This window comes from Megalops cyprinoides, chromosome 6, assembly GCF_013368585.1.
Source record: "Megalops cyprinoides isolate fMegCyp1 chromosome 6, fMegCyp1.pri, whole genome shotgun sequence".
Classification (NCBI taxonomy): domain Eukaryota; kingdom Metazoa; phylum Chordata; class Actinopteri; order Elopiformes; family Megalopidae; genus Megalops; species Megalops cyprinoides.
In genome coordinates, this window is record NC_050588.1 from 16,135,762 (window position 1) to 16,196,709 (window position 60,948).

General features: G+C 41.5%; 4 protein-coding genes across 4 annotated transcripts; 2 read left to right on the forward strand and 2 right to left on the reverse strand.

Annotated features, from left to right (window-relative positions):
* The first annotated feature begins 9,102 nt into the window (after window positions 1-9,102).
* Window positions 9,103-10,815, forward strand: LOC118779119 (potassium voltage-gated channel subfamily A member 10-like). Its single transcript, XM_036531024.1, has one exon. The coding sequence runs from the start codon at window positions 9,103-9,105 to the stop codon at window positions 10,813-10,815; it is 1,713 nt and encodes a 570-aa protein (XP_036386917.1).
* Window positions 10,816-31,069: 20,254 nt separating this feature from the next.
* Window positions 31,070-36,093, forward strand: LOC118779938. Its single transcript, XM_036532274.1, has 6 exons — window positions 31,070-31,159; window positions 32,015-32,734; window positions 33,031-33,180; window positions 33,778-33,842; window positions 34,655-34,924; window positions 36,027-36,093. The coding sequence occupies exons 2-6, from the start codon at window positions 32,026-32,028 to the stop codon at window positions 36,069-36,071; spliced, it is 1,239 nt and encodes a 412-aa protein (XP_036388167.1). The 5' UTR covers window positions 31,070-31,159; window positions 32,015-32,025; the 3' UTR covers window positions 36,072-36,093.
* A 2,365-nt stretch (window positions 36,094-38,458) lies between these two features.
* rplp2 (ribosomal protein, large P2) lies at window positions 38,459-40,906 on the reverse strand. Its single transcript, XM_036531568.1, has 5 exons — window positions 40,828-40,906; window positions 39,399-39,522; window positions 39,057-39,105; window positions 38,783-38,878; window positions 38,459-38,579 (listed from the first exon to the last, which is right to left on the reverse strand). Exons 2-5 carry the CDS (start codon window positions 39,519-39,521, stop codon window positions 38,503-38,505), a joined length of 345 nt encoding a protein of 114 aa, XP_036387461.1. The 5' UTR covers window position 39,522; window positions 40,828-40,906; the 3' UTR covers window positions 38,459-38,502.
* A 6,002-nt stretch (window positions 40,907-46,908) lies between these two features.
* LOC118779768 (adenosine receptor A1) lies at window positions 46,909-49,353 on the reverse strand. Its single transcript, XM_036532003.1, has 2 exons — window positions 48,998-49,353; window positions 46,909-47,542 (listed from the first exon to the last, which is right to left on the reverse strand). The coding sequence occupies exons 1-2, from the start codon at window positions 49,351-49,353 to the stop codon at window positions 46,909-46,911; spliced, it is 990 nt and encodes a 329-aa protein (XP_036387896.1).
* Between the last annotated feature and the right edge of the window lie 11,595 nt (window positions 49,354-60,948).

Here is a 60,948-nt window from a genome sequence, read left to right on the forward strand (position 1 = left end):
ACGCTCAAAACCCCTCTAACATCCAGGTCCACTTGGGCATTTCGCTCATAGGTGAGAGTAGGCGCCAGGATAAACATGAACAAAAACCCTTCATAGGCCATTTTGGAAAGAAAAACAGATGCAACCAAATCCATTCTCACCACTGTGAATATTTGTCCCTCCTGTTTAGAGAACAGTATTTCAGTTAGGATCCTTTGCACTGTCAGTCTGTGTGAGCACTGCAGGATTGCTGAGGGCACCAATGTGGTCTTGCCTCATTGCTCTACCAGACTAGACTCAGCCATTCAAATGAAGACCACAGTCATGTGTTGGTAGAGGGCGTGCCATGGAGGCACCTTTAGGCCTGCGTTGCTTTGCCCCCGCAGGTCCATTAATCTGGTTAACAGGGTCAACTTCAGGGGCTGCACCCCTGTGATCCATTAACCTCGTTATGGGGTAAGGCGATCCTTCTCCACCTTGACACTGAAAAGAGAGAAATGTCTGGAGAGGACAGTGTCACACACTGGGCACATCTTTGTGCCCGCGTCCCCTCTTTCACTGGGAGGGGCTTCTCCGAACATATAAGGTTACTGGATGAGAATTACCAGAGCGTGCTCTCTGACATGCGTTTCAATTTCGTTTCCATAATGGCCGCCTTAACGGACGCGTACATGGGAAGGGGAAGCGTAAATATATGATTTCCAGGCCAGACATGCCTTGTGAAAGCTACAGTTAAATTATAGATATAAAAAGACTATTTCTGTTCCATGTGGCTGTACATTTGACAGTTTACTTTCTCATCCAATAATTTAACATCTGCGGGTCTGTTCATTCTTCTGCTGTCAGATCTGCATTAGTTTCCCATCTGCATTAATCATCTGTGTCTTGACCCCTCTGATTAAACTTACATAAGAGCTGCCATGGCCCTCTCTGCTCACTTCAGAGATGGGGAGCTCTTCCCAGAGAGTACAGGAGCATCCCACCGATGAGGGAAAGTGCTGGAAGATGTAGGCTCAGATTCAATACAAATGCAGTTGAGTTACCCTTAGCTTTCGGGAACCAAACTGGTGCATTTTTGTTTATTTATGTATTTTTCCTCTGACACTGCATTTTTGTGAAGTTCAACAAACACAGATCAAATAACATTTTAGGTGTCAAACTACACCGACATGGCAGATGCAGTCTTCGTACTTGATTTTAAAAATAAATCTAGTTCACATGGAAATCTGTTGAAATCTGTGAATAGATTTTTGGTTTGGCTTTGATTGTAAATCAATAACATTAGCCAGATAGCAAGTAGATAACAGTTAAGGAACAGTGCAAGCTGCAAAACTGATTAAATTAATGTAGAATATAAACACAAAAAGCTAAACTAGAATGTTCAAAATTATAAACAATAAGTTCACATATAACATTAATGGGGGACTGCTGCAGCCAACAGTACACATTGACTATGATGTGCTGTGATGTCTGTATATTCTGTGGTGTCCATATTTAGGCAGTTTATACAGAATACAGAATTATACAGAATGTCCACATGTTTATGCTGTACCCTATAACCATGCATTGTGGGACAGGTCGCAGTTTGTGTGTTGCTGTCAGTATGAATCACCGGTTACCTACTGCATCTCTGTGTTTACAGTGACTTTGACAGTGTCACGGCGGGTGACGGAGCGACGCTGTCATACTGTCACAGTGATGGGGAAGGAGGAGCTGGTGATGGCGAGGTGACAGCGTGCCAAGGCAGAGAGGTGGTGGAGCAGAGTGGGTGGGTTTCACAGATCAGGGCTCATCTTACACTCTCTCCCCCTCTAACTCTCCCCTCTCCCTTTCCCCCTCTGCACTGTCTCTCTCTCTCTCTCTCTCCGATTCCTTCACCTTCTCCCGTTGCAGTCTCTCCTTTCATTCTTTCTCTCCCTTTTCTCTCTCCCTTCTCTCTCTCTCTCTCTCTCTCCCTTTTTTCTCTCTCCCTTTTCTCTCTCTCTCTCTCTCTCTCTCTCTCCTATCCATCCATGTCATCCTTTCCCTTATTCCCACTCTTTCCCTCTGCTCGGATCAGTTAAGTTATGCGGTGCCGGTATGACTGTTTATTACAGAGTATTGACAAAGCCAAATAAGTAGTTAAAACTCATTCCCTTCACCTCCTTCCTCCTCTGTCATTTTTACAACTTCCTGACATGAGAACGCCGCACAAACGGCTGCTCAGAAACCATTCAGACGAAGGCAAATTGCCCATGCTGTCACTCTCTTAATGAGAGCAGCGGTACTGATGGCGGCTGCAGCGGGAGGCGAGGCACGGTAATGGCTGTAATGAAGTGTTGATTGGCGCGAGGAGCAGCAGAGAGATGCCGCGGAGCATGCGCGCGGCCCGCCCGTCTGGGGTGTCGAGCCGCCGGTCACGTAAAGCAAATTCCAGCTGAGGAAGACTGATGCCTCAGCGCAGGTGGGAGGACGCAACGCAAGATGGATGAGGACCGCAGGAACGCGGAAGCATTTCTGCGACCTTCAGCCACGTCCTGCTCCCCCCCGCGCACTTCTGCTAACTCGGCGCTGCAAGGATACGGGGGTGGGGGGTCGGGGGGTGGTGGGGGGGATCTCTAGCTCCGTTAGCAAAGACAAATCGATGAGGGAATGCATTCTGTCCACGAACACCGTTTGGCTCTTTATCATGTAACACAATAGCCGCGGCCAATTTGGCTGTCCTTTTCAAAATGTGCAAGATGAACTTTGATTGGTGAATTTCTGTTGAAGGGCCAGCTAGGCGGAAAGGAGATGGAGAGGTGGGCCAGCAGCTCTATAGATCTAATGTCATCAGCCCCAGACCTCCTCACACTTTACTGACTGCACAGCCATTCTGTTAATTTGACAAACTCTTGCTTGCTGGCACAGGCCTTGCTTGAATCAGCAAGGACATCTTTCCTCCCTCTCTATAAATAAAAGCTGTCGGTTACTGATACGTTTGAAAACTTGAATGGACAGATCAAGTTGTGGCGTCTTTCCTCATGGAAATATACTAAGCAGCCAATATAATAAATGAGATAAATTTTTGAAGTGGACTGCATGCTGTATGTAATTATGGTGTCATTATGATGTTATGAGCACCATGCAATGTCGGCATAGGAACACTTTTTTAATCATTAATGCGGTGAAACACTGTGAAATTGAACATTGTTTAATAAACTCTTTCATATTTTCTCCTATCACAAACTCAAAACCCATCCTTAACTCTTTGTGATATCACAAAGACATTTTTTGTAGTTTTAGTCTTTAATTGCTGTATGATAGACAGGGCAGGTAATTGGGAATTAGTCTGAAGGATATGCAAATCTAATCTAGTAAATCACAGGAAAAGCAGCTAATATAATAAATTACACAAAATATAGACACCTAATTCAATAAGTTACAGAAGACATGAATGCTAATGGCAGTTCTCAGTAACATTCATCAAAATGTTCATTTGTCTGTAATCTTGTGTAGCAAATAATAACAGTTAATTCTAGACATCATTTTGTTTGGTGCAATAACTTTCAGTGATAGCTTTTTCCTGTTCAGTAAAATCCAATACCCTGACAAAGTACCTGTTCTCTTTTACAGTACCTGTCCTTGGAGCATCTCACACTGAACGTGAGCTCTTGCTCAGAAGCAAATCCACAGCATCAGAGAGGAAATTTAAGGAACAAACAGAGCTTTGTATGTAGAGATGTAGCGGTGCCTTCCTCTTCTCCATTGTACCAGACTGGGAAACCTTTAGTCACTGTCTATATGTTTCTGTCTGTGTTCATGGAAGCTTTATATTATTCTCACATTTTTTGACAAAAGCGCATCGGCAGAAGATCAGTAAATTAACAATTCGATATCAAAGTAATCAATGATTTCAGTGTCTTTGCGCGAACACTGTGCCTTACCTCACCTTGCACTTGCTGCAGTGACTGCTTGATCATCATTTTGTTACCATAACGTAACCTCTCCGGGGAATCATGGGGTGTAGGTTGTCATGGGGGGGGGGCGGCTTTGTGATTGGAGCTACTGATAGCCACAGTCAACAAACAGAAATCTACCCAACCTTCAGAACAGTAAACCCCGCTTTACTGAAAAATATCACTAATGTGTGTACTCCAGATAAGACTCTTTGAGCTATATGCCTTACTTGGATGTCTGCGTGCAAATGAAGAAAAAGCAAAATTTAAAAAAAGCAAGTTTATTATTGTTATTATTAGAGCTTCCTTTGTTCACTGAGGAATCACATGCTGTCTGGCCTTTGTTGGCCTTAGACAAAAGTGTGCTGACTTGTCCTTTCTTAGGTTTCTTAGTGGCAAGGCCTTTCCTAGTTTAACTCTTCCACTTTAATATCTTGTGATCAAGAAGTTGCACTTCAAAGTCTGGAGTAACCTGCACCCTCTCATTGCAGGCATGAGAGACAAGCATAATTAAGCCTAAGGACTGAAACTAATCTATCCAAATTGCCATAGCGGATTAATTTAGCAATCAGTCAGCAATCACTGATTGTCAGAATTGCTTATTGTTTTTTCAGGAGTTGCCTTTAGTGTTTAGCTTGCAGCTTCTTCTCCAGTCGTTTCTCTGTTGGATACAAAGTTTCATGTGGGCTCTGCACACTCACTGAGGCTTTCTGTAAGAGCCTCAGTGTGTTCCAGAGCCACTGGGTCACTGGCTAACATAGGAGTCCCAGAGATACTGGAATAATAATGGTGACAATAAGGGGAACAGAAGAATGTCCAAGACTTTCAAAAGGCTTTTCCAACAACCTTAGCCCATTGGTTTAAATGGAACGGGAGGTCCATCCCATGTTTAAAAGAAAATAAATAAATAAATGTCAGGGTTTATGATTATCCAGATCCCTTCCTTTCATAGGTACATGCATTTTCCCTCTTGCCATGTTAGTGAAGAAGGGCCAGTGTTGTAACAGCATCCAAACACTCAAACAGGGGACAGAGAGAATTAGAGGAGGGGGGGTTTCTGGATATTTTATGTGAAATTACTGTTGTCAGAATATAACAATGAGAATGAAACTGTGCATCACAACCGATGGTGTCATCACCACTTCGTCACTGTGTAACCACAATAATCACCTATTGTTTTCACATTTCTCAGCCTTGTTCTGCTCTTCCCTGTGTCATCTTGTAGGCCATTTGAAGCTGAAGGTGACATTGGACTGAAGCGTTCCCCTCCGCGTGGGTTGTCAAGCACAGCTGGAACGGTCTGACTGGTATGGATGCAATGGGTGTGATGCAAAATTGAGAGTGAACCAGCCCTTGGGGAGGCCGCTAGTTTGTATTGTGACAGATGACCGTGTGCCTTTGAGCGGAATGCCTCTAGCAATGCCACGTCCCCTCTGGAGGAATGGGGCGGACAAATCCCTGCACATCCTGACCCACGGTTCCATTTGCTTACTCTGCAGGAGTTTAGGGGGGGGGTGGGGGTTCAGGTCCCACCACTCCGAAACTTCTGTAGGCTTCTGCAGAGAGGTGATCCACACAGTGCACTTCACCTCCACCTTCCCAGGAGAGAGAACAGGAGAGAGAGAGAGTTGAAGAGGGGACGGCCCTCACCCCAGCCCGGCTTTTAAAACCCTCCGCCAGGTAGGGGAGTGTGTGCGTACGTCCATGTGCTTGAGTGTGTGTGCGTAAGGGTGCGGGTGCATGTGCCTCCCTATAAGCGGCTCTTGTTACACCCTGGCGTAAGGTTACCAAATGGAAGCTTTAATAGAGCTAAAGGCATTCTGATCTCCTGATTGTGTTCCCACATGAGGAGGGAGAGGGAGGACAGATCGCGCCCGGGGACCTCTGTCCTGGTGCAGACCCGGGGATGCCGGTAAGAGTGGCGGGGGGTTGCTTCTGTGTGGGGGTGGGCGGGTGTGGAGGAGGTGGCGGGACAGGGCTGAGCAGCGAGGTGTCAGGGAATGTGATAGTGATGTGTTGATGCCTTAAGTTTTTTTCTGAGGTCTGAATCCTCGACTCTGCTTAAAGCCATGGTCTTGCTTATCATATGAAGGAGTGTTGCTTGACTCCTCAGAGAAGTGTTTCAGTGTCGAGTACCCAGTTTGACTTTACTGGGACTGTTTTCCTCCTGCACCATTGAGGTCTGACACACGAGAAGTGACTGTTATAGCGGCGACAGAGAGGCTGTCATAGAAGGGTTGTCATAGATTCCTGGGGAGCACCAGCGTCTTTGTGTTTGTATTCATGTGTTGATGAGAAATAGTTTTCGTTAGGGTTCAGAGGTCATTGTGTCTTTGGTGATCAACATAGAACTGAACGTGACCCAGAAGTAGTCACTTATGATAGCAAAAGAAAATCCTGTCATAGCATATTTCTTTGAACCTTAAAGAAAGTTTAAAGACTTGAATTGAGATTGAGATTCAGATTACTGAGGAAGAATCTGTACCCTCTGGAATTGGATCTCAGAACCACAGTTCAATAGAGACAATGCGGCAAGAAGACTCAGTTCCAACTTCCAAATGAATGCTTTCCCTAACATGACTATCATTGTTTCAGTCACACCTCAGGTTATTTGCAGTGCAAATAAGTAGACATTTAATTAATAGAAACAATTATTCCTACATGACATACTGTCTTTGTTAACTGTCAAGCTGTCACATGTGCTGACAGTTTAGCCAAGCTTTAAACAACTAATTAACCCAAGTGTCTGGTGTTGATAGATCGTGTCTGGACATTGGTGATGAATGGTGGCAAAAACAAGTCAATAAACCTGAGTAAATTTTTTTTTTCTGTATTGCCTAGTCATGAGATCTTTCGATGTTCATCATTTTGGAAATAAAACTTTCAACAGTTTGGGAGGCTGTGAAAGAATATACCGTAGCATAAAACAAATTAATTAGATTACTTTACTGACCAGTTAGGGACCATCTGAAAAATCAGTAGCGTTAGTGTACTTGATTCAGAGTAAACATTCAATAACCTGAAGGTATTTACATTTAAAAAACCTCTAAAATACATTGTTGTTGCATACTCTAGCAGTTAGTTTGACTAGTTTTAATTTGAAAATATGTTTCAAATTTGTATCACATTTATGTCGTGCAAAGTTTATTTGGATGGTTAATAACAGCTTCAGTGGTTAACAGAAGAACTAATAAAATTGCATGCAAGTTGTTCATTACATACTTCAAAGTAGTGTAACTTGTATATGTGTAGTGTATATGTTACCAGAAATGTTTCTCCTAGACTCTGGAGAGGGGTTTTAAACAGTTTTTAAGCTTGCACATCTTTTGCTTTTATTGATGTGGCCCAGGAGGCGTCTCCAACAGAGACAGCTCTGAGAGACATCAATCAGTCTGTGAAATCACCTGTCACATCAGCATGTACATTCCGCACGTTGCCCCACCCTCTGTCCTCTACTTCTTGTAAGCTCCCTCCCTCCTGCCTCAACTTACCATCCCTTTAAAATCGATCCTCCTCTCTTTGCACAGTTTGTTTTCAAATCTTCGGCTGTTTTGCTGTCTGTCAGAATGCTTGAGGGAACAAACTTTCACCTTTTCCTCTTGTCCTCTCGGCCGTCTGAATAGGCGGTGTTGAGACCTGCTGTGTAATGTGCTTTGTGCCTGAGGTAACCTCTTCACTTAGCATCTCAGACAGAACACGGCGAAAGAAAGCTAAGCCGCTCACCTGGTGGAAATCGAGCACTCCTTAACTTTAATAAATTCAGTGGAATATTGAGTGAACAGAAGGAGAGGTGTGGCGATACCTCTGGGTGCAGTGTTGTCACGGAGCCATCTTTTTCTACCAGAGTGCAGGAAGGGGGTTTTGGTGTCAATTGCCGACAGCTACTGCCATTTTAAAGGCCATGAAGATTGAATCAGGTGAGAAGCTACGGTTACCTCTAGCCATCATCTCAAACCAGACAGGTTGAACTCTGTTATATAGTTCAGTAGGTGAGTTATCAATACAGTGCTGCTGTAAGGCTAAAAAAGTTCTACAGAAATTAAGAAACTGCAGTATGATGTAGAGCAGTGTTTCTCAATCGCTATCATACTATGTATATGCTTAACATGATATCGGAGAAACATGAAGTCAGAGACATTATGGTGTTTAGTAGTATGTGGATAACCTTACATGAGGCAGTAACAGATAAACATTTAATGCAATATTTAGACATGCAGGTAAAGTCTGTGAGAGTGATGATGTAGAGACTGAGGGAGATGTGATGAGGGCGATGATGTAGAGACTGAGGGAGAAGTGCAGGGGATCATAACACATATGCATGGAGACAGCAGTCAGACACAGTGAGTCACACAGGGGCATGAGAGAGGCAAGAAGCGCATGCCTCTGTGAGTGCATTATTCATGGCCCTGATGGTACCGCATTAGTGACAGCATCACGCCTGCAGGGTTACGCAAGGAGAAACAAAACAAGCCGTAATAGCCGATCAGCTCATTACTCACTCTCCCCTTTCACCAAACAACCACCTGCTCTGAGCTCTCATCCCCACCACTCAAAGCAACCTGGCTCAGGTTCTCAGCTATCCCAGCAGAGACTCTGCCTAGAGCAGCTGGACACAGATCCCAGATCAGTGCTTCACTGTTGTAACATTTTATTCCCTGCCATGTGTTTGTTGTTAACAAAATCACACAGCCACACTGTCCTCCTCCCAGCATCTTTATTTCAGTTTCTTCACACCGCTATGAATAGCACATGACAGGCCTTCCAGGAAATCTCCAAGAAAAAGGTTTCAGTTGCATGGTGATACTGGTGGAGTATTTCCCTCTGAGTCACACAGATGCATGTGCGCAGTCACAAAATCACTCCCAGAGACGTGTCCCCTCTCCCCCAACGTGCTGCCTCACTGTTTCCAAAGGGACCATGGTAACCAGGAGACACGTTACCAGGTACACAAGTTCCTGGGACGTCACGCAGCCTCGCAGTGCCTCAGACTCTGCCCAAAAGCAGAGTGAGGATTAGCAGGTGTACACACGCTCTAACTTTTGCCTCTTTTTGTTTGCAGATTAGAGGAAAAGAGAAAGGATCCTCTCCCTGTGAAAGTCCACTGATGTAGATGCTACCGATACCCTGCATCTGAAAAGTTGTTTCCTGCATTATTTCAACTTGGGTGCGGCTCCCCACTGACCCCATTGCCTGAGGTGGTGGGGCGATGGAGGTGTCCCTTGTTAACTTTGAGAACCCAGATGATGTCGGCATCTATGTGGGTGACCCGGGTGACTCAGACTGCCAGACCGAGATGACCACGCTCACTGCGGGCACGCCTGGCCGAAGCAGGGGAAACAACCGCCTGAGCACACCGCCGCATTCACCTCAACGGGGAAGACAAGGGCAGCAGCCAGGAAAACAGGGGGCCTCACCCACAACACCTCCCGCGCCCATCAAAAGGGGGCGCCCAAGCAGCGGCAGCCTGGTCTCCAACTGGAAGCTCCTGCTGAACAGTGATGGGACGCAGAGCGAGACCATCTTCAACAAGCTGGCTAAGGAGTGCTGCGATGACCTTTTCTGTGAAAAGGGGGGGCTGGATGACGGGGAACAGAAGGTGATCATCAACATCGCTGGCCTGCGGTTCGAGACTCAGCTCAAAACCCTGGACCAGTTTCCAGACACACTCCTGGGGGACCCCATGAAAAGGATGGACTACTTTGACCCCATGAGGAACGAATACTTCTTTGACCGTAACCGTCCCAGCTTCGATGGGATTTTGTACTACTACCAGTCTGGAGGTAAGGTCCGGAGGCCGGCTAATGTCCCACTGGATGTCTTTGCAGATGAGATTGTTTTCTATGAACTGGGAAGCGAAGCCATGGAGCAGTTCCGTGAGGAAGAGGGTTTTATCAAGGAGCCGGAGGTGCTCTTGCCCACTAATGAAGTCCACCGGCAATTCTGGCTCCTGTTTGAATACCCTGAGAGCTCCAGCGCAGCTAAGTCGGTGGCCTTAGTGTCTGTCTTTGTCATTGTCATCTCCATAGTCATCTTCTGCTTGGAGACGCTGCCGGAGTTCCGTGAGGACATGGACACCTTCCCAGCCCTGTCCCAGCTCCTCAACCAAACCCAGGATGGCTACGCCTCTCTCTCTCCCCCCAGCCCCACCCCCAAGACACTTGCCGCTACCTTCACCGACCCTTTCTTTATAGTGGAGACTATCTGCATAATTTGGTTCTGCTTCGAGCTCACTGTGCGCTTTGTAGTCTGTCCAAGCAAGAGGGACTTCTTCAACAACATCATGAACATCATTGACATCGTCTCTATCACCCCTTACTTCGTCACCCTGGTGACGGAGCGGATGGCCACACCGGATGCCAACTCCAGCCAGAACATGTCGCTGGCCATCCTGCGTATCATCCGCCTGGTGCGTGTCTTCCGAATCTTCAAGCTCTCCCGGCACTCCAAGGGGCTTCAGATCCTTGGCCAGACCCTGAAGGCCAGCATGAGGGAGCTTGGACTGCTCATCTTCTTCCTCTTCATCGGGGTCATCCTCTTCTCCAGCGCCATCTACTTCGCCGAGGTGGACGAGCCCCAGACACAGTTCATCAGCATCCCGGAGGGCTTCTGGTGGGCGGTGGTGACGATGACCACCGTGGGGTACGGCGACATGTGCCCCATCACTATGGGTGGAAAGATGGTGGGCACGCTGTGCGCCATTGCCGGCGTGCTGACCATCGCCCTGCCCGTGCCCGTCATAGTCTCCAACTTCAACTACTTCTACCACCGCGAGACGGAGCAGGAAGAGAAGCACATGCTGGACGCAGCGGTGGAGGCGGGGCTGAAATCTGGGACCGGCACCAAGCGCGGCAGCACAGCCTCCCTCAACAAGGCCAATGGCAACTGGCAGAGTGACAAATCCAAAAATGGGAGGCCCTGACATAGTAACGCTTACAGGACAGCTATTTCCGATGCAGCTGATTCCTGATCACTGCATATGCTTGTAACTGCAAAATTATGCACTCAATCTGAGTATGGACAGAACAAGAGTGAATAAAGACAGTGGGATTATAATGGGACCAGCAGCATACTATGCCATTAAAACTGAGTATGCATTCATCGTGTATGCAATTTTAGAGATTACCATTGCATAAAGATGCACCCAAAATCAGCTGACAAAGCCTTTTTGTGGCTTTGCATTTTATTCTGAATTTTTCAGAGCAAATAATTTGCATACAACTCAGGTTGTTCAAAAGCTCCAGCTTTTATTATTATTTTTTAATCAAAAACGTTCCAGCCTGCAGCCTGGAAAGATAGTGGTGGCTTTGCTTTGAGGAAAATGCTTTGGAGCCCGATGAAGTTATCCAAAGGCATGTCCCTTTACGCACATCAAGTATTTGAACTGAACCAGCAATTACTGAATTGGCCTTGTGATGTGATGGTGAGTAATGCAGTATCATTATAAAATACTGGATTCTATTAGTTACACAATATTAATCTGAATATTAATATTAACAATGTGAATTATATTAAGGAATGTTTATTATCAAATAACAATGCATGACACATTTAAAGCTGAAACCTTGTGTATACATAAAATAGATTAACAGTTAAAAATTACTCATTCTTCGAATACACTTTCAAAATATGCATTTCATTCTCAGACATACTGTAGGTCAATCAGTGAAATTAATTATGGAAATTATGTAGTTTAAATGAACACATCACAAGCACCATACAGTCATAGGTTTTCATTCAGCACATTTATTCAATTCAAGTGTGGGTTTTTGTATTTATGATAATAAACATTGTAATCTCTATCCTTTTCATTATCCTTTAATGAAAGGATGTACTGATGTACTATGCACTGGCACTGTAGATAAGCTGGATAAGAATTATACAGCAAATGGCTTTCCTTTTTATGCAAGCAATAAATGATGAAAAAGCAACTCTGTAACAGATTCTTATCTTCACAGATTCCAGCAATACTTCAGTAAGAATCTGTATGTACTTAATGAACCATGCATCAATTATTTCATGATTATTTTTCTATTTCAGATAAAGTTTTTATATATTCATGTATCTGACATTTGAGTGCCTTTTATTGCTAAGAAACTCCAAACAACGCCAAAGTAAATGCTCCAATTTCTCCACATTGTCATTTCTTCAATGGCTACTAAGAGATACTCTGTACAATCCCTGGACAGCATTTATACACTAATGCAAAGGTCACTATCTTGAGAGTCTTCAGAATTTCATATTTGGCCCCTAAAGTGAGCATGAAAGTAAAAACATCCATTACAAGCTGAATTAATGTTATGATTAACCATGTTATCCCTGGATCTGTTGTATGTAAATATTGACAATGCTATTACAGCACAGACAAATACCATTTTTTACCATTTAACACTAGGAGATTATAGCTCCTTTTCTGAGTCCAGCCTAAAGTTTATGATGCTGTTTTCCAGATAGACCTGTACAACATACATTTTATACAGTTTTCCTGATTGTAGTTACTCTGAGGCTTTTCAGGTTAAGAACTTTACTCGAAGGTACATCAGCCACACCCCACTATAGACCTGGATTGTACTGGTTAGGAATCCCCTTCCCCAATAACTACTCCATGCTTTCACCTCATATGTAAGCATGTATCACCAGTCTAAACCCTGAAAGACTACTTGTGGAGGATCATAATTTCTCTCTTTTCCCTTTGTCTCAGTTCATTCAGAGGCGAAGTAAAATTCAAAATGAGAATTCAAAGCCTGTGATAATAATCATGGACTCTTTATATGGCTTTTATAGCATGTTGACCTGTAGACATGCAATAAAAATGTTCCAGACCATGTAAGGTCATAAGGTCACCGTTGACCTTTTACTAACTATCAACTCTAAAACTTTATAAAAAACATCATAAAAATCATGAAAAAGCTATTTTCAAATAAGCATTTCTTTCATGAAAGAAAATGTCATTTGATACTTGGTAAAAATCTCATGTTGCCATTGTTTAAATTTGATATGCACATGCTGCCTGTTTATGTAATGTCAGGATCTATCTTTAGAAAGAGGATGAAATTGCACTGTATTGTTTTGCCATAAAGCTTGTCTTTCTCTCGTCTGTGATTGTCACATTTTATCAGTGGCTTCATAATAACATTTCTGAGAGTGCCAATTTAGTGTATCCACTCCAGCATGTAGTTTCTGAGGCATCTGTTTGTGGTCATGAGTGAAATAACACACTCAGCCCTCTCCACAGAATGAGGCATTAACACATATATGTTTGTATTTGGTATTTAGAGTCATGCATCAGCTGAGAGGAATTCAGTCATCAATAGCAGAGACATTGTGTAAGCCACATCGTATCTCATGTTTTTGTAGTTTTACTATGGTCATTTTGGTAATTGCACCTAGTTTTTCAGAAAATTCTTTAACTGGGTGGGAACAAGAGGCATTTCCCAAACTCTAGGAATAAAAAAAAAAGTTTAAAATTGAAAGGCCAAAATTGCTGATGTAACATTAAATGACATTATGGGCATTTAGCAGACTTATGTAAGTTACTTTTTTTTTTTATGTGACCCTTTATACAGTTGGATATTCACTGAAGCAATTCTAGGTTAAGTGCCTTGCCCAAGGATACGAAAGCAGTGCCCCAGCGGGGAATTGAACCAGCAGCCTCCTGCTCCTTACCACTATGCTACACTGTCACCCCCCCAAATATTGTAATAAACTTCAGCAGTGAAGAGCAGAGAATGGAAAGCTCTTAATGGAAGCAGCCTGGTTTGACAGGTGCACTACCATACTGCTGCAGTTGTCCTGAGGCCCCTTAGTGACCTGCCCTGTCTGGTCACTCGCTCACTTTGTCGCAGTGGGAATGAACTGATCATACGTGTGTTGCACATTTCCATCAGCATTACTGCAGTGCCTGATATTCCTCTACTGGATACCGTATGAATGTTCACTGCTATCTGTCTGATGTCAGAATCGAAAAGCAAGATTTCCGTTAAAGGACAACTTCTGTACCTATCATCCAGGGATCCTGATAAAGTACCATATTTTGATTGATGATGTTTTTCTCCGTGCAGTATGTCTCATGCTTGTATTGGAAATAAAGAGTAGGAAATGAAGACAGGAAAAATACAATGTGTCTAGCAAATAAATACATTCTATTTATTTATTTTGCTGGAGAATGTTGGAAACATTTGAGAATGAAACATTCTTTCAAAAAAAGTCTGTTTTTGCCATGAACTGGCCTGCAGCACTGATATACCTGATTTACCCAAACCAATTTGAATGACCTTACTCCAACTCTCAAAACGTCTCTTGGGCACTCACTCCTAAAAGGGCGATGGAGCGTCTTTCTCGTTAGCTTCACCATTCCACGACGGTGTTAAATAATGAGCTCCCACCCTGCCCTCTGTTTACCCCCCCCGCCCACAACCCCCCGTCCCCCCGGCAGCAAGCGGGAGGGTGGCATTTTGCTCGGTTGCCAGGTCACGCAGATGGGGAAGGAGACGGGTCACTGCTTGACACCTCCGCGCAGGCGTGTCACCGCACCAGAGGGCTGTTATTTTTATATGCAGCTCTGCTGTCAGCTCTCCCCACAGCATAATCAGTACTGTTGTGATTCAGGAATTGCTGTGGCTGAAAGATATATTTAAACTTGGTATATTTAAACCCTGAGAAAACTGTGATATTAACTGGTTGCAGGTTCATTTTCTTAACTTGTGAGCAGGGGGCTGCTAGTTTGAAGACCAGGTGGGCCACTGTTGGCCACAGGACCTATTTTAAGGCTGCATATATCCAGCTTTGTGAATTATTAGTCTATTTATGATTTAATGGTGTCTGCTATGCAAGCAAATAATGTTGCATATAATGTTATAATATTGTATAACATTATAAATGAATTAATTATAGTTTTTAGTGCGAACGGACCTCATACAGGAAGGGAATGTGAATGGCATCTTTGAGGGTAGGAGTAGGGGGTGGCAACACTTGCAGTGGTAGAGGTTTTGGTTTATGAAACATAAGCCATTGTGTTTCCTGTTTTTCCAGTGGGTGGTGGTGAAAAAGGTAGGGCTGGAGGGACGGAGGTGCAGCCTTGTCTTTTCTGCTGAAACACACTGTTCTCTCACCACATGTGCAACAACCCTAACTGGTGTGGTCTGTAACACCACAGAATCACTCCCCCATCACACACACAAACGCACACACACAAACGCACGCATGCACGCACACACGCATGCACATATCAGGCGACCATCACTGTGAAGTCAAAACTCACACTCAGGTATACCAGGGCTCACACTCAGGTATACCGGGGCTAGGCAACAGGGGGAAACTAGTACCTCACGCACCCTCTAGAGGCAAGAGCACATGAAGGAAAGATGGCACAGCTGTGTCAGATGCATCTGAAGCACTCACCCTTCAGCTGAGCAACAGGATAGGGAATGGAGTGAAGCCTTCATCTGAAATGACATACCACTTAGCTATCATGCTTTCCATCAACACAAGGGTAACATCAGAGCATTTAGCGCCACTAGATATCCATTACTGCCATGCCATTCAGGGTCCCGACAAACCAACTGTCCATGTTAATTAGCGCACTATAAACTTCCAAATTGGGTCTGGTAAGCAAGGCATTCCCCACAAGAATGCAAAGATGTAGGCACTTAATGTCAGATGTATCTTCATTAATTCATGAAGCTGCTTATTATTGAGGCAATCAATTGAATACATAGAACATGCATGCCTCAAGAGGACTGAAAAAAAAAAATTTATTGGGCCAGCTCCAAAAGCAAAATACCTTATTAAAATTTCAAAGCCAATTCATCTTTTATAGGGTCATTGTGGCCTCACTGGCAGAGGGCTGTGCAGTGCTGGCTCTGCTAGGCGTGTGTGCAGCATTCACGTGTATATTTTCAGTTAATGACCGCATATTTCTTATGCATCAGCAAATGTTGTACCGTGTGTATTTCCCCTGCATAGTCATGCGCATGTCATGCTGTAAAGGCATCTAAGTGCTCTAAGCCAACGCAGTTGGCGTTTTCATGCCTTCAGCACTTGGGCGTAAATGAGTTGTGTGTGTGTCATGTGCGTGCATGTGCATGTGAGTGTGTGTCATGCCCAGGCGAGGTAGCTACTGGCACATGCAAGAAAATCTGCCTCACAGTCATGCGACACAAACGTTCACCTTTAGCCACGGGCGGGGACCAATGGCAGACAGCGACTGACTTCGATACTTCCACGTGACTATGTGAGACACAGTTTGGACCTCTTGTATAAAAATTCAATGCTCTCCCACGTCCATGGTCTTCCAGCTATTACTAATTTATTGTCAGTGACTACATTGCAGGGGTTTGTTCTTCTGCACAGCTTGTGGCACCCACTAGGTCTGAGGAAAATCTAGGCCTTTCTCACCCAGAACACACTAGTTCCTATGTACTAAAAAACATGCTTCTGATTGGCCATACTAACACTGCAAAGCTGGAATGAGCATAGGTATTCTACCCTTCCAAAGGATGCATGGTATTAAAACAGGCTCTGAGCCCAGTGTCATCTGTCAACAGTAAGAGGCCACGAAGGCACCAGGCCCTGGTCCCTGTCATCGTCTCCTTCCATGACCTGGCCACAACCTCCGACCACCCGCGCCATTCTCGGCGGGGTGACGGCTTCCTCCGTACTTCATCAGGTGCCATTTGTCTAATGGGCAAGCGAGACACTGTATCCGGTACCTAGTGATCAAAGGCCAGGCTTAGCACTAAAATATTACACTGTTCCTCTACTGTTCCCCTGGGGGGGGCAGAGTCTCGTATTTCTTCATAATGAGAAATCACGTGACATTAATACCACCAAGGAACGTGATCCAAGCCCCAACCTGTCTCTGTCTCTCTCCTACTCTCTGTCGGCCTCTTCATCTCTCTCCATTTTCTATCCATACCTATGTATTCATCTACAGTGGTGTTTGGTTGACACGTTGGTTTACTCATGGCTGGCAGGCAGAGGAGGCTGATACATATATACATAGGTACATACATACATACATGCATATGGAGAAATAATCCATCAAAATGTCTAGTACATATATATGTTTACACATATATAAAATATAAATAAAGTAAGCATCAAGGGTGCTATTTTAATGAATGTGAGCACCATAATTACAGCAAAAATTATATTAAAGATAACCTCTGCAGAATTCTTGAGTCTTTTACATTATCAGAAATATTTATTATTTCATTATTTACTGTTAATGACATATTTCATATCACCTCAAAGCTGTCTCCATGGAGCAGGGAGATATATCACAGTTCTGCAGAGCTGTCAGCAGCAATAAATGTGATTTATGCTCAAAATGCAAGCAGTGCAGTGATTTGTGCCATGAGGGAGCCACCAAGTGGCTTTCTGTGGCAGTGTGTGTGTGTGTGTGTGTGTGTGTGTGTGTGTGTGTGTGTGTGTGTGTGTGTGTGTGTGTGTGTGTGTGCGTGCGTGCATGCGTGTGTGTGTGTGTGAGTGCTTGCGTGGGGGTGTGGATATGGCAGGCATTATTCTCTTGCAGTGCAATGCAGGAATGATCTGAGATTTGAACCCAGGGGCCTCTGTTCATGTATCTAGTGCTCTGAGCTTTACCTCCTAAACAAACAAGCAGTGAAAGAATGATTCACTGCTGGTGAAAGCAACACAGACATGCATGAAGACTTTCTGTTAGACGATCAATGTTATTTATGGGCAGATGAATTCATTGAGTAACTCATAAATTCTAGTCTAAAAACCTGAGCATTGAAGGCCAAACAAACCTTTGTGTTGGATTCAGCCTTGAGAAGTTAGTGAAATAACAGGATGTTACTGTTCAGAATGTTTGTGTTCATCTTCAGTTCTGCCATCACACTCAATGGTTATGAGTCTTTTTTCCTCAATGATGATATGTCAAATGGCAGAATGATTGATATGTCCTTTCATTACCTACTGTTCCACTGTCTCAACAGATTAATTTATCCTAATCAGGTTTGTTATATGTCTTCCTCCCCTAGCAGTAGCATACACTATAATCTAATATTATAGCAGAATATCATAGCCTAATGTAAATAGTATTCACATTCATTACATAACAATCTAAACATCATTATGTATATATCAATATCCTAGCATTTGATAGCAAACATATTTATTGTTTTTTTAGAAAAAAGTGGAATTACTTTTTAGCAGGGACCTGACAGCAATTGTTATCTGGTGATGGAAAATTAATTTTTCATCTAATAATTTAAGTTAATGGCTTTTGACCTTTGGCATGTTTTTGTGAAAAGCTAGTAGAAAAGAGAGAACATAACTGCCATGTAATGCCTACTGAACTAAACCCGCTTTGTCTCCACCTTGCTATCTCTGGGTGTGCGTTGGCTACCTCCAGATTGCCCAAGTCTCTAAGTGAGAACTCATGGCCACTGGGGAATATGTCAAAGCTAACCTTTCAGACTGGGGTGCTGTTGTTATTCAGTGGTCACTGATTGTGTAGAGATATCCATTGCATGGTCTGGACAATGTCTTGCCATTACGCAGACAGTAAACTGGTGTGAATAATTGAGCACAGCGTTTTCCAGAGAGATCGAATAAGTCCTGCCATGACACCACTCATAATGATGCCATCCTTAGAATGAATAAATAATTAGATAAATTCATCAATAAACCATGTCAAGAATATTAATACGACCCACCCCCCTCCCTGATAAACCCAAGTCTGCGCTCTGTGCTTCAGTGTGGAACTTTCCATCTTTAAAGGGAACTCTTTAAAGATATATCGCCCTCATGCATCTTTTAGCGCTCAACAGACTCTTCCAGCGCTACAGTTTGGCTCATCCATAAAAAGAAGCTGAAGAATCTGTGAGATTTCCTCCCCTGAGTCCTCAGCAAAGGCACACAATTTCTCACTTCCATGCTGTGACACACACACACACAGTGTGGAATATCTCAAAATAACTGTTTCATCTCAGTCTCAGCTGAGGCCACCTCAAAACCAAGGTTTATCCTGACGTCACTTATTCCCAGCAGCCTTTCTGTCCTCTCCTCCAGAAAGCTCACCCTCTCTCTGTTTTTCAGGATCAGTTGTAATCCATTTCCCACAACTTCACTATCTAGTTTTCCTCAAAATCAGTTTATCACCAGTGTTGGGGAGTAGTGAACTAAATGTAATTAAACTAGTAGTTTAACTACATTTTGCAGTAGCTTGCTGGTAGTTCAACTACATTCATATTTGCATAATTCAAGTAGTTAATTTTTTTTTCTGCCATTTTTTGTGCAATTAACTACTGAAACTACAAACAATTTTGGGTCATAAAAAACTGACATTCCTTGCACTTTCCTAATTGAGTGGCATTTTTTGCTGGCATGTGACTTTTTTGTATTATATTTTGTTATAATTTCGTATCACATGATCATATCACATCATTGTCAATTTGATCATTTTTTCACAAATTAGTTTGAACTACTTTTTCTAAGTAGCTTTAGTTAATCAAACTAGATTTCTCGCTAGGGTAGCTTTGCTGTAGTTCAACTTCTTCCAGCATTAAGTAATTGGTAGCTTGCAAAGCTATGCTTTCAAAGTAGCTTCCCCAACACTGTTTATCACTTACCATATTGGGGTACATTATGCAGTGTCAGTCCCCAATATGACTTCACAGCAGGGGAGCAGGAAAAGCTGATGGCCTATACAATGACAACTAAAACATCCAAAGAAACCTAAGTCAAAAACATAACTGGTGTTTGTTCACATTAATGCAAACGGAAGCTATGTAGACTGTTATATATTAAATATATCATATTTATATAATATGTGTGTGATATGGACAAAAAAAATAACATAAGCATATTAATATTTTGTCCTCTTATGGAAAAATGACCTTGCTGGACAACTAGCTTTGGACGGCGCTCTTGATGCAGAGTTGTAATTTGTCCCAGAGTGAATATTTAAATCTCGCCCCTTTCTACTCCCCTCATCGATGTCCCACACAAATGGGCCTCTTTGTGATGTAAGGAAAACATCACATTTAAGGGGGCCTCCTATGAACAGGAAGGAAGAAGGGGTGAATTGGAATAAGCCCTCAAAACTAACGGACTGCATAATGAGTGGGGCCACCATTTGCTATCAATCACTGACATGTTTCAACTTGATGAATTTGCTATCCACAAAATGGCAGCTATAATAGCTCCACTGATTTTGGAGTTTTGCTAATCTGTCGCTCTTTAATTACGACTGATAATGGGAAATGGAATAAAATGAAACGGCAGAGGTGGAACATGTTGGCCTGGAAAAGAACAGAAGAGAAGGTCATTGCATAAACACAGGATCTAAAAAGTCACGTAGCTGTCTGTGTTCGGCAGCCTCGCCCTACGGGTGCCAGTGAGTCATACTGGCAACTGGCCTTGGGTTGCAAGATGGAAGATTTAAGGGGATGGCAATCAGCTTTTTTTTTGCATGGGATGATCAATATAATCACAGAGGAGCTGAAAACAATCTTACAGATAAGCCAAAAAGTACATAATGTTACATCATAGAGCTTTCAGTTCTTTTCATTTCTGTATTATGTATTGTACCTTTGTGCCCTGTATTCTTCAACATGGCACTCTCTTTGCTTCAGGTGCAATGGGATGTGAATATAGGGAAATAATGGACGTTTCCATCATATCTGTGTCTGAAAAAAGACAACCCAAGTGTCTGTTTAATGTGCCGACTCATTCCCCGCAATCTGAAATTTATCAAAGTGCTTTGTCGCATTAGCTGCAACACAATGATCATTGTCAATTGGGAACATTGTTTTTTGTGCCTGAGGAAGCAGTAGGAGTTCCTGTTTACTATCAGCCTGCCTCCAGAATGAGTAATACTATAGATATCACTGCACCTGCAGGTTATTTTTAACTCTGATTCACTTAGCTCAGTGAGGGATTCTTGTGCATTTCCATTGGGTAAGACATTTGTCTATGAATGATTTGAAATTGTGAGTGAAATCTTCATCCATGATGTTGTAAGGAGAAAATCACAATGACTCAGTATTACTCATGAGCGCGTGCCAATTAGCATCACAAGCACACAGAAATAACCCTCCAGCTCCCTGGTGCTCACTGTCACTGAGCATAAATGAATGCATTAAACACCACTGCTACTTCTCCTGCCGCAGCAGAGTCGCGCTAATCCCATATCACTGGATCAGATAACCACCTGTCACCAGACCTGCCCAAGTTTGGATCTGCGTGGGCGCCGTGTTCAGTATCGAAGTGTCCTTCAGGAAATCAGCCAGGGGCCCTCAGTGACCTCTTCGTACGCAGACGTAGCACCTGACAGTGCAGAAACCTGGCTTCAACAGCAGTGCAAGCAGCAGGCGGGAGGGGAAATACCTTTCAATGAGATGGTGCCACAAGGAGGTTGTGCTGGCCAATGAGGATGTACATTACATTACCTTTGAGAGTTCATTTTTCCTAGCGATATGGTGCGATGGCATTTTCCCAACTATGTACAATAGTGACTCTGACGGACTTGGTTACAAGCTATTTCTGGCAATCTATGGAAAAGTACCAATACCTAAGCCAAAGACAATGTACCCTAGCACTGGTATTCCTTCAGACCCTTCCTTCCTTCAGTGCCAAGACCTGCCAAGGGAAACACAATGTTCGTGCCAGCTTTCACAAGGGAGGGTTCTTAACCTCAGATCCTGCAGAAGCTGACCACATGCATAAGGTGATGCGTCAGCGCTCATCAAACAAAGTGGACTCACTTGCCAATGATTACACTGTGTGGCAGCTGAAGGCATTAAATATGAAAGGGTTTTCAGAAATGATGGATCACCATGGACATCATGATCCATATTTTGATTACAGCCCCGACCCCATCCAGGGCTTGCCTATTAATTTTGCATTGATCCCTGATATCTGACGGCGCTGAGCAAGAGGCTTCTGACAAGGGTTTTACATTATGGGTGTGACCATCTTATTGGCCACTGATTTTAAAAACAGAACCAAAAGTGTGGTTGGTGTGGGACACGTGATGCAGACTGGGTGACGCAAATCACATGTGGGAAGCTGTGTTTTGGTAGGAGACGTTTCACTCAAAGGAAGTTCTATCCATTGCAGCTGTCGTACGTGTAGGATGGATGGAATTACTGCATTATAGTTCTTGCTGCTACAGGTTCAGCTTCACAGAATGACAGCAGAGACCTAATGTTCTGTCCCTGGTTCCTGAGCTGTGACAGTTTCACATCGGTATTTAACAGCTCCTTTGCATTCTCTGCCAACAGCCCACCCCCCGCCCCCCCGCCACCACCCCAGCCCACTGCTTCACAATGCCTGAAGGACACCATTTGTTAAAAACATCCCAGAGGTAAAGGAACATTTTCAAGGCAATTAGGAAAGAAGAGAAATTAAGAGCAAACTCAATCCCTTAATACTCCAGCCCTGTTTGTCTCATATATACTTAACCGTCTGACTGCAGCTCGGGGTCATCAGGGGAATGAATCAGACCTATAAAGCTTTAATGGGTTACACTCTGTTCTGTTCTCGCATTATGGATGGCAGTTTAGTGGATAGTCACACTTGAGCTACCAAACTCTGATGCATGTACCATTATACCTGTAATTTGTTAATATATTTCCTTATATTCATCACCTGATGACTATTCAGATGACTTCTCTTCAGTTTTAATGGGTTGTTAGTAGAAGGAGGGTGAATTAGGAATTAGGAAATCGTGCTTGTGAATGTGAGCATGTTAATGAGTGTGTGTTTAAGTGCATGAGAGTTTGTGTGTAGCGGTGTTGCTGAGTGTCTGTGTATATGAGTCTGTGCAAGTGTATGAGTGAATGCATATTTGTCTGAAAAAGAATAAGAGTGAGTGTGCGCGTGTGCATGTGTGCGCGTGCGTGTGTGTGTGTGTGAGTGTGCATGCGTGCGTGTGCGCGCGTGTGTGCGTGTGTGCGCGTGTGCACGCGCGTGCGTGTGTGTGTGCGTGTGCGTGTGCGTGTGTGTGTGTGCGTGTGTGTGTGTGTGTGTGTGTGTGTGTGTTTTTGTGTTCCTCCATCTGTCTCCTAAGCACTGGTGCCTCTGAGGCACAGGTGGATGCAGGCTGTCTCCTGCCTGGGAGCTGGAGTGAATGTGCTGAAGAGGGAAAACAGGGTGGGGCAGAAGAACACTCTCTCCTCTGAGCGGGGCTCACTGCTGAGACCCCACCCCTGTAGGGATCAATAAATCAGCTCTGAAGTGACACTATTAATTCATCATCACTCTCCCCGTCACATGCTGCAGGAACTTGCTGTGCAGGCAGCCTTAATTCCTCTGCGGTCACAGTCCAAACGCCATATGTGCGGCCTGTAAGGTGGTGGATTAAAAGGAGAGGTTGTTATTATTGTTACGAAAGGCGCATATGGGCCGCACGGTCTGTGGCGCACTGAGATGGGACCCAGCAGAGGCAGCATTTCTGACATATTACACCTGCAGTTCACAATTTTTATTCCTATGAACCAGACAGGTGACGCCTGAAGCAAAATGATCCCTTCCATTCTGAGTACTGTCATCAAGGAACAGGCAATGAAGAGTTGCAATTGTAAGCATCTCCCAGTGAGGGTGACGTCATGGGGGAGACACTGCAATCACTCCCTGACCAGTGCTCCCCACAGCCGGATTTGTTACAACCAGCTCCTCAATAATGAAACTGATCTTTTGACCTTTTTAAATAATGCACCGGGGTGACAGGGCGCTCGGTAATGAGGGATACTCCAGTAAAGTGAAGGGCCTTTAAGGTCTGAATTGGCTTTAATGATGCTAAAAAGGCACTTTGTTTAAGTCTGGGTCAGATGCATAGTGTGCTACATTGAAATTGCATTGAATTTTACTCATAAATATAGTCCCCAGTTATATTAATTGGATTAATTGCAAAAAAGACATCTCTGATAAACTCTACATGCCAATGGGTATATGTTTTAATCTTTTAAGAGCAAATACTGCTCTTTACCAGAAAAGCAGACTTTAGCATGTTGATTCCCTCAGGAAGGTGTTAACTACTCAGACCTCTCTGTCGAATACTACAGTTTTCCTGGTACCAGCAGCAACCTCAGTTCTGTACCGGGATCAGTTTGCCTTCAACTGTGCCAGAAATGTACGGGGCAAAATAAACATGCCGATTAATGGACCGTCAGGTGATGACGAGCGTGATAAGACCAAAAAGGTGACAGTCGCAGAGATAGACCAATCGGCCACAGGGCGGCTGAACTGACTGTCCAAGACGCAACCTGAAACCTACATTTGTCCCTCTTTCACCCCATGAAAAATAAAGCAGGTGACCTGGAGTATCTATAGCCAGACAAAAGACAGCAGAGCTATGAGGAGTTTGCTACAGTTCTGGACCAAGCTGCAGACCACTCATCTATTTTGTGTCAATAGCTCATCTTGAAATGAAATATTTACCACAGATATTATTATTATTATTATTATTATTATTATTATTATTATTATTATCATTATTAGTAGTAGTCGTAGTAGTAGCAACATTTAGATTTAGATTTTTAATTTTGCTTCGCAAATGCGCTTATCACGACCACAGTTTATCCCACAGTATTGTTAGTCTTTAACCTGTATATCAAGTTGAATCTGAAATATAAAAATTAAAGAGACCACCAAACAAATGGCTTTGTATAGCAGATTTTAAAATGCCACTGTAGATTTGTTCAACCAAACACCTCCCCAGGGTTGGGATTACCAGGCAACAAAATATGGCTATTAAATGCTCCCATTTACCTCACGGTTGTGTGTTTCTGCTTGATACCTTAAAAGGCTTCCCTGCCCACTGTCATGCTGTAATCGCCCTGCTGGCTATATTATGTTTTGTTCAGGCTGCCACCCTGTGGAACATATAGGTTGCTGCAGTTCTGGTGTTGACAGTTTTTATTTTTTATTTTTTTTGCCCGTAGTTATTAATCCTGAAAGAACTCTCTGGAAGAAAAGCAGGCATTTTTTAAAATAAATAACAACAATGAAAGCTCGTAAATGTCTTGATTTGCTTGAAACTCAAGGCAGTGGACTGTCACTGCATGGGCACCTAAAGACTACAGAAAGCATTAGTCTGTGACATCCAATGTTAGATATTATGTTGCTACTCTAATATACATTCAGTAATACTTTAATATAAACAGAGTCAAGTTTTAAAAATAAAATATGGTTAAACATTATGGAGCTATATACCTGCAGATTGTTAATAACTGATTAGTCACTAGAGTAACTGTTGTTTCCTGTTACTATCTGATTAATGACCCTAATTGAATAATTAGGGCTTTACACGGAATGAAAAACAAAAACGCATTGCTCTCCAGATCTAAACTCAGTTATCGTAAAATGGCAGGGCCAAAGTGCAAAGGATGGATCTTGCAATGAAGACCTTCAGCTAGCCACAGCCTGAAGAGGAGATAAGGGATGGAGGAAGGCAAGGTAGAGGGGTACAAAAATAACTATTTGCAACAGCTGACTGAAAAGGTAGTGAAGGGTAGTAGGTGCTTCATCCACATTATCCGTAGGTTTGGATTGGTTAAGCAGAGCTGCAGTGGTGTGGAGGTAAGGAACAGACCTCATAACTCAACTGTAGCCAGGTCAATTCCCAGGGGGGTCACTGCTGTTGTCCCCACGGGTAGGGAACTCAACCCAAAGTTAACATGTGAAAACTAAACAAATTGCTTTGGATAAGAATGTCTGCTGAGACAATGTAACATAATTAAAATAAATGGTTAATAGTTTCTTTTTTCTAGACTTCAGCCTGAAAACATATGATTTATTCTTCTAACTTCAAGATTAGAGTGAAAATCAACTGAGTCATTTTATTTTGTACTGGAACAGCAACATTGTCGGGGGCTCTTGATTTGCAGTGACAACAAACCCTTTTCATGGGAATATAGTTACTGATTGATGAGCTGTCTGTTAACAGACCTCCTGCAGTCATGTAAGTACTGCTGTGTGGGTTGCCATAATTCTGTGGTATAATTAGTAAAGACATAATGAGCAACATTGCTAGTATCAGATTTAAGAAGTGGGTAAAGCAATAAACAGTTGAGTTTCAACGCTCTGCTGCTTATCTCAATTCAGGAGAAAAATATTGCAGTCCAGAACATAATTCAGCTGTTTGTCAAACAGTGCCCCCTGCTGGCTGCAGGAATAATCTCAGCGCTAACGTCAGATCTGATGCTGATGTTTATGGAGAGGGTGGAGTCATGCATTGGAGGGGTGGAATGTCTAGCATTCAGAAGATGTTGCTTCCTGTGACAAAACATATTTAATTGAAATGAGCATCATTGATGATGCGTGGGAGCTCCACCCTTCACAAAGGCGCACTTTCCCAGCACTGCTACATTAAGAAACGGGTAGAGTACTTTAGATTTTTATAATATTGCCATTGATTTAGCAGGCATGTTGTGTGGCTTGGGTTTCGACCCTAGAATTTTTCTATCAGTTCTAATATAAAACCTGACCCCAACACAATACCATCGACTTAGAAACTGGGCCTGAGGGTCAAGTTGAGTGAATGCGAGAATAAGCCATGTCTGTTTTGCTTACAGCTGCGCATGATGTATTGGGGTAATTGTATTCTCTGTTTCTTGTAAATGAGAGGATCGTATTGAGTCATCCAGGTCAAAGTATCACAAGTACCTGAGATAAGGAAATCACGACATGACATAACATACACATGTCATTTTGACATACAGTTATACAGCGATAAAAAGGGATTTTCTCCTTGGGACAACAATGAAGTATATTTCCTTATGAAGTTATTGTTTACAATGCCAGGAAAATGACCTAATGTGTCGCAATATATTTATGTTGGTGTCATCTTAGGACAAAGATGTACTTCTAGGTGTAGAGGTCTACTTCTGATTTCTAAGATAGTGATTCCTCTCATTCCCCTTTAATATTTTCATCTGAATAACATTCACCAGAATCTCAAGCCAGAGTGCTGTAACATGGGGCTGGGTGGTACATTCTGAGATTGCCAGTTCTGAGATTTCTCTTGAAATGGAACAGCTCCCTAAATCCAAAGTGCCTATGGCAACATGTGCCTGTGCTGGCCCGTGCCTACCGCAGGCATGGCTCTGGAATTATCTTTCCATGCCAGAAACACATAGCTGAGCCACTTACAGACAATTACACAGGTTGATACACTGAACACTGCAGGCAGTGGCGCAATGGAGCAGCAGTGAGCAGCGTAACAGGCTGGGCAATTACCTGCCAGAGAAAAAGCCCTGGTAGCGTAAGCAGTGTGGAAAAAAAAAAAAATCACTGACTGTAAATGAATGTGACACTTTTAAACTCCAGCAAAAAAACAGCCCTCAGAACAGAAGGCATGTCAGTCTGGCCGCGTGGAGGTAATGACAGGCGTGAGACTGACTCACTCACTTTGTTATTCAGTTTCCCCTCCGTTTCCTTGTAGCTCTCCCATCATAAAAAAAAAACAAAAAAAAAAAAAACACGATTGTGTCAGTAGCTGACTGGAATGCTGGCAGATGAGAATATTTCCATACTACACAGTGCGTGGTGAGAGGGAACAAGAGGATTGATCAATAATGCGTTTGCAGGGAACCTTGAGCAGGCGTGGTGAGTCAGACTGCCCGTATATCATCAGGCTCCATTCCCAGTCATTCGAAGACACCTTGACTCGAGCACGTTTGCTCTCGAGTCTGAATCTCTTGATGACTTCTGATCACACAGCGAGGAACAGTGTCCCATAAGTGATACCCTAGCACTGATTCTCAATCCTGCTCCTGGGGCCCCCCTGCTCCGCACGTTTTCCATCTTTCCCTGCTCTACCTACCTGACTGAACTCATCAGTGGCACTTTTGATTAGCTGACCACACCTGATTTAATCAAGCAAGAAGGATAGACAGAAAATATGCAGGACAGGGGGGCTCCAGGAGCAGGATTGAGAAACACTGCGTTTAGAGCTTGCCACTACTTTTCTCTTTTGCCAGTATTTCTAAACCGTTCATCAGATTTCCATCCCTAGATCTCCGGCATAAGGTGTAATAATGTGGCAGCTTTGATACAAAGTTATGGAAATGTTTCAGGCAAGTAAAGCTACAGCGAAGTTCTCATCATTGCTATCCATTCATTAGAGCCACTGCCCAAAAGGTTTCTTCATTGTTCAGGAAAGCAAAGATATTATCAGCCATTATAAGATGCATAAGATGCACACTATTCCAGCACACGCTCCAGAGGCTCCAATATGGTTGACTGGGATGTTCAGTCAGTCAGTTTACACAACCCTGGATATTAGTGTTTACCTCAGGAGACCCAAAACCACTGATCTCAGATCAAGAGGTCACAGTTTCATTTATTCATATGACATCTTAGTTTTTATCAATTGCTTTGATCCATTTTTCAAAAGTTTGTGATAAAATTCAAAACTCCTAATACAACAACCTGAACTGCACTCCAGCAGCAAAAGGAGCAAAGCCAGGTTTTGATGAGTACATCTTGCAAAAGCAAAAACATCTAGCAACAGCAAGTACACTGCCAACATTATAATAAAAACACAAATGAATTTAATACTAATTAAAGCCTGTTGAAACCTGTACTGTTGTATGTCCATAATCAGTACATACTTACATTCTTTGACCATTTCCCAGCTGCAAAACCCTGTATTCATTTCTCTGAAATGGGACTAAACAGAATTTTTCATTGTGATGTTGAGCTTCTGTTTTCAGTTGTTACTGTGCTTATTGAATCAGTTTTTTAGAACATGTAATTATCATTAGCAATGATTTTTCTTAGAACTTCCCTGTGGTGAATACTCTCCATTCCCTGTTGTACCTTCTACACAGCAGTGAATTTATGGCTATGGAACCACTGCAGTCCTTCCATACCCACAGAATACAGAAATACACAGGCATATGATTTCACCACTGTAAGCATTTCAGTCACTACTGCAATGCTTAACATAGACACACGTAGTGTCATCTAACACTGTGTTCACTTCACTCAGTGGATCTCACCACTGAATATTCAAATAATTGAGGCAGCAGCTGACCTCCTTACAGTGGGACATCTTGGTTGTTGACCATAACCACAACCATGATCACAACCAAGTGCAGCAACTTACAGTAAGTGGCCTTCTCCACATTGCTATGTACTGGAACTGTTTCCACATAGCCTTTTATGCTGTGATGATGATTACCAATTAGTTTACTCTGTATTTTCATATGGAGAAGATCAACCTAAACACCAACTATTACCATACAGCGCAACACTTATTTTATTAAAATATCATTTAACTTTTATAGCAGGGACTTATGGAAGACAATAATATTTAACAAATTTGGCTGGTGATTGTTTTCAATTTTTTGTGTTTATGGCTGAAAAATATCTCAAAAGGTTAAAATTTTATAACCCAATTTGGGATAAATAAAATCAATTTAATTGGCCAATGAATAAATGAAATTGTCATACATTTTAGTTTTAAGTCACTGGCAAATGCAGTGTCATGGTTGATGAAGCTTTGTGGTGGTGCATTTTAAAAAATGGATGAGATAAGGTTTGCTTTCACTGTTCTCTGTTCCAGTTTTACATCTTATCGTGGTTCCTGAAATTCAAATCAAGAGCAAACTGAGTTGTGAAACGAAAGAACCTTCTGTTTTCAGTTTGATGGCTCACGTGCCTCCTGACACATGATACACAATCATAAAGAATGCTTCAAGATGACCTTTCCCTGAATCAGAAGCCAGACAACTTGTTATTAGTAGCAGGTCAATAACATGTCGCTCTCAATCAGCATCTGAGCCTGCAGCTGTCAAACGGGTTTTGTTTGTTTTTTAATATTGCGTGTTTTGCACCGTTTGACTCCTAATTGTTTGGAAATGAGACAGGTCTGTTGTGTTGCATAAGCCCAACCCTGCTTCGTTATCATACGTATTATAGGTGGTGTTGACAAAATAAAAATCAATCAAGTTTCCAATTCTGTTATACTGAGTAGATTTTCATGTAATTTAACATGCAAGCATTAATATTGAAAGCTTTCTAGATGTTGTTTTTCCCATATATTTCCCTATTAACGACATGTCAAAGTACACACAATCCTATGCATTTTGCCCTATCATAGTAGCATTATCATAGCCAGCCTACATATAACTTGTCAAATGAAGAAAGGAAACCTCCCCATATATTCGCATATTTTCACCTTCTTTGCTTATTTGCTGTTATTTGTATTTTGTTGGCACTGTTTTGGGCCCTCCTTCCTTCAGCAGTAACAAAAGGATTCCTCAACCCTGACCAGTACTGGCATCAGTGGCTAGGTTGGCTAGATTTTGAGACCTGATTATGCCTGGACTTTAAACATAACTACAGTAAGGAAGAATGAACATAATTTCAAATGGACTCTGAATTAACCCTAATGTTCCCTGTCATGCTGGTCTGACAATGATCCTGTCTAAAGCACAGATCAAGTCTTTTTTTACTCACTTTTAATTCCACATACTACCATCTTGCACAATGTGGACAATGTGAATATTCCACAATGGCAAGATTCACAAGTGGCTGCATTTTCAATGGAAGCAGCTGTCTGAGCTTGTCTGACAGCAGAGACCCATGATACATGTGTAGGTCAATACCTTCATGACATTATGGCTGGGACACTGTCTGTGTCATGACAGACTTGGTGGAAATGCATAATTTATTCCCCAAAGTCATTTTGTAGTCTAGAACTGAACAAAAAAGGTACTCAGTAAATTGCCAGTTAAATATATATTCTGTGGTATCATATAATATAGTTGCTTCTACAAAGGCGGTTGTTATTTACATTTTATACACCAGCCGCCAGCTGTTAGGAATTATGGCAAGCATCTAACCAACAAAAATTTTTCAATTCTCTTATATCTAGGACGAAATAAACAAATAAACTGAAAATTTGACGGTGTAAAGGGCTGTCTCATCATATATTCATATCATTCTCTATGATACTATAGCGTTTATACGCTACGTATTACTTCCTTCTGGGAAGTAGCTCAACTGAGAGAATAAACATTACGCAGTAAAAAGTCCCCTGGTAGCTTTACCTGTGTCAGGTGTACCTGGTGACTTCATACAACACGCAGTCAGCGTAATTCTGATTGGATATGTTACCTGAGGTAGGCGTTGTACATTGAGTGTTAAAAATAGTTCATGCTATAGGTATGTTGTCAAGACTTCGCACAACCAGAAGTAAGAGTAGAGAGCTGAGTGCCAGTCGTACAGACAAAACAATTATTCATCAGGAGTTCGTATCTTAGATTTTCTTTTGTGAAGAAAAGGTGAGTAAAACGTTTTAATAGAGACGATTGTTCGATTACTTGCCCAGATCGCTGCAGCTGTTGTTCTATGTTCATACGGTACACTTTTCAGAAAAACATGTTGCAGACAATCAACTCTATGTTTGCTACGTGACGCTACGCTATTACATAGTATGAAATCTGTAAACATGCAGATAGCCTAATTTACAATTGTTATTTTGTTGAAGCAAAGGTCTTTTTACAATTTTCGGTGTATTTGTAAAAATGTACTTTTGAATTGTACATCTAATTGTCATATCGGCTAAAACTGTGAGACCTACCAGTTTCATTCCTCATAAGGCTTAATGAATTCGTCGTAGTGTAAGAAATGTTTATCGCTTTTGGAGAATATATGGATTGAAGTAGAATGTGTCAATAACAAATCACACCGTATTTATGACGATTGAAACATTATTATTAGCCTATTAGTAGTAGCAGTTGAATTTTAATTATTTCTACTGATGCATGATACAGTGTTCGAACGGAGGCAGCTACAGCAGCTTAGTCATTTTCAATAAAGTTCTTTATAAGACAGTTTAAGTCTTGAGTCTAATGAAATACCAATATTCTGCTTCATTTCGGATAGAATAGCTGTTTCCACCTATTATCACTGCACGATGTTGTGTTGTTTATGGTTCGTTGGTTACTCATTTCCCAGTTGTACTTGCAAGTGGCCAATTTGCATCAATGTTTCATTACTTCACTAATATGTCATTATTTTCACTCGAAAAATAAAGCATTACATTTTGAAAAAGAAATGTTCATCAGTTAAATATATTATAATATTTCACGTAAATAATAATATCACACCTAACATTTTGTGTTCTTGTCTGGCAGGAGCCAGCAGCATGCAGCCTACAGGCAGTAACGCGGCCCACCAGCCTCAGCTCCTGTCACTGGGGCACAAGGACACCACACGCCTGCTGGAGGTATACGTGAAGCGCAGCCTGAGCCTGAACGATGGGCCAGCCGGGGGCCGAAGGACACAGGCAAAGCCACGCAAGCGGGTGACGCTGGCAGAGAAGAACAAACAGGTTAGGAGGCACTCTAGCGACAGCTCGGCCCACCTGTCACCCAGCGAGGTGGAATCGGTGGTCACGGCCTTCAAGCCAGCCCCGGTGGAGGCCTCCGTGGATGCGCCTGAAGATTTACCTGAGGAGGCCCCTGTGACTGCTAACCTGGAGAGCTCCACAGAGGAGGAACGGAAGAAGCCCAAGAAAGGCTCAAAGAAGAGCAAAAAGCCTTCATTCCTGAAGAGCTTTCTGGGCCTTTTTTCAAGAAAAGGGACGGAGAAGAAAGAGGAACGTAAGTCCAGCAGCCCAGAGAATGCAGGGACCTTCATCCCCCCAGACACCCCCTCCCCGACTATCTCCTGTCTGCCGGTCCCTACGACTTCATCAGGAGGTGACCAGAATGCACCGGGGTCCAGGAGGCCCCTCAGGAGGAAAAGTACCCTCAAGAGGTTCTCCTTCCGAGGTCACAGAGGAGAAGACGGCAAGAATAGGATACAGAGACCCACAACTCTAGGTCTCTCAGAAACAGCACACAGGTCTGATGGTGAGTGTAGACAGGGGGCAACACGTGACTGACTGGTTGTTTCAACAATTCACACACTTTGGTTGTCAAACACTGAAAAAACACCTTAAGCTGATTCAGCTACTCTGCAACCATATTTAAAATATATCTGACCGGTCAACATTTGATGTTCCTGCAGCATCCAGAATTACAGAAGATAATCTGTACATTGGAAGATTCTTTGGAGAGTTCCAGTGTTTGCTTCATTTGTATTGAGAATCTTGGTCCATTGTGCAGTGGTTAGGAACATGCTAATACTTGTGCTCTTGTGTTCACAGCTGTGAGTGTGGAGCCCAATGTTCTGTATTATGAGAAAATGTCAGAGGAGCTGGAAAAGATTGTCAAGGAGGTGAAGGACAGTCCAACAGACGAGGGCCATAAGAACATTGTTCAAAACCCTGAGCCACTAAGACAAGTGGCAACTCCAGGTGAGGATTTTTTCATAAATAAAATGGTTGTTCACATTGGATAACTGTACAAAATCAGTATTTTATTTTTTTTTTTATCGGTAGTGATTCAAAGGTGTTTTGAGACTGGCAATGGTTAACCAAATCAAGCTAAATCTAGCCCACACCCAAAATGGCCCAAAACAAATTTGGACCCAGGTTCAGGGACTCATACTTTATTATTTTAATATCCAAACAATGCAAGGGTCAGGAATCTTCATCTTAGAGGGTGTTCTTTTTACCAACTGTGCCCTCAAAGCACCATGTTTTTGTTGATGCATTTTTTCACAGACATGTTTGAACGTGTTGTGTATGAGGTGAAATCTGTTATTATCACAAAAGGAAAGAAACTTTGCCCTGAAAACAATCTAGCACCATATAGCTGAAGTAAATGACCTTTTTAACGGACAGCAGGTTTTGGCAGCCTATATACTCATACAAGACAGTATATAAACGGTATGTTAAAACTACAGTGTTTGAATTTGAAATTTTATATTTTCACACGTATTATTGTTTTGGGGGAGGGTATGGTCTTTCTCTTTAGATCTCTGTCTCATTGTCATTTGTATGTGTTTTCAGAGGCAGAAGTCATTGAAAGGATCATCGCTTTGATAAAACATCAAGGCGACGCCATTGATGTCAAGGTTTGTTTCCCACATGTCAGCATGGGGAGATAAGGCACAGGGCAACACAATAGTGCAGTGTATGCAGAATAGGGAGATTTTCGGGCCTTTCCTCAATGGATAATTTGTGCAGCCAGCTTATTGGTTGTTGAGCCAGTTGTACAGGTTCTGTATCCTATGATATGATAAATGTGTGTATATTCATACAGTGTACAAGAGTAATAATGAACCAATAAGAGATAAGGTTTAGCCACTTCCCAAAAAGGTCAATTGCATCTGTGCCTTTTTCCTTCCTGTTTTTCTTGTCAGAACAATGTGTTAACTGTTGCAGGTACAAAGGTATTCACTGTGTATCACGATAACAGATTGTATACTCAGAGGCCAGTGAAAATAATGATGTCACTGTATTTGTTTTCAATATGAATTTTAAAACAGACAGTAAAGACCTGCATTTCTTGGAGAGGGTAGATGAATATTTAATAGCAGGATAATACTTCCATTTTTCTGTCTTTCGTTTTATTCAGAGACTGATTTACATAAAACAGTGTTTAACCATCAGCAACAACCATCAAGCAATAAAATTTTATGAGAGGATATGGCATTTGTATAATGTGTTACTTTGTCAATTGAATTATATATACTTCTATTGATATCCAGATTAATTTATTGATTGGGTTAATGTTGAGACCCACTCACTTATACCTATGTCTGTAGGAGATTTATTTTAATGTGGAACTGACAAAACAACAGTAAGGCACAAGTGATAGTTATATATGTAATATCTTGGTGACTTACAGTCTGTTCCTCTCTGTGTCTCTGTCTCTGTTGTGTAGCTGAAGGAGAACAGCAATGTCAACTCCTTCTTCCAGAAGCTGTCATACGGGTCCTTCCAGCAGCTGGCTGACCTCTATGTGCAGAGTGAGACTCCTGGCCAGCTGCCCGAGGGCAATGCCACTGCCCCCGAGCTGGTCAAGTTTGCTTTCACCCTGGACTTCACTGCCAAGGTGGCCGGCCTCTCCAGCCAGACCCTCGGCCGCATCATGGGCTTCGGAAACCAGTATCTGCAGGACCGCTTCACTCACATGAGCGTCAACCAAAGTCAGGTGAGGACCAGGGCAAGGAGCAGAGTGGCTGGGGCCATCGATGGGGGTTCACTTATTTGAGGAATGGGAAGGTGAGGCTTCATGAAGCCCATTATGGGTGAAGCCGTCAATGTGCTATCAACCACTGACCCATATCAACCAATAAAAAACTTTTGCTCTCCATGGAAAAAAGGTTTTGATTGGTTCAAAGAAGAGTGTCATTATGGCACAGGACAGCTCAGTTAATTTAATTTTACAGTATTCATTAGTAATAGCTATAATTGGTAATTTTATGCATATGAAGACGTACTTCCTGTTCAGACTCTGAGTACTGGGTCACAATTTAACATATGCCTCTTTTGTTAGGGCATATTCCATTTCCTACTGCCTAGCTCACACATAACGTTCCTTCAGTGTTCTGCAATATTAACATGTTGCCAATCACTAGGGGATCTTGTCTGGGTTTGGAGCATGTATGTATACACACTCTAGAAAGGTCTACTTAATGGAATTCACATTTCAAACAGTGAACGAATATACTGACCCTTTCATACAAAGTGAATTTTTGTTAGCCAGTCTGCGAACACTGACTTGAAAATTGACTTGAAAATATAAACTCTCTCCTCAGGGGACAACAGTGTGTTAATAGTGTAGGGTGTGTTTGACATGCCACAGGCTATATTATGAAACTTGCTGCTGATTCTGTCCTTTCCTAATGACACACCTTTTGGTGAACATTCCTGCATGTTTTCTGTGACTGAACCCCACATCCAATTTGCATTCACTCACAAAAAAGCTATTTTCATAAGTGCTTACTAGAGTTTAAAGGTTTTCTAAGTCTCAGATTCAAAGTTGATTTAGTCTGGACTTTAAGGATCATGGTCATTATTTTCAGTCTGGTTGAATACGTTGATGTCTGATAAATTATTTTTTATCTGTTTTCCGTTCCTTCATTACAATTTTAACATTAAATGTTGACGATAATATAAACAATGTTTGCTGATGTTGGGTACTATACCTTGGACAAAACGATCTGCTGTGAATCTAAGTGTAAGGATAGCAATGCAAAATCAGGAGTTTTATCTATTGGTGAGATGATATATATATTTTTTTATGCTTGCAGGACTCTCAATCCCAGCCTACACAAAATTTCAGTGGTCCAGACTGACCACACTGAAAAAAAAAAAAAACAGACTGAAAGACCTGACTGCCCAGTGGACCTACCTCTCCTATGATGGGACTCATGCATACAATTCGACTAACAGAAGTGATTGCTTTATTCCTGTGGACTACAGAAAGTGCCATTGTGAAGACGGCTTTGAAATGAAACTCTGGAACTTGACCGCAGGGCAAACACTGCAGACCTCTGCTGGCCAGAGGAGTTAATATCTAATGGACTGAATGTAATGCAAGAAATAACAAACGGATGGAAACACGCTTGTTGTTTTATGTTGTCTTACATGATTTTTTCCTCTGGAAATAAGCTGTGATTTATTTAAATATGTATAAATATAGACCAATGTGAAATTTGTGTCCGTGTGTGCAGGCATACACCAGTAATACTGTTTCCTTGGCAAAGTGTTAAAAGGAATTGAATAAACATTAAATATTTTTGTATTTATTTGATTCAATTTTGCAGTTTTTTCTATATTGTATTTGTTATAAAAGGTACTGCAGACATAGACTTCTCGTTAATGGGATGTGTGTGATGACAGACATTAATTTGAGACCAGTGAAGGTTTAATCTTGGTTTTGATTATTTTTCAGTTTTATTAGTTATAAGATTTTGTATTTCTTTTAAACAAAACCTGCCTTTTAATACCGTCTTCAGCTCCTCTTCTTCCTCATGGCCGGTGCGAGAGTACATCCCCCCAGAACCCATCCAGGGAATCAAGGCGGTCTGTCCAGAAAGACCTGCCTACATCACAGCCTTGATGTAACAGATGCTGTTGTACTATTACAACACAGCATATCATGTACAGTTACCAATTTACCATAGAGACAGACGTGAACAGACCCTCTGTTGTATGAACCTAATGGATAATGGATACTGTGACCAAAACCAGTAGAAATTACAACTACTTACAGTATTCCTCTCAAAAGTCACAGCCAGTCTAACACATGAGCAGAAAAACAACACCAAACTATTTCAAATGGCCCATACAGAGAATTATGTCAAGTATCACCGTTCTCAGATCCTGGACTGCTAACTTGTTTAATGTTTCCTAGGTGCCATTTTGCTGCTTGAAAATGACCTGATAACTTATAACCTATTCATTTCCACAGCAGTGTTGCTTGCTGGTTATTTTGTGTGCATTTAATTTCAACAGGCATAAACAGATTGAAAGACCAGCAGGGATGTGGAACTTCACTTTTAACCAGTGGTAGGAGGTACGGGGAGGGGTGTTCCTAGATATTTGGGTGGTGGGCAGTGAACTAATTTGGGACAGGGAGGTATGTATGACAACAGTCATGGTGTGAGATTTAACTATTGTTAGGTAGACTGCAGATTGCCGTTAGCAGATACACTGCAGGCTTAGAAAGATTTTAACATTTAAACAATTCTAAACATTATGCAAAATTGTTCAGCTGTGTACTAAATGTGCTACACTTTAGGTTACCCAGAAAAGTTTTACAACTATCACAAAACAAGTCTCCAGTCTTGAATTATCCATGAGCCAGAGGTTTTTAAGAAGATATGTTCACCTGAACACCTTTGAGGCATGCCACTGCTCCTTCTTGTTTCACATGTAAAAACAGAGCAGCGGGCCATAGCATGCCCAGGCAGAGGGTGCCAACATAACATTCCGAGGCCTGCAACCATGTTCCAAAAACCCTTTGCACCAGGGCAATACTATGCCTGGTGCAAACACTGAGGTTTTTCAGTGTTTTTCCATTGACATTCTATGCTCAAGCCACAGCTGTATTGAGTCAGGGATTAAACACAGTCCCTTTCACAGTAGTTCCATGAATCATTACTGCCATCCACTGTTTTTCACGATTCTGCCACTCGAGGCAAAAAGCAGACACCAACAGTTCATGTCCTTTAACAGTGACTGACAGCAGGAGAATGATCACTGTCAACATTGATTTCAGCAAAATTCACTCAGTTCTTGTCCAGCTCTACCACCTGAAAGGCATGTCCTTCAGTAGGCAAAAAGGCAAAGACCTCATGTGGCCAGGAAACTGCCCTCAATTATATTTTGATTAACATTTCCATGTCACTTTGTCTTTGACTAAATTGTGCACTTGATGGAAGCCTGAAATTCCACACAAGTAGGAAGTGGTTATTTGTCCTGGCAGGATCAAGTTTTTTCAAGATAGAAATGTGTGATGTACTAGGAAACATTGAATAGCTTATACATATTACAGGTATCTTCAAGTTTTAAGCAGATGTAAATGACATTCCCATCCATTGTAATATTCTTAAATTAACAATATTTGATATTTATCCCATGTAATAGGGACAATTATGGTGTCTCCACAAGTGTCCTGAGTATACGTACATGAAATAGTTTACAAACATTACACTTTCAATAAAAAGGCTTAACAGGGTTTGTTTTTCAGTTTTTATTGCTCTTTCCCAATATAAAGAGAGATTAATCAAAGAGACCAAAGCCCATGTCCTCATCTGACTCCTCAGACTCTTCTTTCTTCTCCTCCTTCTTCTCTTCCGCTGTGCAGAGAAACAGAAGGAAATATTCATTTTTGAACTCCTTTACGCATTTCTGACCCCTGTCAACTGTGCACAATCAAAAATAATCATATGAATATCAATTGAATGTACACTTCGGGTAAGGTAAACAATGATCACTTCTGTAACTGAAATGTATACACCACTGGTTACACACACACACTTAATTCAACAGATGAACTTACCGGCAGGAGCGTCTCCAGCGGCTGCAGTGCCAGCTCCAGCAGCTGCAGGAGCGGCGACAGCACCACCTGCTGGCACGGAGGCTAACTTCGAGAGGCCTATAGACCAGAAAAAGAAAACCTCAAAACTTCAGGGAACTGTATGTCTGAACAGAAGCCTGACACTTTGTATAGCTCCAGCACTAAATCTGGGGCACTGTAGTCAAAGGGTAGCATGAATATATTACTTAAAACAATAATGACCAGCTTAAGAGATGTCAAAAGATCTGTTCCTCACCTGCATTCATGACTTCGTTGACATCTTTTCCATTCAGTTCACTGATGACCTGTGGACACGATACATTAACTTCATTTATCTATTCACTTTCCTGGTAACATAAGTACTTGTCAAGGGCGAGCACAAATAAGCACAGAAACTGCTCATATGACCCCGTTCAAAATCAAGAACTAGATCCTCCTGAATCTTGAGAAGTTGACAGCTTTCAAAGCATTGTAAAACCACATGCATGTTTTGCTAGGGCACAAACTGGATCAACAATATGGTCCAGATATTTGTTCAGCTTTACTGGCTAAGTAATGCTGTACCTGTTGCCGAGGTGGCACGATTAACGGGCCTCACCTTGTTCAGACGCTCGTCATCGGCCTCGATTCCAACGCTGCCAAGGATGGTCTTGATGTCCTTGGCAGAGGGGCTTGTGTTGCCACCGAGCACAGCCAGGAGGTAAGCGGCCACGTAACGCATTCTGCGCAGAGAAACAGAAAAGGATCAATACCGCTATTTGTTTTGAATCAGGATGCTCAACATAGCCTGGTCTCACCCAAAGTAGTTATCTGGTTAGCAAGCTAAATACGAGTGGAACTTGAAAAATTACCTTGATAACATAACTACTTAATTAGCCAGCAACCAGCTAGGGAATTCTTCGTTGAAATGTACAGTAGCTAGCTAACGTCATCGTCATCTAAACAATCTAGCAAACGACTACGAACTACAACTGTGTAATTATTAAACGGCTAAGTTGGGCAAATATATTCATACGTAGCTGACGTTATACTGAGATATAGTAATTGTACATATATGTTGTAGTGAACAGGTTATGATATAGCGAGACAGGCGCAATGTGATACAGTGGTAAAGAGGAGAGCTTGTAACCGAAAGGTTGCTGGTTCGATTGTCGGGGCACTGCTGCTGTACCCTTGAGCCCTGTACTTGACATATATCCAGCTGTATAACTGGACAAAATTGTTACGTCGCTCCGGATAAGAGCATCTGCTGTATCTGATGTAAGTAATACGACCATGTCTTTATTCACAAGGAAACCAAAAGTGGTGGTAATGAGATGCAATCCGAGGTATGGTGAAAAGGCGACAGATACCAAAAACCGAAATCAAAATAATTTTCACTATAATTCATTAGCGAGTTACTTCAGGTATATAGCTAATGTTAACTTTACAGTTAACTAAACGCGGTGCTTACATAACGCAAGCGTTCTAGCCCGCTTGCTTATAGCTACCACCAATGTTGGCTAACTAGCTAACGTTTAGTAAGCCTACGTATCTATCCCAGTTAGCATCGGTAGCTCCAAAACGCCGATGGCAGCATGTCAAGACAGCAAGTTAATTTGCTCGACAACGACGCATTGGCCATAAATGGGTAGCTAGCGCTCCACTTCCGCTGATGGCCATGCTTTCCGAGCACGCTGCCAAAGCGCGACATTTGGACAATACACATGCCATTCCTAACTATCGCTGAAGCACACATGAGATAGTTGATAATAATTGTAATCGAACTGGGTATCTCATGTGGGTTTTTTTATTGAAATAAAAGAAAGTCTTAACAAGCTATTCTACAGTTTCAGTTAAGAACACGCGAATAGGTGAGGCCAGCTAACGTTAGCTAGCTGGGACTCGGGAGTGAAGTATTAAATTTATTTGCATAGACTGACCAAACAAGGTGCAACTATTGAGTTTTATTTATTAACTTCATGTCTTTCTCTACAGACACATAATATTAAATAGCACCCCTGAGGAATTCAACATGCTATACGTACTTTAAGTCTGCGATAGACACGAAACGTCGAGTCCGCTTGAGATTTCAGGCAGAAAGAAAGAGACTTGCGTTGTCCAACCCTTTCCGCTTCTGGCTGGTGTCAAAGGTCAATACTAAAATACAAAGGACTATTAAATGATCACTTAAAATTATATTTTTTCAATTCTAAATAAACAATGAATTACGATAGAATGATTTGATAGAATATTTATCGCTGTATAAAAAAATCTATGTGAAACTGATAATATGCCGAGACCAAAACAAAAATGTGAGCATGCGCATGAATGTGTGCGGTATTGTGTGTGAGACAGGTGGCGCATTAAAGCTAAAATGGAGGCGCAGTGCTCGGAGTTACTACATAAGAAATCTGCGGAAGACGGCGAAGAGCTGTGTATAATAGTGCTACGATGAGCGGTGTCTGAACGTTTACACAATGAATATAAATGAAATTATGTGAAATTTAGTTAGCTAGGAGCTAACTATTTATATTTATTCATTTTGTCCTTATCTGTTCAAGAGATTCAGCACTATGCGAGGAGTCATTTTTACGGCAGTGACTATTGCATTGTCATTTGTCTGTGATACCTTGATGGAGGTACTCATGATAGGGGATTTGATGTTTTCACAATGAAATAAAAAGCACAACTCCGTAGTTCATTGATTAATTGTTTTTATTTTCTTTCACGGACATTTCTATGTCAGGCCTCAGACGGAGAGTCTTCCCTATTAAAAAATAAGTGTAATCCACTTTGCAAAGAATCTGCTCAGTGAACTTTACAGAAAGTTATGAGGATAACAGAAGCTTTAGTTGCATCACAATTCACATTTCAGTTCTGCCAAACATCATAAAATGCATAATTACAGATACCACATTGGACCATGTATTATTGCCAGCAACAAAAAGGACAACGCCATGAGAAGTCCCGTCTCATATTTATTGGTTATGATCAAATATAGACCATTTTTCATTATACAAGAAGGTAACCCTTTTGTGAGTTTCACCACATTAAGCTGTCTATATGAACGATATATAAACAGGTACATAGTCACATCATTAGACTATGTACATTTATTAACGTACATAGTCTAATGATGTGACTATGTACCTGTTTATATATCGTTCTTTTCTAAAGAAATTTAAACAAAGTTTAATGTTATAACTATTAACACTACAATGACGATAGTCTCCATGTTATGGTTTTATATGACACTGTGATCACAGGTAGCCTATGTAAAGCAATGTGACCCGTATGGAGCTGTTCCATAATTTCCATAGCTGCAGTGTCATGCTCATGAGTTCTTGTCTGTGTCACTGTCCCCATTACAGCTCTATCAGCTCCTCCTCTTCTTCCTGTGTTAGGAGGTAGGAGAAGGTGTCCATCCCAAACTTGTACAGCTTCTGCCAGTTTGTCACGTAACACATCTTGTAGACCGCCTCACCCAACAGCACGAGTAGGAAGATGGCGAGGAAAGTAAGGAAGATGCGGTCAATGTGGTACAGCATCTTCTCTTTGAAGGTCCGCTGCTCCCAAGGGATGGCCGCCCGCATTTCACTATAGCGGCTGAAGTGCAACAGGGCGTCCTCCTCCATCAACTCCTGTGCCTCCATCTCTCTCTCCTCTGCAAGCTCGCCCTGCTCTGGCATCCTTTTACCTTCTCTATTACCTTCACTGGCCACTTACTGAACCTTCTAAAAGGACACCTTTGGGTACCTATTATCTAATGTACTAAGGAGGAAAAGGTAAGGCAGTTGGCTCGACCACCCGTCCTTAATAGTTCTTTGGACTGATGTTCCTTCCAACAAGTCAGTTTACATAAGATGGGCTCAGAGGTCTTTGGCAAGGCGTACTCCTATTAGTGGCTTTGTCCAGCTTTGTCACAGTGGTGGATCTTGTCCTCCACCTGTCGTTGCTTGTTGCGATGCGTGACGTCCCTCATCTGGCCCGCATTCTCTTGTTTGTGGTCTGTGGCCGTTGTCCCCAGAGATGGATGGCGCTGTATCAGAGAGACGGTCCTTTTCCGGAGTGACAGGCTGATGACTGTTCGTGACACTTCCCACTCTCCTTCAGACACCCTGTAGTTGTGGGAGTGAGGGAGTGAGAAGGAGCTAGACAGTCGGATTATGACGCACACTTTGTTAATGAGATGAAGGTCTGAAGTCACACACTCAGCACTTTCAAAATCCCTCAAGAGGAAGGCCGAGGGTGTGGCAGATGGTGGAAAGTGTGCACTTGTCAGTACGCTTGGACAGGCAAAGACAAAGAGAAAAAGAGACAGAGAGTGAAAAATTGTGCCATTGTGTGAGAGATGACAGATTTGACCTTTGTGATGAACAGATACGGTCTTTAGCCTCATGTCTGCACCCAAAATGCAAGTCATAATGGAACTGTTTAATGAAGGGTTTCATGCTATAGTGTGAGTACCATCCAAAGCCATTTTATTTCAATAAATAATGAAAATAATTATGTGCAGTATGAAGGTACATTTCACCAAGTGGAGCATTATCTATCTGATGGAAAAAACAGGCATCAATGACATCATTAATATCCACACAAGGTGTTAGTGACAGCACACAGACATGTCGTGGTGCTTAAATCCTGGTTGCTGATTGTTTGCCAGCTGTTGGTGCCTCTGCCTTAGCCTGGGGGGCTGAAGGAATGAAGTGGATAATTAGATGCATGCTAACTGGATTGAGCTCAGGCTTGCACTTTGCAGCTAAGTGAACATGTGTTGCTCCTACAGTACATAGATTACACCACTTACGGAACCTGTGGAGCAACAATAATAAATGGTAATAAATGAATAAATAAATAAACAATAATAAATGGTAGATTAATTAGTGCATATTAAATCATCCCATCTTTCTTTTCAGTGTTTCCCAATGCTAGAATGAAATGGAGAGTTATCCATTGTGTAGGAGGGAAGAATTTGTTCAAATACTTTCAACTGCTTTTAACTCAATGAACAAATACACTCTGTTGAACCTGATAGTGTGGTTATACTTTTCTTTTTATATCACTGAAAATAATTTTAGAGATCTTTGACAGGTCAGATAGACTAACCTCCAAGATATGTTTGTTTTTATGAGCTTCAGAGTTATCAAAATGACACACTAAAAATGTGAAGGGGATTTAAACAAGACTTTTCATAATTCATATAATATGATTATTGTTGTAATGTCAGCCTAAATCAGTCAGTCCCTCTGTAAGACAGGCTTGATCTTGCTGATAAGATAACATAACTGCATTGCTCCACCTAATCAGGAGTCAAGAGCCAGGGTTGCATACATCTGGGATTTAATTTGCTGTACTTCACTTGGAAATTGCAATGGGCCATAATATCCTTCAAACCCACTGGAGTTTATTCAACATCCTGCTGCTGGTAGGGGAATTATTGCCCATCCTAGCATACAGAAAACAGAGGAAATACTGAATTTCATTCATCTACAGTATCATTTCTTTCATTTCTTTAGTGTGTGAGGTAATATGGGCAACATTGTAGGCTGGAAGCATGTTAGTACCAATACTTTAAGTGGTAGAGCTATTCTTGAAAATATGTATGTACTGATGTATGGAGAATATATGGTTTAGCTTGTGAGTAGCTTGCTGTGCTTGTGTGCTGAAAGTGGTTTCGTTCATGATATCATGTGTTTCCGTTGTGAGAAAGAGAGAGAAAGCAGCCATGGTGAGACCTGTGTTCAGACACAAACCTAGAGAGGATACAGAGTGGAATACAGGCCTGTCAACAAGACCCTCAAGGTGTGTCCCAGCAGAGTGAAAGCTGCACAGAGGCCCCGTCGACCCCGGAAGTCCTGACACCATGGCCGTCCCTCACAGTAAGTGTCCTCACATCCCTCAGACATTAAAGCAATCACCAAAGCATTTGCATCAGTTGATATGTATGACATATTTACTACCTCATTACTAATAAGCAATTTAGCTCAAATTACTGTTGCATTTCCTGTCATTTTCTCGCTGTACATTTACTGGCAACCAGCTTACTCCCACAGAACAGATCAATGTCATTTTTAAAATGTAAAAAGGAAATCAACCATATTGTGGCACCAAGAACCACAAACGTTTCTTTTTCAACTACATATTCTAAAGTCATTCATGAAATTATTTCAAATGTTGTACTGAATGGTGATTTTGGAAAAAAGTATTGAGTGAAGATAAAAAATATGTATATAATTTCTATGTTTGCATATCCACTTGGTGGCGTCAAATGCACACTTTAGTACCGATACATCATGCATTGAATAAAATACTAACTTGTGCTTTACTATACGTGTATTCACTCAGACTATATCCACTGGCATTATTTTAATGAATTTCATTTCAAATGTGTGACTTTAATGTCAGCAATGTGTAATGCTGGGTAGAATGTGGTTTTTGTGTGGTTTTCGTGTGATAATCCAGCCGTTCCATTTTTGCTGAAAACCATGAATCCCATTGTTAGTGTGCCCACATGACAATAATATCCTTAACAGAGGAAGTTGGGACTATGAAGGGAAAGAGATCATACAAGCTAAATGTTGTGCCAATGGGTAGGTCTCTCTAATTGATCTTATTCCTCAAGGGGAATTTCAGCCCAACCCGTATAAATACTTTATCGAGTTAAAAAATAATCGGTATGTTACAAAATCAATAATCTTTCATTTTGTTCATGGCTCTTCACCTAAAACAAACTCCTTTGACAGAGAGTTTCATTTATAAAGTGTATCTCACATCTCAGTCCATAAGTCCCCAGATTCTTACCTTTGTATTATTTGGTTTGAACTATTCAGCAATACAAGTGTTGGTCCCCTGACACAGTCTTCATATACACCCATGTCTGACCATTTCTTGTTTTGAGAGTGGTATCAGTAAATGTTCATGTGGCCTCTGCCTCTTTCAGTAATGACATACAGCCACATCAAAAACGTGTTCATTTTGATACACCCTTTAATTGAAATGAGGAGAGGTTAAAATAAGATTACCTCAAATGAAAAAGGATTTACAATTCACTCAGTAATCATATCACTGTGAAAGTGTACACATTACAATGAGTTTTACATCACAATTTGCAATTTCCTCTATGATGTAAAACTAATTTAAGTCTCAAAAAACACAGAGGCAAAAATAAGGAGAACTTCAGAAACCTGTGAGGTATGATTGCAGCTTCACGTGGAGTTTTACTTTTTCCAGACTGAGCTTACTGTCCATCACTGAATGAGGCGGCAATGAGGGGAATTTAGGAATTTAGGCCATGTTGCAAACAAAAGGATGCTGCCTGCTGTTTATGTACTTCCTAGGTGGATAGTGCAAGACTGCGCTAACTAATCAACAGTCTTAGAAGGAAGTGGCTTTGAGATGCAGAAGAAATCAGGCCAGCAGAGTGCATGATAATTCAGAGCAAATTGATAACAGCTCTCTGGCTACTTCAGTCCCAGCTCAGCCTAGTTTATTAGCTAGTTATATTCTTTGTGATTAAAAGAAAATTAACTAGTTGGCTACAGAGTGAGGCTTTATTTTAGTTAATCACCTAGTTTGTTAAATAGCAATAACCGTCTTGCACACATACATAACAAATTTATAGTTTATCTATGTGTTATGCAAATTTAAGACACACCCTGGTAAATAACTATTTAGCAAGTTGTACCTAACTGTACACTTGTACCTAAATTCTCTCCTGTAAGTAAGTTTGCTTTCTCTTCTTGTCATATCTCTGAAGAAGAGGGATGACGACAGTGACTTTCCTGTCTGTTTTGAGAAGGATATGCAAGTTGTGTCCTTCAAATTCACTTTAATGAAACCATCCCAACCGCACAAATCTAAGTGCCCTACCATCTGAGACACACTTTAAGGTGCCAAATGCCTAAAACACTGCCTCAGGAAGAAGCATCCTTTCCGTCTGGGACGTGGCCTTTGAAGTTTCGCATCAAATCGCCTCAGCAAACTCGTCTCTCTCAGAACTGGCCTGGCCATACAGTACTTCATCACAGATAGAGCACTTTATCCCTAAAGCAGTGTCTCTTACTATGAGCTTCCGCGAATCTCCTTCAGGTATAGTGTCAGCATCTGCATGTTGACAGTAGCGCCCTCTACAGGTGGACCGGGGTCTTCTCAGAAAGGGGTGGAGGGCAGGGCGGGCATGGGCTGGGTACAGCAGAGTGGCAAAACATGCACCTTTGCCATATCTGGACAAGCGTGGCGCGGAAGCGGTTGATCCGGAAGGCATAGACCAGTGGGTTGACAGCGGAGTTGACGTGCGACATGAAGATGCCAACATACATGGCACTCTTGGGCACACCGCACTCTGGGCAGAAGAACAGGATGCAGTTCATGATGTGTAAAGGCAGCCAGCAGAGAGCGAACAGGAGCACCACCAGAGCCAGGGACTTGGCCAGCTTCAGCTCCTTGTGGTAGTACTTGCTGGCATCGCAGGTGGCCTCAGCGCGGCGGTTCAGCTGACGGCGAATGATATAGAAGATCTGAGCATAGAGGCCGATCATGACGGTGAGGGGCACTACCACCCAGCCGAAGAAGTTGAAATAGACCATGTAGTCCATGCGCATGACTGTGGTGAACTGGCATATGATGTCACCTGTGCTGAGGTTGCCGCGGGGGTCCTGGTTGTGCCAGCCAAACAGGGGCACGACACCGGTGAGAGCGGAGAGCAGCCAGCACACGCACACCGCCACCCATGCCCGTCGCTGCGTCACAATGATGCTGTACCTGGAGAGCATATCAACATATCCAGGATGGTAACAGTTAATGCAATATTAAACATGTAGTCAATTTAAATACTGAGTCATGTGTGAGTAGTATGTAATTGTTTGTTAACTACATATTGTTGCATGACTTGAAAGTATTTTGTTAGGTTTTGTAAATATTTTTAGAGCTCAGGTAAGGGCTTAACGCTGAGTTATCAGTAGAGGTTGAGATTAGGAATGGGGCTAGGTTTTTTCCAGCTTCAATTAATTACAGTTGCAATTATATCCTGATTAGCTATTTTCCAATTTCCACACATTAGCAATATAGTTATCCATCTGAACTACTCGTGTTCATAGTAAAAAAAAGTGTTATCAAGGAATAACAATAAAAAATGGAAGGCAATTTAACCGATCTAGTGTTTGCCAATGGCTTAAACTCTAAGATATCTGTGCTGAGGGTTTTGCGATTGAATTCTGTGATTATGTTTTGAATCAGCATATGCAAATGAAGGGCAATGAAGAATAAAGAAAGCTTTGAAAAATTGCAAGTGACATTTTCCTATGAAGAGCACTTTCTATGTTATTATCATGTTCAAATTTTGTTTGTGTGAAGCTCGATAAGTATGCAGAAAGGAACAACAATATGCTAATAAGCTTCCTGCTTAAAGAGTACAAACAAGAGAATCACACCATCCTGTGTAATTCCCCCAGGATTTGAAAGGAACTGAGCAAAATGTTATTGATGTTTGTTCTTTTTTGTACAAACAGTACTATCCATCTGCATCCATAAATAAATTAGTCGTTCCTGTGGCTCTGCCAAAAAAAAGCAAACAGACTACTTTTGGAAATGGCCCCTTCGAACCGACAGAAGCCTTTTAATTTGCTTAAAAGCTTTCGACGTCCAGCCCATTGATTTGCATTAAACACAGAAGAAATACACAGTGCATCCCTCAACCTGCTGAAGAGAGAAGGAGGTCCTGAAGAAGACACACCATTAATATCCTCCCTCTGACATGACTGATAAAGCATCAGTGACACCATTAGCAGGTTTATTTACTTTCCATGTACAGAGAAAGTTGGTCCAAGTGTTGCAAGTAAACATGGATTCAACACAAAAAAACAAGGAACTTCATGTTGTACAATCATGAGATAAGCAAGCACCAAATGGACATTATGCATCAATAAAATAATCTTCTGCTCATTCTGTCAAAGCCCATGCATAGATTATTAACTCAGTTGATAGTTACATACCTAAAAAAAGACTCATTCAAATCTCATTCAAATGTCCATAATTCAACTGCTAAAGTGAACAGGAATAAGTTGCATTCACCTCCTAGAGAAGTGCAAACTAGTTTTGATCCATTCCAGAGAGGCCACCTGAACTGAGAGTTTATCCTGATGCAGTAGCAGGCTCCATGCAGCATTCAGTGGGGAGTCTGAGAAGAGGCTAAGCCTTGAGGGACCCACTCGTACTCACCTGGTGGGGATCTTGACCCGTAGGTAACGGTCTATGGCGATGGCCAGCAGCGAGAGGATGGAGCTCTGGGTGATGATGAGGAGGAGGCAGGAGATGAAGAGGCAGGTGAAGAACTGTGTCCTGAGCCCGAGACTGATGACCACAGCCAGTGGGATGACCAGTGCCCCCACGGCAATGTCGGCCAGCGCCAGTGACACGATGAAGCAGAAGGTGGGGTCCCGCAGGGCCCGGTTGAGGGCTACCACCAGCACCACCAGCACGTTGCCCAGCACAGAGGCCAGCGCGATGGCCGTCTCTATGGAGATGTAGACCATGTCCACGTGCTCACGTGGCTCCATACCCGGCGGAGATGACATACGGGCGGTCTTGGTCTGTCTCCAATCCCCAAACTCCCCTCTCTGCTTCTGACCTACTCCTGGCCGTTCAAAAAGATGTGGTCTCCTTTTTTATTTCATCCCTTCTTCCTCTCCTGTGTCCCAGCCTGGGTTCAGCATGGTGTGCTTTTACTACTCTTTCAGGCAGAACTGCTGGCGCTTCCACCGGCACAGGCTGCTTCCCTGCCCTGCACGGATTTGTGGATTGGTAAAAGATGAATGGTCGCTCTCCAGCTCCTCTGACTTGGTGTCCCTGGTTTCCCTCTCTCTCTCTGGAGCATGCTAGTGTGAATGGGAGGAGCTGCAGCACTCTGCAGTACTGTGCCCCCCCCCCCCCCCCCCCCCCCCGCCTTCCCACCCCTCACACACCCCACTTCTGAGAACCAACGCCAGCTCTGCATGCATCAGAAACGACAAGTCCCCCGCGATAGAGAGAGGCTACTTTTCACATAAAATCAGCACTTGGAAGATTGGATGCATTTAAGTTCAGCTCACAGGCGAGCAATGTGATGATGTCACAGAGAAGGGGCTTTACAAAGAGTTCTTTGCTCTGGGTCATGATTGCAAAGCTGCTGCTGCTGCAGTCAGTACCTCCTGGCTCTGGCCATCAGATCACTTCAGTGTGTGCAGTGATACCAAGCTCTCTGTTCTGCTGTTGATTTGAGGTAGGCACATATTGCATAAGGAATAAAAGCTCATCGTCCACGCAGAAAATGTTTTATTGACCTGTTATTACCTGTAAAATCAACAGCTGTTATAGCCACTGCTAAGCATTACTTTTTAGCACTTCTAAATAAATATAATCATGGCATTCTATACCTCCATGATATGGGAAGTTATCTATTCATCCAACTTATAACATGAAAACAGGAAATGCTGATTACTCAGATATTACACACATTGATCTTTATGTTAATAACCAGATGAGAGATGACCACATCTTGCAGTGTAAAATCTGCTTTTTGCTCTGAGAGGAATACTACAGTGTCCCTGTGTCCCTCACAACCATGTCCTCTAACCCTGCATTCAGGGCTGTGATGATAGTGATCTTCTCTTCATGCTATCCATATATGGCAGATAGACAGCAGCTAATTAATGCCATTTCAACCCATAAAAGTAATTGGAGAGCCAGACAGTCTACATGAAATTCACAAGGTTTGATCTGAGAAGCTATTCAAGGTTAAACCTGCAATTCAGTTCTGATCTGTAATAATTGGGTAAGCTGAATGGTCAACACTTAAGTGTCCCTGGAATTCTGCCACAGTTCCCTCATGGACACTTTTTGCGTCACTCCCTTCATGCCCAGGGCCACGTTAACCTATTGGGCAACATGGGCTGCAGCTCAGGGCCCCTGCCACTAGGGGGCCCCGGGAACAGCAGATTACGTCGAATTTTTGAATGGGGTTTTATGGTGTTTTGATTGTATACTAAACATTTTGGTCCAGTTTCCCACCTGTAGAGTAGCCTACATTGTCCTGTCGCAAAAATTAATCATCAATGTCAGTGAAAGTGGTGTTTGTAGCCTAGTCACTTCACAGCGATGTCTCACGAGGCTATTAGAAAATATGATAAAAGGTTCTTTAGCATTTGCATTGATTCAGACTTTTTTCACTTATGTGTGTGGACTGTGATTCATTTATTTCATCTTCAATCTGTTGTAGGTATGTGGGGTAGCCACAGTAACTCGCAATTCTCTCTTATTCTAACAAAAACCTCATTATTTACCAAGCCCTTTACAACAGTTCAATTTGATGACCTCTTTGAGAAGTACGTTCATCTGCATCAACTCAACCGTAAGTAGCCAACGTGTGTGTTCATCTGCTGCAAGACGAAAAGAACTCACAAAATTTAAACACAAAGTTAAATACAGAGGTGGAAAACCCCGGCTTCAGAAAGTAAAAGTCCTGCCACATAGCCTATTTCAGCGTTTCTCAAACCTCTCCTGGAGTTCCGCTTGTCCTGCATGTTTCAGATATCTCCCTGCTCCAACACAGCTGATTCAAAGGATCACTTTGTTATTAGGCAGCTTCAGGAGTTCATAACGAGTTGATCATTTGAATCAGCTGTGTTGGAGCAGGGAGAGATCTAAAACATGCAGGACGTTATTTTTTATGCTATGTAGCGCTTGTGTTACGTTACATGGTTCCGTACATTTTCATTAGCGTTATTAAGCCTCTCATAGTTGTCAGTTAGCGTTTGCTGTCTTTTTAAATGTTAAATTGCTGTTTCCTCAAAGCTAAAATTTGCTAGAGTTTTTCCAATCTAGTTTTCTGATCGCACCAGTTTTAGCGTAGGCGCTAAACGGCGAAAGGGTTAGCACTTATTTAGAACGTGTCAGTCACGTCAGTTATTGGGCTTCCATGGTTGCTGTAAATTGACATCAAATCAACACCTTTGTTAAACGTTGGAATCGGTGTCTGTCAGATGCATTCATTTATAAACGTTGTCTTTAACACCTGATTAGAATGTTTAAAAAACATTTCTCATTGGGTTCCTTCCATTGGTGTCAATAAACATGTTTGGTGGATCATAGTTTACACGTTGGTTTTGTATTGACTGCTGTACCTATTGAAGAGATGTTCTCCCAAAAAACTGTGAATACTTACCTGACAACTGGGATTTATTCTTTCTCATATGACAATATATAAACAGAATAAAATGAAGAGAAGAAGATTATAATATTGTGGCATAAAATCGTGTCAAATTCTGTCTCCAAAATCTGAAACTATCCCAAGGGAGTGAAGCCTAAAAGTTGCAATCAAGTTAAAAAGCTTTTCTTTTCCACCTCAGTTTAAGAAGGCGATGCTTGTTTCACCATCAGAGCTGCTTGGCAGTCCTGTCGGAGGATGCATTAAAGAAGCAGTCCTGGGTACATCGTCCAATCCATTAGGAGAATAGATGAAATTTAAGCGTCTGCCCATAAATATCTAAATTTTATTCCCTCACTTTTTTTCCACAAGAAAGCGATGAGTCAGGATCAGGCCTTTGGACATTTGCTCCTGATCACGGATTGCACGCCTGGCTTATTATTCAGTGGGCAGATAATAACTCATTTTTATTAGGACTGGCCCATCATCTTGGGTGGGTTTTTTTCTGTTAATCATGCATATCCATTGACTTGGACTCCCCCTTGTGAAGCAGATCAAGACAGCTAAAAAAACAATCAAGTCCACACTGCAGCAGGACTGCCTGAGAGTAGCAGTCGCAGAGTAAGATCAATAATAGTCTGGAGAATAGCATAAATACATATGTGTTCATAACATGAATACATGTTATCAATCATACCAGATCCATGAGTGCGGTCTAGACTAAACAGATGAACTGACTTACAGTTGGATGTGAGCAGCTGACTTAGTAATCAATGAATGCTGTGTAAAAGAAGAAAAAAAGAGCTGTTTTATTACACTTGAGAGATGAACCATCGATGAACTGCAGTAATTAATCTGATTATGTGGAAGCAAGGATCCACTACACCAATCAACAGATGATGTTGGAGTACTGCGATATATTGAAAATTACCGGTAACATTTAGGCAAAAATATAATGATCCTGAACCAATTTAGAAAAAAGGGATTTCTTTGGTAGTTTGTGTAAATTTATTGTGGTCTTATTACTGTACTTCTTGTTGCTTGAGTAGATATGTAGGATAAGTAAGAAGAACACAAACACTATGTTTGCTATAGTATTATTATTATTATTATTATTATTATTATTATTATTATTATTATTATTTGCAATTAACCACAATAAATTGTTCTTATAGTCAGAGAGTGAGAGAGACACTGCTCTTACAATGTGACAGGTTTCTTTAATTTTCAGAGAGAGACTGTGCTTACATTTCAACAGACACTTTTTTTACAGTGAGTCAGAAATTGTCAGAGAAGTCAGAGAAATAGACTACTCTTACGTGCAAGACAAACACTGCTCTTAAATGTAGGCATATTTGTGATAATTCAGACAATAATGTGTTGTCATGTTTCTGGAATGGAATTTTAACAAAAAATGGAAGGCACTGTAAATCAAATGGACCAATTGACCTCTTCCATTGTAATGTCACTCCTAAATTGGGTAGCATGGAGCAGAATCTCTAAGAAATGTTTCCAGCACTTTTTTGAATCCATGCCACGAAGAATTCAGGCTGTTCTGGGGGTAAAGGGGGGTCCTACCCAGTATTAGAGGTGTACCTAATAAAATGGTCACTGAGTGTATATCTTTGATGAAAAATCCAGATCAACTGTTTGCAATTCCACAATTACTATGCCTGTGGTTCATCTTTGGAGGGAAAAGAATATTAATGGATGTACAACATTGTTCCATAAGAATTCATTGAATGTGACAGACCAGGGCTTATAAACCAATTACCATGTCATTTGTTCTTAGGAAAGTACTGCAGCAATTTCACAAGGAAATCTATTGCAATTGATTGATTTTTTAAAATCAATATTCAGAAAGGAAATCTAATACAGTCAATTATGCAGCGATCTGTCCAAGCAAAAGAAACAAACCAAAAAAAGCTAAAATATAACAAAACACTATCAAAAGTCTCAACCATATTTTTCTCTTTTCTATGTTGAATAGTCAATGGAACAATATATCTGAAGGTTCAACAGGTTTTGAAAGTATACCGGAATACCTTAGAATACCTTTGTACTTAGAATAATAAACACATGAACAGGGAAAATATTCCACCAGTAAACTCTTACACTGCTAAATCCTTATTGATAGAACGAGCCCAACACAGTCACAATTTCCGCACACTGTATGCCACTCCCTGACTGATAGTTGAAATGTTTCTTCATTTTTTCCATGTTCTTAATGTAGATGTAGTAGTAGCATTTTATGGATTTTACAGTTTTTTACAACCGTTTCACACTTAGGTCAATACCATGTCCACTTTTTCAAAACTCTTAACACAGTGTGCCTAACAACCATGCATATGAGCACATCAGTTAATCTTTCATGCAAAATGCACTGCAACCACCAAAACACCAAATCCCCCAAAAGTGACTCATGCTGCCATAACTATAGCAAATGCTCTCGCCCAGCAAGACTACTTTGTCACTCAAAATACAATGGACTAAAAAACAGAAACAACTTGAAGCATTGCAAAATGCATATATTATGTGTTGCCGTATCCTCTGTTTTTGCATAGATTAGTGCTGCATTGCAAAAAAAGTAAAGTTTACAGTACATAATGTAATACCAAACAAATAAATCTGAAATGCTGCAATATGCCTCATGAAAGCTCTATGCTACAATTTCTGAGGTATACTATAATACAACAAAAAGTCTGCAGATGCTTTTCATTTCTAGTACAGTAAGTGAAGCAACAACACATGATGCTACCACTAGAAGTCTGCTGTAGCCCTAATGCTGATCCATGGTGTCCTCTGTATTTTGGGTCCTTTTTTTATGAATTTCACATTTACTGCAACATTCTCCCTTGCCTTGAACCGTTAGAAAAAAATCTTTAGCATATCTTATCCTACAATCCCCCATGCCTCATAATTATTTGAAGCCAAGCAGCTATCATGATACCAAGAACAAACTTTTTGATCTGTTGTTTTGCCTGTCACAATACTGTAGATACCGCTGTTGAGTGTGGTAAACTTACTGTAGTTGCATTCTTGGGTCACTTTCTCTCACTGCTAGCCCATGACTTACATATACGGCAGTAAGTGGAAAAATCCCTTCAGGGACAACTACATCTATATTTTGCCTATATACGTGCATATTTCAATGCAAATATGACCACTTTTGTATAGATGGTAACAAAAAAAAACTGAATAAACTTTCTGCTAAAATCAGAATAATCTGTCTTATTTCAAGCGTATAGTTTCATTTGTCTGTCAAAATGCAGCCTATTTCCATCTACAGTGATTTAAATTTTCTTAGGTTTTGAGCTGAAAGTTAACTGTTTTGAACAGAGTATCTAAATGTCTGCAAAATTTGCTGTAGTTGTACAGAATTTTGCTGGTGGTGAACATTGACTGAGAGAGGTATTCATGAATTTCGGAAGAAGTGGTGATTGAATGCATTTTGTATCAAAGCAATGCAAAAGTATGCACAGTTTCGTTCACTTTACTACTGATCTACTACTCGTCTACTGATATGGTGAATGTGTTAAGTGTTTTGAAAAAGTGGACATGGTATTGAGACACGTATGAAAATGATTGTAAAAAACTGTAACTGTGTTTTTTTGAATCAACAGTCTGACCTGCTGTCGAGAGCTCTCACATGGATGATGATAAAAAGCCCAGTGCACAGTGCAGCTGAAAGTGCTTCCATTTAACGGTCCTCCAATAGATCCTCCAATAGATTACAGTCAGCAGGGACTGGTGGGGAAATCATTACTGAGTGAATTAACCAATTCACTGAATGGTTAAAGTCCTATAAATTGACTTCAGCTGAAGTTTTAAGACAGAGCATGAAAGAGGCACATCTTGATTTCATTGATTATTTTTCTTAATGGGGTTTTGTATTCAAGAATCAAAGATAGCATGTACACGCAATGCAACAAATTACAGGAATCTCTCACTGACAGTAGGGGATATGCTCCTGAAAAAAAAACAACAACAACTGAGGGGTAACTGAAGATACTCGGCAATGGCTGCATGAAAGCCTAAACACACTAAATTTAATGCTGGCTGATGTATCATGCTTAAAGAAAACGTGGGAGAAGGAAAAGTGACTGAAATTCAATTATATTTTTTAAAAATGAAATGCTCAACCACAGAACATGTAACAAGCCTTTCCACAGCCAAAAACAAAAACTTCTCAGCAGCAGCCACACACCTGCATTTAATCAGCAGTGTTAAGCATGGCTTGTTAGCCAAAAAATGGCCTTAACCCACACATGTTCCTAACATGTACAGTACAGTGTGGCCTGAAATGAACTTTCTGGAGCACAGATCTGTTATTGTTAAGATGGTAATTGGTCAATGAGGATCCTTGGTTGTAGACATTTAAATGTTCACTCACTCAAAACAAACGCATAAATACTAATGACGAGTAAATACTAAATATTCCTGACTTCAGCATTTCAAGTCAGTTTCAATTTGGGAGAGGGCTAATGGCTTATCATTCACAAGCTGCATTAAAATGAAAACCATAAATGTTCTAATAAAATACATCACAATCAAAAAAATAGATCTGCGGTTACTGTACAGTATGTGCCACTGCCAACATTTGACCTTTTCATAGCTGGTTTATACTCCATTGTCTGACTCTCATCCAAATGATATAGCAACTACAATAACATTGTAGGTCCCATTCTCTGTGAAACGCTCATATCCCACAACGGATTTCTCCAAAAATTGTTATGTGATGTTCAAATTCAGATTGTTTACAGTCATAAAGAGGTTCATATTTTCCACCTAGTCAGCACACCCCTTGTTGAAAGTTTTTGTGAATGACTTTCTGTATTGGGTGACTAATTTTTATTTGTCTCAATTTTTGTTTGGGTCGAGGTAGCAGAAATAAGTCCAGCTGTTTTTCCATGGTCTGTCTGGGCAGAATAATGAGATGAGTGTGATTGTGTATTCTCCCCATTCAGAATTAGTGATAAAATGAAAGATGGCTTCCTCTTCAAAGCCTGCATGGCTGGGGCTCCAGTGAGATTACTGTGGTGAGCTGCATTTCACTCCCACACCAGTAACCCTCAGACATATCAGACAACATGCTTGTGTCTTAAATACGTCAGCTATTTAATTAGACCATCAAGATCATTGTGGCTATCCAATGTTCAGCATTGTCTTCTTGTGGGTCGGGCAATGCTATAAATGTTATCACCTGGATCTTTAACTTCAATGCCCTGTGTGAGCTGTTGTCATGTTGAGGCAGTCAGTTTATTTAATTTACTTACTTATGTCCTACCAGCAAGAGCGATGAAGGAGGTCGGTTAAACTCAGCAGCCATGAACCTCTCAAATGAGCCACCAGACCTACTAATGCTGTAGGTCTTTGTGGTGTTTGTATTTGATTGTCAAGGTTGAAATAACAGCATACGGGGTGGACTTTTTGAACATTATTAAATATCCTGAATTATATTTGAAGTGATAGTGTTCTGCCACTCATATTTTCCCATTACTAGATTAAAGGTACAAACTGATGAAAATCAGGGGTATTTTCCAGGCAAAGCCCTCAATGATGACAAGGGATTTTTTTTTTTACTCTCTCTGAAAATGTTGAGAGGTGGAATCCCAGTGGAGTGTATTTACTGTATACTGTATATTTATGTTTAAAACGAAAAGCAAATGTTGCTTTGTCATGATTTTCTTGACCCCACATTTGCAGGCTCTAACTCATGTCAGTTGTCTTCGTTGTGTCTGTATATCATGCTGTTGTTTACTTTCACTGTTTTTCAACATGTGCATGTCTGCTTCAGTGTTCACTGTTGTGAGACACAGGAATGTTGCAAGAAATATCTTGCATGTTTTTAAACAGGGTTACAGGCAGTGCCAGGAATTCACACAGGGCCTTGGAGTGTTTCAGGGAAGTTCTTTTCACAATGTTGAGGAACAGGTTTCTCACAATGACATCATTTTATTAAAAAAAACAAAAACACCTGTGCTGCCAAAAGTAAAGCGACAAGCGATCAATGTACCAAAAAAAACAAAGATACAGATTGGGTTCTTTGAGGCCAGTGGGATGGTATTGATTATAGTGGGACTGGCAGCATCGCAAGACCACTGAAAATCAACATTTTACTAAAACTAAATCATAATATCTTGACTCTCAGTAAAAAGACATTGTCTTTGCTGAGCTATTTTCAAAACCAAAACAGTCAAAGTTAAAAGTTGGCAAAGGCCAGGACAATGTATTAGTTTATACTTGATCATTATTTTTAATAAATCTATATTCGCATGTCGCCAGCTTGGAAGTTGGTTGTGGCCCATCAGTGGCCCATGGACCACACCTTGAGAACCACAGGTCGAGGGGCCATACTTGAGGATCACATCAAAAGTGGGCAACTCTGATTCTTTTCACAGATATGTCTTCAAATCTAGAATTTGTCAACCTTCAGGTCTGAGGCACAATTTTTCTTTTTTCAGAGTTTTCAGAGGCATTGCTTGAGACATAATATCACTAGCTTATAGCTATGGAGAAGGACAAACTGTGGCTAAGACAAACGCTAAGACAAGTGAGCCAGGGCCCCACCAGTCTTGGTGAGTTATTAATTGCTGGACTTATTCAGGATGAGCAGTTATTGCTATCAGTGCTAGCTACATTACAGTTATCTATCTATGACATAGCTACTTAGTGACATTTTTTACTTTGTGTGGTACTCATTACTGCTAGGTGGCGAGGTAGCGGTCTAGATAATCTGAATCTTATTTGTGCAAGCTTAATTCTGAAGCTAGATAACTATGTCTCTATTTTAGGTAGGTAGAAAAGCATTTTTTAGCAAACGTTGACTGGTTAGTCTCCAGTCTCCATTGTTGTCTAAGGATAATTATTTTTAGTTAAGGTAAAAGTTACTGAAATACATCATATTCCATGATGTGTGCTTCATTCCCTCCAGTCAGCAAGCTCTGATTCTGGGTCAAATCTGGCCTGGTAATGTTGTTGACTCCTGAGACAATTGTTGTCATGGGAATCAAAAAGTTCCCACAATTCCTCCATCTCGCAAACCCATTCAGTTTTTATTGTTAAAAAGCAGCAGTTCAACATTTATGTTTCTAATTTGGATTCTGGAACAGTATTTTAGCCAGCTAGTTGTCGTTACATTTATTCTTTTATGTTTTTAAATGTTGAAAAGTGTTTACATTAGGTTTTTGAAGGACACAAATAATTTCATAGTTTCCATACACTATGGCCTTACCTGTTTTGATTCTTTTGACCCATGATCCAACAACGCCCCTTAACCACTGCCCCTGTATATTGGGTACCCTATTTTGTGCTTTTTCATGTTCTGTTTTGTTACAAAGAACATTTTCTCTCCAAAATCTAAAAATCTATTACATGTGGTCAGTAATATGTATGACACTTTACTTTGATGACTGATCACAAGTCCTACAATGCTCAGTCAACCCCACAGTTGGAACCCCTTCCTGACTGTTGATGATGTAACTGGAACTAAGGCAGCTCTGAGCTACTGCTTTAAATAGTCATATATACTCACTACTCACAAAACACACATCAGCACATACCAATGAAGAGCTGTTACACCCTGATTGTGTCTTTAAGCCATCAGAGTCCTACACGCAGGATCAAAAAGATTTTTGTCAGTGACTTCCCACTTTTGTGTTGTGCAATATCATATAGGTAGGATACCTTGTTGTTTTGATGCAGTAGTTCATGTGATAGATGGCTATATGTAAGGCTGGGACACATGCTGTACAGTTTTATGACTGCCAACCTGCTGTCAGTTCTAAGATATGTCTTTCCTACTTCTTAAGGGAATCTGCTGAGCAAATACTAACAACAATTCTGAGCATATTTTATGGACAAGTCATTGTTTATTGTATACAGGTATTATATTGAGATATTGTAGATATTTGTTTCAGGTAAAGGAAAAAATACATTTGATTTGCTGAATAAAACAATGATAAGCAATATCCAGAGTTTATTCTGAAGCAGCATTTCCTGACCACACTCTAGACAGGATGATAATCCATTAGAGGTCTAGCTCTTGGAATCATTTTCTCTAGAATTTCTGAGAGCCAGGCTGAGGCATTTGGCGTACTGAGGATTGGGCCCACAAATCACTGGCTCTCTGCGGCAAAAGTACATCTTTTGTTACATAGGCACAAATATTTACTCCCCACCTGCCAGGCTTGTGTCAAGTTTTCATGTGAAAAAGCTGCTTACTATCTACTTATTATCAGTTTGAGAAACTTGACGTGTTGTAGAAGCTCCTGTTCCCATGCGCATAACATCAGGGCAGTACTAACTCACCATGAAAGGCTGTGAGGGGAAAAGTTGTTGAGCAACACGAAAAACTTGATTGTGTTTTATGTGAAATGGTCGGGGGGGGGGGGGGGGGGGGGCGTTGTCGGGGGGGGGGGGGGAGGCGGGGGGTGCACAGAGATTGGCTGGGGGGTTAACATGCCACAACACGTGGATGTGTTTCCCGAACCTGCACTCTGAATAGCCTTGAACATTCTGGCCTTTTTCCTGTAGATCCATGCTGTTACAGCTTGAGGATATATTTTTTTTTAACTCTCAGAGTTTTAAGGGTAGGAGAATCTTACTGCTTGTGTGTAAGGTGATGGTAGGGCATTCCCCTGCTAGCCTAATCTTGGTGACGCAGACACTGGAATGCCCCCCTGCTGGTGACATGAGGCCAAGAGGAAATAATGAAAGTCCCCCGGCAGTGACACCAGATGCACATGGCACCAACAGTCCTCAGTGGAAATGCCTGGAGAGGCGTTCCCTTAAATATTTTTGTCATTTATATCTCTGGCATATCATGTACTTCTGTTTTATTTAAGTCTGTTGGCTTTCCTTCATGGTGAAGGTTTCCTCTGCTTTCATTTTGTACAGGTATTTACCAAATATACAAACAGCTTTAAAAGGAATGGCAAATACAAGCCACGATCATTTCAAATCAATATGTCGCTGCAGGCATTGTATT

What these genes read in the sequence shown, in the direction of transcription:
- LOC118779119 (XM_036531024.1), top strand. Translation starts at nt 9,103, where the DNA reads ATGGAGGTGTCCCTTGTTAACTTTGAGAACCCAGATGATGTCGGCATC.
- LOC118779938 (XM_036532274.1), top strand. Translation starts at nt 32,026, where the DNA reads ATGCAGCCTACAGGCAGTAACGCGGCCCACCAGCCTCAGCTCCTGTCA. An exon ending in GCGACGCCATTGATGTCAAG is followed by an intron (nt 33,843 to 34,654) that starts GTTTGTTTCCCA and finishes TCTGTTGTGTAG; the next exon opens with CTGAAGGAGAACAGCAATGT. An exon ending in TGAGCGTCAACCAAAGTCAG is followed by an intron (nt 34,925 to 36,026) that starts GTGAGGACCAGG and finishes TTATGCTTGCAG; the next exon opens with GACTCTCAATCCCAGCCTAC.
- rplp2 (XM_036531568.1), bottom strand. Translation starts at nt 39,521, where the DNA reads ATGCGTTACGTGGCCGCTTACCTCCTGGCTGTGCTCGGTGGCAACACA. An exon ending in ATGACGAGCGTCTGAACAAG is followed by an intron (nt 39,106 to 39,398) that starts GTGAGGCCCGTT and finishes TCGTGTCCACAG; the next exon opens with GTCATCAGTGAACTGAATGG. An exon ending in CGCTGGAGACGCTCCTGCCG is followed by an intron (nt 38,580 to 38,782) that starts GTAAGTTCATCT and finishes TTCTCTGCACAG; the next exon opens with CGGAAGAGAAGAAGGAGGAG.
- LOC118779768 (XM_036532003.1), bottom strand. Translation starts at nt 49,353, where the DNA reads ATGTCATCTCCGCCGGGTATGGAGCCACGTGAGCACGTGGACATGGTC. An exon ending in CGGGTCAAGATCCCCACCAG is followed by an intron (nt 47,543 to 48,997) that starts GTGAGTACGAGT and finishes TATGCTCTCCAG; the next exon opens with GTACAGCATCATTGTGACGC.